Source organism: Dermacentor silvarum, chromosome 7 (genome assembly GCF_013339745.2).
Source record: "Dermacentor silvarum isolate Dsil-2018 chromosome 7, BIME_Dsil_1.4, whole genome shotgun sequence".
Lineage (NCBI taxonomy): Eukaryota > Metazoa > Arthropoda > Arachnida > Ixodida > Ixodidae > Dermacentor > Dermacentor silvarum.
The window spans coordinates 87019843-87091814 of NC_051160.1; the positions used below are offsets into that span (position 1 = coordinate 87019843).

General features: G+C 45.7%; 1 long non-coding RNA gene across 1 annotated transcript; it reads right to left on the reverse strand.

Moving 5' to 3' along the window:
• Positions 1-23236: 23236 nt before the first annotated feature.
• Positions 23237-58618, reverse strand: LOC125946850 (uncharacterized). The gene is made up of 3 exons (XR_007467925.1): positions 58507-58618; positions 35993-36122; positions 23237-23317 (listed from the first exon to the last, which is right to left on the reverse strand). It is a non-coding gene; the product is annotated as an uncharacterized LOC125946850 (long non-coding RNA).
• Between the last annotated feature and the right edge of the window lie 13354 nt (positions 58619-71972).

Here is a 71972-nt window from a genome sequence, read left to right on the forward strand (position 1 = left end):
TTCACGTCACGTCGGCTTGTCGAAAAAACTACTTTCCCGTAATTCTACTCTATACCAGATCTTACGACAACTGTTCGACGTGACATACGAGATCGCGGCGGTCGATCAGCATTCAATGCCTCCCAACGTCACCAGCGATGTTGTTCACGTCGCCAGGCTCAAGCATCTCTTCCCCCCATTATGCGACGCTCTATAACCTGCACCGGTAAGGAGCTAACCCCACCGGGAGGGTGATGTTACGGTGAAGCGAAAGAAGAAGGGGACACTAACGAGAGGAGGACGAAGACTGTGGTCGTTGCCTGAACGTCATATACTTCGCATGTAAATATGCATTCTTCTACAATCGCGGGTCTGCTTTCCTCATGCAACAATATTATTACAAAGCGACATCTTGTACCTCCCTACGTTGCATAAAAACGTAGAAGACTCCATCATTCTGAAACACTTACAAACAGCTTGATGTAAGAGGGCAAACGCATCAAATTTGAGCGACCTGGTTATCACATAAAGTTTTATAAGTTGAGCAGAATAAATGCACTCACCCTTTATATCACCCATGTTGACAGGCTTGAGGCTCTCGTTGTTCAGAAATCCCTGTCACCGGGAACAAACGCATGACGAGAAAAACCTATTCAGCACGCGCTAGATCCTGTGCGCAGCAGCTTGTCTCAAGAGCATTTACATATGATCAGTATCACCTAGAGCATAACACGTATGTCCAAATGTATGTTTGTAATACCAAAAGTTAGTAATTTCTTGCCATCCAAACACGTATATTACGCTGGTCCAAAATACTAATGATGAGCATCTCGGCTAGCTGGTGTAATAATTTTCGCGCTTGCAGTGTGCAAAACAAATAGCTTGAGAGATCACGGAATGCCAGACATTTACCGGGTGTTTCAGCGAACACTTTCAAAAATTCTTAAAGGTTGCCTGTGGCAAATAGCACAATTCTAGTTTATGAGCTATCTACTAGAAGAGGCGCACATTACTTGCAAAAGAAATTAAAATGCATGATCGACTAATTCAAAATATCGACTCAGGTTTTTAACTAATTACCTGACGGCCCATATTGCAATTTAAAGATCGTAGCCGTAGAGTCCTCAGGGCGGATCCACTTGGAACGAATTCTCGTGATGACAGCTGTTTCGAGATATTACGCAGTTTTAGTACTACGTAGGTTGCGTACGCAACGCCGTTGCGTACGTAAGATCGCTACGTTCTGAAAAGTGCGCATGTGCAGAACGCAACACGAACTGTACGTGATGCGTACGTGGCAGCCGTGCATGCACGCATCCAATGGTTGCGCACGTACGTGGGGAGCCTGAAGTGCTGCTCTCGTGGTTTAGTTTGTTCAGGAGAGCGCGAGACAAAAGAGTAAAAAAAGAGCGCGTGACAAAGGGCTCAATAGGTTTACCTACGTAGGCGTTTCCTTCTAGTAAAAACGCTGTGGTGGCGCGCGCTGCCACGTTCCGCAAAGCACTTGATGGTTGCGTACGTATCATATGATGCCGCAGTACTAAAACTCTATTAATTCCCGAACCTTGCGGCGAAATGCATTGCCGTTCCAGTTACTTTTATGCTTCAATGCATAAAGCATCGTTTCGTTAAGAAAGTAACTAGAACGCCGATTCATTTCTCAGAAAAGTTCGTGAATTAGTATCTCGAATCTGGTCTCATCCCGAGAATTCGTTCCAAGTAGATCCGCCTTGCGAACTCCATGGCTATAATATATAAATTGCAATATGGGCCATCAGGCGATTAGATAAAAACTTAATTAGTGCACTTTTGTTAAATATTCGATAATGTATTCCAATTTCCTGTGCAAGTAATGTTCGCCTCTTCGAGTACACCGGCGCATTATCCAGAATTGTGCTATCTGCCATAGGCAACCTTTAAAAAAATTAAAAGTGTTCGCTGAAACTGTGTCCATTTATGCAGGCAATTTACTCATAATGAATTACTAAACATGCACATTATTCAAGACATTCAACACAATGTCGCATAAATGGGCACAGAAGAAAAGAAGTTATGCCGCCTTGTCAAAATCCATTCTGCTTCGTTGTGCTGGTGCTGGTCATATCGTCCGCACATATAGTTATGTCATCCGATAAATTGTATTACCGCGATAGCATTAAGGGGCCCGTGTCGCAGAAAATCCGGTTTCATTGTCGGCATCGACGAATTTGTCCGCGAGCGAAAATTTTTGTATATATTTAGGTATATGTATATGCCACCCCTTGCAATATGGAATGCTCTATATGTGGGTCATACTGCCACACCATTATATCACTAAAGTTGATCCTACCTTGTCTCACATTCTTGACAAAGTGATTCCTCGGAATCTTAGGAATGGGAGCCCACAAACAAATGTCATGAAACAAAACACCGACAGCGCATGCCTTTTATGTTAAATCTTCACAGACTAGAATATTAAAAGTGCGAAACAACAACAGAAACCGAGAAATGATGTAATTTTTTTGGCACGGCTGTGCACAGCCTCCGGCACCAGCGCACGCAAGAGGCCGCGCTTCTACCGGAAAGCGCACCTTCGTGCATAGCGTTCGCCACCAGCGTTTACCGTTAACCATTACGGTTATATAAGCTGCAGCTGCCGGGAAGCGCGAGAAGCAGTCAGGTATTTTTTAATGGTATCGCTTCCCACTTTTAAAGGCGAAGTTTAAGCGTCCTGCAAAGTTTTTGTCGCACCGTCTTATTTCGCCTGGATTTCGACGCTGCCTGCTGTGAACTGTTCCTCGCTACTCGAAAAAGAATTCGGAATTTTAACCTCACTGCACACAGGTTGCCACAAGCGTCGCCGCCGCCAACCTATAGCGGGCGCAGAAGAGTAGCAGCTATGCTGCCAGCGCGAAGTCCATTCTGCTGTGTTGTGCAGGTGCTGCCTTATTATCTGTAAATATAGCCCTGCCATCCGTTGAACTAGCGTTTATCCCAGCCTGGTCTTTCACCTGAGTTTTGCCACTATGTGCTGTGAAAAGTTCCCCACTACTCGAAAAGTTTGTAACATATCCCCATGCATACGGGCAGACGCATCGACTACCGCATCCGTTTGTACCACCTCCTTAAAGTGCGTGTCGCCAAGACCTTTTTATAGTGATCATTCCAAATCCATTCTGCTTCGCTGTGCAGATAAATTAATACGCTTATTTATATTTGCAGCTTCCTATAGCAATCTGTACCTGACCCGCAGTGGTTGATCAGTGGCTATGGTGTTGGGCTGCTGAGCACCAGGTCGCGGTATCGAATCACGGCCACGGCGGCCGCATTTCGGACGGGGCGAAATGAAAATACACCCGTGTACTTAGATTTAGGTGCACGTTAAAGAACCCAAGGTGGTCCAAACTTACTGATTCCTCCACTACTGCGTGCCTCATAAGCAGATCGTGGTTTTGGCACGTAAAACCCATATTTTTTTTTGCAATCTGTACCTGCCGCTCTTCCCAAGCCAAGTCGTGTATCTGACGTTGGTTGTATTTGTGCTCACGTTACAACGCTGCTGTTATTTGCCGGTGATGTCGAGACTAATTCCGGACCTGTCCACAGTGATGTCTTTGCAAAATTTTCCAACGTTCTCACGGCAATTGCCACACTGTCCTCTAAGCTAGATATGGTTGATGCAGAAATTGTGTTTGCTGTCATATTGTCACGAAGATGCAATCGAGACCTTTGCAAAACGGTGTTCTTTCAATGTAGGCTGACACTCGGAGAGCACGCGTTTCAGTACGCACTTCGTCGTTCTCGTTGCAGCGGTCGGTGGCCGCAGGTGCCAGCCTATCTCGCGTCATTTCTTCCCTTTCAAAAGCGACCGTCCCGGTCGGCTGGCTAAAATAAAGTTCATAAGGGGGAAAGACAGCTCTAATGGCAAATGTGGTCGCAGAGAGCGAAGGGTAACCACAACATTGCGTAGGACGGCGAAGGGTTTGAAAGGTGCACTTCACTCGCGGGTGCAGTACGGCTTCATCCGTACTACGTGTACAACTTCGGGGCGGGGACGTCGTCGGCTCAAGCGAGGATCAACGCTTTGGGCCAGGATCTCGTAATTCACATCGCTAAGCCGGCGCACAACCTCGTATGGTCCGAAGTATCATCGCAACAATTTCTCCGAGAGTCCACAGTGACGGACAGGTGTCCACACCCACACGTGGTCGCCGGGGTTTTACTGGACATTCCGTCGGCTCTGGTTGTAACGATGGGCGTCGGTACTCTACTGGCAGCGGATGCGGTTCCGAGCAAGCTGGCGAGCTTCCTCTGCTTTCTGGATAAAGTCATCAGCGCCCTCGCTTGTGGTGGTGCCGTCGTCTACTGGAAGCATGGCGTCTAAAGGTGTCGTGACGCGACGTCCATAGACAAATTCAAATGAAGTGAGCTAGGTGGTCTCCTGCACAGCTGTATTAGAGGCAAATGTCACGTATGGCAAAATTTCTTCCCATGTCTTGTGCTCTACATCAACATACACCGAGAGCATATCGGCCAGTGTTCTGTTAAGGCGCTCTATCAATCCGTTAGTTTGGGGGTGATAAGCCGTGGTTTCCCATGGTTGCTGTGTGTCAACGTGACCACCTCTTGTATTAAATCAGCTGTAAATGCTGCACAGCGATCAGTTATGAGGACAGCGGGTGCACCATGGCGCAGTACAATGTTCACGACGAAAAACTTGGCGACTTCAGCAGCAGTTGACCGGGGCACAGCTTTGGTCTCGGCGTAACGGATTAGGTAGTTGGTTGCGACAATTATCCATTTGTTTTCCGAGGATGACGTAGGGAACGGACCTAGGAGATCCATGCCCACTTGTTGGAACGGCGCTGGAGGTGCGTCCAGAAGTTGGAGCAGACCGGCGGGCTTGACGGGTGGTACTTTACGCCACCGGCAGTCACGACAGGTTTTCACATAGTGCTGAACAGACGAAAATAGCCGTGGCCAGTAGTATCGCTGGCGTTTGCGTGCTAGTGTTCTGGTGAAGCCTAAGTGTCCGGCACAGAGGTCGTCGTGACATGCCTGCAAAAATTCTTGGCGCAATGCCGTAGGGACGACGAGGAGGAACGTTTCCTGACTGTTTTCAAAGTTTTTCTTGTAAAGTACATTGTTCCGCAGGCAGTACGATATCAGTCCTCGTGACAGCGGTCGTGGGATAACAACGTCAGCTCCTTGAAGGAACTGGATAAGAGCAAGCAGGTCTGTGTCCGCACGTTGTAGGTCAGCCATCCGCACCGTGTCAACGACACCAAGAAACGGCAAATCTTGCTCCAAATCTGATGATGTCAGTGGAATCGGAGCAGGTGACAGGCCGTCAGCGTCACTGTGCTTTCGTCCAGATCGGTAGACGATTGTTATGTCCTGTAGGCGGAGACTCCAACGAGCGAGGCGGCCTGATGGATCCCTGAGATTGGCAAGCCAACAAAGTGAATGGTGGTCTCTGTCCGCTCGAAATGGCCACTGAACAAGAACGGCACCGAGACCAATGTTGCTGGCGTCCGTGTGGATTTCAGTTTCAGCATCATCGTCAAAATGCGCGAGCACCCGAGCTTTTTGCAGTCACTTGCGTAATTCTGTGAAAGCCTGTTCTTGTTCTTCCGTCCACAGAAAGGGTACATCGTGGCGTGTTAATCTCGTCAAAGGCTCAGCGATTATGGAGAAACCTTCAACGAAACGGCGGTAGTAGGTGCAGAGTCCTAAAAACCTCTGAACTGCCTTCTTATCTGTAGGACGAGGGAACTCAGCAACGGCAGCCAACTTCTCACGGTCTGGCCGAACGCGCTGGGGGCTGACCACGTGTCTCAGAAACTTGAGTTCCTGAAAACCAAAGTGGCATTTTTCGGGCTTGATGGTGAGGTTCGCCTTGCGGATGGCATCAATAACGCTCTTCAGCCGTGCCAGGTGTTCATCGAACGTGCTTGAAAACACAACGATGTCGTCCAGGTAGACGAGGCACGTCTGCCACTTCATTTCAGCGAGTACAGTGTCCATTATTCGCTGGAATGTGGCGGGAGCGGAACACAGGCCGAATGGGAGGACTTTAAATTCGTATAGCCCGTCAGGTGTCAGGAATGAAGTTTTCTCGCGGTCACGCTCGTCGACTTCGATCTGCCAGTACCCTGACTTAAGATCTAACGAGGTAAAGAACTGGGCATGACGCAGACGGTCCGAGGCGTCGTCAATACTTGGCAGAGGGTAAACATCGCGCTTGGTGACTTTGTTAAGCCGTCTGTAGTTGACACAGAAGCTTAGTGTATTGTCCTTCTATTTTACCAGAACGACGGGGGACGCCCACGGGCTTGTCGAAGGCTGAATCACGTCATAGTCCAGCATTTCTTTAACCTGGCGTTTAATTGCCTCTCTTTGCATTGGCGACACGCGATATGGATGCTGACGAACTGGGCGCGCCGATTCCGCTGTGAAAATACGGTGTTTCGAAACTGGGGTGCGCTGAACTTTAGATTCTGTAGAGAAACAGCTAGAGAATTTGCTCACGAGGCCTAATAGTCGTTGTTTGAGTGCGTTTGAATGTCGGTCTGTTGTCGTCGCTTGTCGTGGCTTGCGTCAGAATGGAGGATATTCGGTACACTCGGCTGCAGCGGCATCACCTTCTGACGTCGCTGAACTCAGTTTTCCCGGTTTGCGGGGCTAGGCGAATGGCGCATAGGGGCGTCTCGACGGAAGGCAGGACTTGGCGACCGGTATCGTGACGGAGCCGGTGACGACGAGCGAGGCTCGTGCCTTGGCTGTTCGAAGAAATTGGGACGACTCGCCAGGAATCTCTCGATTTCCACAGGACGCTCACCAGGTCGTGGACGCGGCGCATTCGGAGAGACCCCACGGAGACCCACGCGTCGGTACGGGCACGTCCTGTAGATATGGCCTGCTTCACCGCAATTAAAACAGAGCGGACTGTGGTCAGGAACGCGCCAGACATCACTCTTTTTTGGCCTGGACTCGTTGATAAACGGCGTATTACGACGGCTGAACCCGACTGCTGTCTGTTCCGTGGTGCGCACGACGTTTCAGGTATTATACAGCGACGGACGTCGTACGGCTTCCGCATAAGTCATCCTAACTTGCTCCTGCGGCTGTGGTGCCCCGAAGCGTTCAGGAACTTGGATGGCTTGCCTGATGTCGTCTGGCACCATCTCCGCCACAGAAAGTCGCGCGACCGGGGGCTCGACCGCCTGCATTTTTTTGGAGTGCTTCTGCTATGACCGCTCTTAATAATTCTCTCAGGTCGCTGACGTCGCTTCCCAGTGTCACGTTAGGGACGCCACTCGAAATTGCTGTCACGTTTGGATTGTACTGCCTGGCGCGCTGTTGCAGTGCCCTTTCCATTGCAGTGGCTTCAGCGAGAAAGGCCGCAAGCGTAGTCGGTGGGTTGCGGATAAGGCCGGCAAAGATTTCATGCTTTACGCCTCGCATTAGGTGTCGAACTTTTTTGTCTTCGGGCATTGAAGCGTCTGCACGTCTGAAGAGCCGAGCCCTATCTTCCATATACGTCGTGTCGCTCTCATTAGGGGCTTGAATTCTTGCCTGCATCACCAACTCCGCTCTCTGCTTTCTGTCGGCGCTGGTGTAGGCGGCAACTAACTGCCGACAAAATTCGTCCCACGATGTCAGTGTCGTATCGTGGTTTTCGAACAACGTCTTCGCGGAATCGCTGAGAGCGAAGTACACATTACGCAGCTTGCGCTCTTGGGACCAATCGTTGAATTCGGCTACCCTTTCGAAGTGGTCAAGCCGGTCTTCGATGTCTTCAAGAGCACCTCCGTGGAACACAATGGGTGTTTGCTGCTGATGCAAAAGGACATGCGTCGGCGCGACAAGCGCAGCAGTAGACGGTTGGTGCATCGTCCTGGTAGGATCAGGTAGCAGACGGTGCTGTGGCTCGAGCCCCTGAAGACGACGGCTGGTACGGACGTGTACCGGGGTGAGCTCTGTGGGACTACACAATGGCGACGAGTCAGGAGTACGCTGCGTCTCGGGCGATCATATCATTTACCCAGCACCTCCAACAGAACATGTCACGAAGATAGCACTCGAGACCTTTGCAAAACGGTGTTCTTTCAATATAGGCTGACAATCGGAGAGCACGCGTTTCAGTACACACTTCGTCGTTCTCGTTGCAGCGGCCGGCGGCCGCAGGTGCCAGCCTATCTCGCGTCAATATGTTAGACGCAACCGGCAAGTACTTCGGAAGAATACATTGTGTTTTCAGTCCCTTGATTTTTCTTTAAACATTCTTTCAAACATTGCTTTTGGGCATTCCCTGAAAATTGTGCTTTTATTATGGATTAGTTACTTATTCCTGTTTTTTTTTTCGCTCGCTCTCTCTCATTCCAGTCCCCCAAGTGGAAACTCGCTTCTGATTACACTCCCTTCCTTTCCTCTCTCGCTCGCCCTCTCTCTGTCTACTTTGACCGATGTGCTGTGCCCCGGCCACACTTTGGAAAAAGTGCTATTTTTCCCAATGTTTAGATGTCAGTAACACACTAAGGTGCTACAGTAAGAGGTCGCGGGATCAAGCCCCGGCCACGGTGAGCGCATTTGATGGGGTTAAAACGCAAAAGCACCTGTGTATTTAGATTTAGGAGCACGTTAAGGAACCCCCAGATAGTCCATATCAATCCGGAGTCACCCACTACGGTGTGTGTCATAATCAGATGATGGTTTTGGCACGTAAAACCCCTAATTCAATTGAAATTCACTAAGATGTTCTATGAAAAAGTACGCAGAAAAGCGTATATAATTTTGAAAACCATGACTACATTCGCCACAAATATTTTAATCCAAGTAATTTGCGTTTCAGCCGATAAAAACATTTTTGAATTTGAGCCCCACCATTGCAATACTTTGGTTCGTGCTTCGACTTCGTGCCATATTGGCGGGAAATAGAAACCAGGCAGGCGCAGATGGTGGTGTTGGCGAAGAGAAGTGAAAGCGGTGATCAGCCGATGTATGTAAGATTTTAAATTCTGAAGGAGATCTACAATCCGCCCTCGCATGCTAGTGGAAGTATACATATGCAGCCGCCTACGTGTGAAGTGCTAAGAGCGGGCCACTAATCGCTTTCATGAAGGTGAACTGGAAGCAGCACTTATACGCCACACGTTCAGTCACCGTGAAAGCAGCGAACACGACGAATACATTTCGTGAATATTGCTCATGCGCAGCTGTACTGAGCCTAATGCGCTGGTTACGTGATATGTCTCTACTATTCTTCCAGCTGCTTGGGGCCGTAGTGGACAGCAGTGGACAAAGTTTTTGTTGGGACACTCAGCACACGGCCTGTGTGAGGTCAAGCGTTCCAATAAGTCCAGCTGTTTATTATTTGGTACATTGTGGTACTTAACTCAATGATTAGGCTTTATTTCTGACCGTGGTTGTTATCGTGTTTATATACCGGATGATCATTTATAAGATTTACGGAATTTTGAAAAAATAGGGTGTTGCAGGTAAAATTAATCTTGTCCTTAGGCAGGGTTAGTCTTACAGGTGGACATTACTTACACAATATATCAAAACACATCTCAATCTAATTAACAAAATATCCTTAATTAGGTTATAAAAGGGTTCATTTACAGCACATAGTACAATTTACTAATCGAAGCCGATGCGTTTAGAAGGCGTACCAACATGAAATGAATTTTCAGAATGAAGCTAGTTACGAAATATGTGCCTTCAAACGCACCGTAATAATGCGCTATGGTTCTAATTATTTTATTAAAAACGCAGTTTCATGCTTTCACGCACAAAAGTTTATTTGCCCACATTTGGGCAAATAATATCTCGAAACTGGTGTCGTCCTTGAAATTCATTTCAAATGGAGACGTCTAGTAGGCTCACCGGCTACGATTTGTGCACTGCAATATGTGCTGTAAAGTTAAAAAAAAGTTATTTAAATTAGTGATTTGTTGTTATTAACCCGCATGTTTCAATTTTTGCTGATATTACTGTCCACCATCTCAAGACCAAGAATTATGCTCTCTGCCACAGGTGATTTATAAAATATTACTTAAAACTTAAAACTGATCCCGTCGTATAACATAAAAAGAATAAAGCTCAAAATTCAGCTGGTCTGTGTGTCCCTTTAACATACTACGAGGTGAAGTCGAAGTGCCAACCAAAATATTGGAATGAAGGGACTGAAATTCAAAAATTGTTTCCTCGCTAAAAACGCAAAATACTTCAAATAAATTTCTCTGGAGAACGCAATTACGCCTCTCATTTTATATCCGCTTTCTGCGAATTTTTCCACGGACCACCTTAGTGTGTTAACCAATGTCTAAGCATAGGCAAAAATCGAATTTTTCTAATGTCAAGGTTGTATTTAGAGCCCGTATGGAGCACATCGACGAAAATCAAGTTTTAGAACATAGTACGTATTAGGGGGACAGTTCAATAAAAATAATTACAGGTTTGCTTCCGTAATCATTTTTTTTGTGAAAAAGTTTCCAAAAACGCTGTGATTTGCGCTTTTTAGGTTAGATTCATGGCTCAAAAACATATATTTGTTTGGCGAAATTGTTCTATAATGAAAGCACAATGGTCAGACAACGCAAATATTGGAAGTTTAAAAGTATGTGTGCAACAGTAAATTTTTTGTAAATTTTTGTTTTCCACCTGGTTTTCTGTTTCATGAAATTTAAACGGCCCTCATGGGCCCCAAACATTTTTTCCTCTGAAAATTTTTGCGGAAAATACTGCGCAATTAATGCTTACATACGTGTAATTTATTCGTAATTTTTTTTCAGAGAGATGCGTACTGGTCGAGCGCCACGGTGGGAAAGTTCGCGTGAAATGACAGATGTTTTTTTTGCATCATTTTCCTACGTAAGGTCATTAGTTTTCGTGTTTCACAGTTATGCGAAGCTTAAGTTCTCTGTAAGCATTTTTATATCCTGTTTTCACGGTAAATGCGGCTTACTTCAGTTTTTCTCATGACACTTCATAGTTTGATGTATTTCATGTCTCTACAGGTTACCGTATTATTGACTTGGAAACCAGTGGCGTCTCTGGCTGCAAGTGAAGGTATCGAGGGAGGCGTGTGTGCATCGCTTGTGCTGCTGGCCATCCTCTGAGGAAGTGAAGGCTGGCTGTCAGTGCTAGGATGACTTTCTTTTGTTATCCTACCGCCGTTGCTGTGTTAACTGCTTAAGACTTGGAGCCAGATCTGCAAGCTTAGGCAAAAAAGCCGACCAGACTCTTGGGAGGACATAGTATCCTGCTTAAATGTTACGGAGCTATGTTTTTGTGCATTGCAAAGTGAAGAGGGACACCAGTTTTAATGTTATTAGGAAGTATAAATTGTACTGTGCCATTGAAATGGGAAAACTTGACAGTTCTTGACATAAGAGAACTTGACAGAGTCTCACCTAAATGGGAAGGCAACATATGTTGTGTTGTGGTTGTAGCTGTTAGTAGACTATTCTTATGCGAGAAAAAAACCTTGATGTATAATGGAAAATATATTTGTTTAGGTGTGTCATCAGTGCTGTTCAGCTTGTTTTTTAATAAAATTTACTATTATCTAAGGGTCATTATTTGTTTGTCAGGATAAGGTAAGCAGACGGTAAGTAAATGCATGGTTAGACATTATAACCCATTTGTATGGGACATATTCATTGTTACCTAAGGTGGGTCAATGCATAATCATGGATTGCATATTCAATCACTACATGTACCTCATGCACAAAATATTCCTATAAAATATTCCGCGTGCCGCTATAACTGACGCGCGTTTAAACGGCTCGCTGATAGCGCCATTATGTGACACCATGCTATGCACCTGACAGGTTAATCTGTTGGCGCACGTGCCCCCGTGTCACGTGAGAGAATAAAAGTTTTGTCTTTGTTTGTAATTCATCCCTCACGGTCTCATTGCTATTCGCCCACGCTAGCAAGCAACACTAGCGTTTGGTATTAGCAGCTGACGTTGGCTGTTATGCGATTTCGTAGCAGCAAATGCAGTTACAGACAGATCATTTTTCAAAGCAGTAAGTCGGAACGATAGAAACAGATTTTTCTGCAGATTAAAATTAAAAGACAACTTAAAGAAAAACTAACATTTGTGTAATATTTTAAGGCTTAACCTACGGGGAGAACATTACAATTATTGTAACCTGCATACCAGAACCTCTGTGCACTGGACGTGCATGCTGCTATCCTGCTGTTATAGCTACAATGAAAAGATATTGTCAACCACTCTCCAGCTTTTGCATTATGCACTTGTACATGCAGTCAGCATATATATGCTGTGCTATGGACAACAGCAAGACAACAATCCGGCAAACCAACACGTGAAACACTTTAAATATTGTGGATTAGGGCCAGTTGGTATTATTTAGCGCAAGGCACATCAGCTGCCCGTACAGATGGTAAGGTACACAATAAATATACGTAAAAGAATGCTGTTGTTCACTAATCTTTGTTTCACAATTTCATGCACATGTAACATCAAACGTCAACGCGAAAACTACTAGAATGCATAAACTGCCAAGCTTTTGTAAATTTAAGGGCTAGCAGTGCTGTCAGCTGTCATGCTGACAGAACTGCTGGTATGTCTGGCAATATATATATATATATATATATATATATATATATATATATATATATGTGTGTGTGTGTGTGTGTGTGTGTGTGTGTGTGTGTACTTGCAATATTATGGGAGCGTGGGTAGAATGTCATCCACATCCGTTGCCTCAAAAGCTCAAGGGATATTAGGTAAACTCCAATGCATGTACATTTTCAGGACGTTGCATTTACGTTATATCAATGTCGTGAACATCCTGCTCCACGCTGCTGTAACGTTGCGGCCCAAAGTTGTCTGTTGACCAAAAAAGGGGACCTTATCAGCATGTTGGCAGTGTTATACGCCGACATTTGGGCACATTCGGGGAACGTTACGGCAAAATTTTGCGTTGCTTGGGCAGACGGAAGGAAAAGATTACGATAAAAGCACGTGCCGTTCAGAAATGAAATTTCACAAGAACATTCATATAGACGGTGAACTTACACAAGAGTCACTGTACTTTCTTATAAAAAAGCTTGAGTTTCCTCCCCCGTTCGCGAATCCTGATTGCGATACGGTAATGAGGTAAGCGAAAATTTCGGAACGCACCCAATTATTGCGCAATGAACAGACAAATGCGAATGCGGTGCAGCCTTTAACCACATTGATTGCATGAAAATACAGTGCTGGATAAAGAAACTGTAACACATTATCGTGCGTAACTTCATACGTAAAACTCAGCCTTCACCATTTTGCTGGAACAGATAAATTAACTTATACTTTTTCTGCTCAGAAAATTCCTAGTCAACTGGCAAAGTTAATGATCAACCTATGAGCTACTCAAGGCCCAATACAAATGCCAGACTGTTTAGTCTGTCCGACTTTTGCCAAATGGCAGACTTTTGCCAGACTTGGTTGCCATGCGGGAAGAATTACACTTAGAAGTATGACACTTGAATTGGGTCTCAAGTCGCACCGATTCTCCGCGATTTTTTTTCTTGGTTAAATAGGTTTATGTAAATGAGAATCAAAGACTTTCTAATTGAAGTGTTGAGGTACACAGGCGATCATGTTTTGCTAGTTGACTGTGAATTCTCTGACCACAAAAACAATAAGGTAATTGATATGTTTGAGCAACAAGGTCGGCGATTGCATTTCATAGTTGAAGTTCCGCAAGATAAGGTGTTATTGTTTTTTTTTTGATCTCCAGTGTCTTTTCATGCAAGTCATTTATGCTGGTCTTTTCCTCCGAGAACAACAAGCCCTTATTTGATTTTTCGTCTTCCCACTCTAGGGTGGTGAAATCTGGCATCGCTGTGAACCTTCTACGTTCTGGAGTCACGAAGTCGTCTCGCCAATCAACGGCACATGTTTTTCAAGGAAAGCCTATATTAACTCACTAGTGTAGGTGCCGTTATAGGTTCACCGCAAGAAAAAAACCGGCTCGCGCTGGTTAAACACGTAAGGTGCGCGCGCCCGTAAGACGTGCCCGGAGCACCCAATTAAGAGCGGGCGCGCGCCTTGAGAAGGGCGAAGAGAGGAAAGAACATTGCGCCCATTGGGACGGGTCCCCTTTTCAGTTCACGCTCGGCAGTCGGCTGGCAAAGCCGCGCGTTGTTCTGTCGGCGGCGGAACAGGCCGCTTTTGACGAGAAAAGCCGTCAATGTCGCCAGGTGCAGGCTCGGGCTAGCCGTGCGGTTCGTACGTTCAAGGCAGCTTAAGCCCAGGCTCGGTTTCAGCGGCTGGCAGCGGATCCCACGTTAAAAGCTCGTCTTACCGAAATCCAGCGTCAACAAAGGGCAGCGAGCTCCGAGGTGAGGGAACGCGACACCCAATTTTGAGGGTGCAACGAGCTTCGCGTGTCCCCCTGTTCCCGGTAGCGTATGTCTATTTGCGCCCACGTACAGCGCTCGACCGCTGGAGCCACGCTGCGCCGCTCGCGCGTACCGCGTTTCTAGGTGGTTGCTTTCGCCGAGGGCGCTCGAATGCTATCATATGGTTCGCATGAATGCAAGCCCTGGAAGCGTGGCTGTATGGCTTCCCGGTAGGGGAAAGGTCTTGTACTTTTTTCAAGACAGACCGCTAGATTACAGACAGCTGGCTATCCTAGTAGCGTTGTGATGTATGCTGCCCAAAACCTTCAAAGATAAAAGAAAAATGCGACGCTCATGACTTCACAGAAAGTCGGTGAATATTCGCAGTTGTGTGTGACTTACAGGCGTTCTCTTATAGAATAAATAAAATATGCAAAAAATGTTATGTTAATGCGTTTTTTTTCTCTGGCAAATAATTGCAATGACTTTCCTCTGTAATTGATAAGAAACAAACTAAGGGAGGTCCTTTCAAAAAAGGTGGTGGTGTTAATTGTGATAATTGCTATGTCAATTATCGACGCAATATTGTCTACACTAGACCTTTCTCCTGCAATACGGCATACATAGGGCAGACTGGCTGCTGCTTGTATGTGCACCTGCGCAAACACCGCAATGCTCAAAAAACTGCACCTGTTTGCATTTGTCTGGCCACTACGCAAAATGGGATTGCGCTCCTGATGTTTCGCGCATTTCAGTGCTCTATCGCAACCAGCACTCACAAAACTAGAAGAATAGCGCAAGGTTTTTTTTTTGTTACAAAGAGACTGACAATTTTGCTAGTTACCCTTTCATTCCAATGTCAGATTGTGAAATTTTAATTCTGGACGACACGCGTTTTTAGTTTGTTTTTCCCTTCGCTTTTCTCTCCAACTTCCCTCAAGTTTCTTTTTTTGTGACCTTGAAGGCAGTCCAAAGCCAGGCTGTGCTCCAGTCTGTGCTCGCTGTCTCGTTCTTCGTTGTATGTGTGTTTGCGCTTCGACACAATCATGAACATTGTACATGGTATAGTTTGCAAAAATCTGGTCTAAATATTTTTTTAGTGGAGTACAACATGCGTAGGAAATAACACACTCTTGCTTACCTTTAAAGTATTAAGTTGGCTATAGAACTGAATGCCGAGAGAAAAATAGTCGCCTTGATTGATTTTTGCAGGATTGTCATCCGAGATGGTGGCCAGGCCCTTTGTATATCCGTTGACGTTTACATGAGTCCCCTTTCCTACATGTAATTCATAATACACATTCGGTTCTGTGTTGGGCACTCCAAGTCTCACGTATGTGTCCGTTCTTTTGCTAAAAAACAAAAAAACACAGGTACTTATTACCCAGTTCATCTAAATTCCCTTTCGCTGAAATGCACCTTGAAGTATATGCACAATAATAAATAAGCCAAAAGATCTCCAGCTGCATGTAGCAGTTCAAAGCCGCACTTTTCAGTAAATGCAGTACAATATAAATGAACCTCATGAGTATTTAGAAAAAAATTTGCTCTTAAATTAACGGAAGGCAATGTTCTTACCCAGTACGAAAAAAATGTGCGTAATTAAAATATAAAAATTTGACGATAGTATTACGTGAAAGCCATGTATGAAGGAACAGAGGCAACAAATAAAATATAATGCACCCACCACACCAGTTTAGCACTATTTAATGCGAATTGTCTGGTAGTGCAAGTGCAATGATGAAATGTGGTAATCTCTCTATGGGAAGCGTACGCCGCAGGTAGTGAATATGCAATGTTGATATTAAATTTCTTTGATGGTGATGATGATGGTGTACAATTTTAGCATTTACGTGGTTGGACTATATGCACTTATACCTATCTCTATTGCAATAACCACCGTTTTCCTGTGCCGTCAGGGCCACAAGCGTTTTTAGGCCTATACCGATATTTTCTGAATTCGAAGCGGTATTGGAACGCCTCCGAGCAATTCGCGGTCGCGCTGAACGACGCTACCGGCGCACCAAGTCCATGTACGACTTAAGGGAATCGAGACGGATACACAAGAAGATCCAGCATCGGATCAACTTACTGCAGAGTCTAAGGTGGAAGATTTTCTGTGATTCCCTTGACCCACATAAACCCCTGTCATGTATATGGGGGACGTTGCGCGGTCTTCTAACATTGTCGCAACATCACCACCCCTTCAAATGCCTGGTTCTCTACCAAGGTCGCCGAGAGGTCAACGTAGCGGAGGACTTCTTTTTGAAGGTTGCCGGGCAACCGTCCTCGTTCACCGCGCATGATGCCTATGACGTTCCCATCTCGAGGGATACTCGTATGGACAATCTGTTTTCCATCGAGGAGTTGCAAGCGGCATTGGCCGCCTGCAGACGTTGGTCATCACCTGGGCCTGACAGGGTGACGTACGCAGCTCTTGCCAACCTCGGTAAAACAGCCTGGCATGCTCTTCTGGACGTGTACAATAATTTGTGGCGTGAAGGAGTGGTTCCTGCTGCATGGAAGTCCATCCGCCTTGTGCCTTTGCTCAAACCACGCAAATCACCTCTAGACGTGGCGTCTTATCTTCCCATTGCTCTGGCCAGTTGTCTAGGAAAGGTGATGGAGAGCATGGTGCTGACACGTCTGGAGTGGTACCTAGAACGGTACGAGATATACCCTGACGCTATGGCAGGCTTCCGACGCGGATGTTCTAATGTGGACAACTTCAAAGATCTTGTCTCGTGGGTTAAGTACAAAAAACCCTTTAGAGATACTCAGTTATTTCAAGGATAGGTCATTTGTGCAAACGGATGATGGTGTGACATCGTAGCACAACACATAAAAAGGCGTACCGCAATGTGTAGTATTGAGCCCCACTCTATTTAATATAGTGCTCATCGACCTGGTTCATTCTCTTTCGCAATCCGTCCATGTGTCGATCTATGCGGACGTTATATGCATGAAGTCATCAGGCGTTACGCGTCCCCAGGTGCGTGCCAGACTCCAAAAAGCGGCCACAGTACCATAAGGTTATCTTCGATCACGAGGTGGGGAGGTATCATCAGAGAAGTGCTATATGGTCGCTTTCACGCGCAAAACAATGAGACCGTGTGTTGTCAAAATTAATTTACACCCAATCATCAACGAGAAGATGCACCGTTTTATAGCAGTGATAATCGATCGAGACCTCTCCTGGAGTCCTCATATCTCCTACCCAAAAAGAAGCTGGCCATGGTAACCTATGTTCTAAGATTTCTGCGCGGGATAGTCATGGGGTGCATCTGTGAGAGCGATGGTCCAACTCTATAACGCACTCTTCCTGGGTCGCCTAGGCTATAGATTACCTGTACTGAGTGGGACCGGTAAGACCAACCTCCGTGCCCTCCAGTCTGTGCAAGCTCAAGCTCTGCGAATATGGCTTGGCCTTCCCAGGTGTGCATCCATGGCAGCAACAATAGCCATCGCGCATGACCATCCCATCAATATGTACATTCAAGTCGATGCTTTAAGGATGCACATCAGGCACTTCGCCCGACTTCCATCCCATCATCTCGCCTCCCTTCCTGACGCTATACCTCGTTCAGCGTTTAGAAGGATTATTGCCTCCAGCCATGGAACTTTACCGTCGAACTTCACGCCTGCAGCACGGCCATCTCTACCACTGTGGTGCCTGCATCCAATCCAAGCCCTTCTTGTAATTCCTGGTATAAAAAAGAAAATGGAGATGTCGTCATTCACCCTAAAGCAAACCATGCTGCATGAAATGCATGAAAAGCACACAGAACGCACCCACGTTTACACGGACGGTTCTGTCTCCTCAAAAAGTTCAGCTGGAGCAGTGGTAATTCCCGTGAAATCTGTCACCATCCAATTAGACGTCTCACATTACATCATCGACGGCTGCAGAACGCGCAGCTATCTGTGCTGCTCTGGAATTTATTGGTCCCATATCATCAGAGTCATGGTCCAACTTTTGTGACTCGAAGGCAGCTCTCCAGTGACTGCTGTCCCCTTTCAACCACGGACCTAACGCGCAATTAGTCGCAGACATCCGACTACTTCACCATAAAGCAACGGACAAAGGGCACAACATCATCTACCGGTGGATACCGGGTCATTGGGGAATTTTGGGAAATCACAGGGCGGATGAACCTGCCCGATCGGCCCACGCTGGTGCCACTATTGTATCAATACCACTGTCGAGAACAGACGCAGCCACAAAACTTCGTTCGCTCGCACACGAGCCTACGCCGACTCCGTGTAACACCAGTGATTTCAGCAACGCACGCCTCCAGATTGGATCCACGTCTGCAACTCCGTCCTCCACGAGGGTTACCACGAGCGGTAGCAACACTTTTATGCCGCCTGTGGCTCGGCGTGGCATTCACGAATGCCTATTCCTTCCGCATTGGAATGGCTGACAGCCCTGCTTGCGACAACTGTGCCTGCGAGGAGACAATCAAGAACCTCCTCTGTGACTGTCCCCGCTACAATGTGGCAAGAAAAGTGTTCGCGAATGCGCTTGAAAAACTGGACAATCGCGCCCTCACAGAGACAAAAGATTTAGGACACTGGTCGAGATAGGCTTCGGCACTCAAGGCCTTACGGGCTCTGCTGAAGTTCTTAAGGGCTTGTGAATTGTGCGACCGGCTTTGAACGTTGTAGCGCGTAGGGTTGCGTTATTGAGCGAATTTTCTTGCGTCAATTTTTTTGTTTGTTTCTTCTATTACCTTTTAACTCCCTTTACGCCTTCCCCAGTAAAGGGTAGCAAGCCGGTATTTACACTGGCCAACTTCCTTGTCTGTCTTTCCCTTTCTTTCTCTCTCTCCTCTGTTGTCGAATGTGAAACCAACGCATTTTGCAAGGGAGAGCCAGCGGTTCTCGTTGGTGCTAGAAAATCTATGGTTCTAGCTTTGAGTTCACTTGGCCGTATCGGAACCTGTACCGGCTGCATTTCCGCCATAATGTTTGTAGGAAGTAAGGAGCAGGCGCTGTTTTAATGCGTAAGCATCCTTTTGTAAGTACCCCAGCATAATCTGACCGACATGTGAAAAGTCTAATGCTGTATCTACTCCATATGCGTAATTTACGAAGTTAAGACATTTCATCGTTTGAATAGTGTAAATGTGGATGAATGGAAGCTTTCTAAGAAATAAGGAACAATTGAAACAAAAAAATAAATAAATTTGATCAGAGAGAATTCCCATATGATTAGAGCTATGCATACCCAATGGGATACATAGGGCTCCACGGTAAGTGCATAGAAAAGCCAACTGTACGGTTTGGCCAACCTTGTTTGGGGGTTGCACAACTTAGATTTGGGGGTAGGCTATCTGAAATTGGGGGGTACCCCTACTTGAAATTTGGGAGTGGGCCTACATGAAATTTGGTGGTGGGAAAACTGAAATTTGGTGGTCGGCCAACTGAAATTTGGGGGTGAGCCAACTGGAAATTTCGGGGTGGGCAAACTGAAACACGCATGCTTAGACAGCGCCAGTAGTGCTGCTGCATATTTTATTATATGGAACTTGATGCAATTTTGTAGATGCACAGTTCTATCCTGTCCTAAATACCGCTATATTTTGCGGCGACTTCTGTATCTTGGCAAAACTTGGCATAGGACAAGGCAAAATGTATGCACTGACAGATAAGGACGATAATATCATCAGCAATTTTGGTGACATTCTACAGCTACCTTGGTTCTCCACAAGAAAAGTAGAGAGTAACCTATCAAGGAAGGGGTGAGGCAAGGAGACACAATCTCTCCAATGCTATTCACTGCGTGCTTAGAAGAAGTACTCAAGCTCTTTGATTGGGAAGGCTTAACAGTGAGGATCAATGGCGAATATCTCCGCAACCTTCGGTTTGGAGATAACGTTGTCATAGTCAGCAACAATGGGGACGAAAACAGCAAATGATTGAGGACCTTAACCCAGAGAGTGCAATAGTAGGGTTGAAGATTAACATGCGGAAGGCAAAGATAAGGTTCAATAGCCTGGCAAGGAAATAAGAATTCAGGATCGCCAGTCAGCCTCTAGAGTCTGTAAAGGAGTATGTTTATCTAGGCCAATTACTGACAGGGGACCCTGATCATGAGAAAGAAATTTACAGAAAAATAAAATTGGATTGGAGTGCCTGCTGCAGGCATTGCCAAATCCTGACTGGGGGCTTACCCCTGTCGTTGAAAATAAACGTGTAGAATCATTGCATTCTACCGGTGCTAACATATGGGGCAGAAATTTGGAGGTTAACAAAGATGCTTGAAAACAAGTTAAGGACCGCATAAAGACCAATGGAACGAAAAATGTTAGGCCTAACGTTAAGAGACAGGAAGAGAGCGGTGTGGATCAGAGAACAAACGGTTATAGGCGATATTATAGTTGACATTAAGCGGAAGAAATGGAGCATGGCCATTGATCAGAAATAGCCATTTCTGATCTGCGCGAGATCTCCACTGAACGACGGCGTGATGACTGCTTAAGTAGTCTTATCGATCGTCTCAAGTATGGACACTCGGGGCACCCGCTGCGCATGTTCGTGCTCCGCGACGACGTTCTCTGCCATCCCAGAGTACGTCCTGAAGGACCAGAATTTTTACTAGTTGTAGCACGCCATCTCCGGGTCTTTGTTCTTGAGCAGTTGCATGACGCCCCCACTGCAAGCCACCTCGGCGTTTCTGCCAGGCCTGTACCACTCTGTGCAGCGCCATGTTGCAGCCTGTGCACTCTGTTAGCGCTGCAAAAAAAAAAAAAAAAACTGCTGTGCTGCGCGCTAGGCGCCTTCACCCCATCGATGTGCCCTCCGAACAATTTTTTCGCATCGGTCTCGATCTTCTCGACCCTTCTCCGACGTGAAAATTTGCCAATAAGTGGTTCGTTGTCTCGACTGATTACGCCACCCGGTACGCGACCGCGGGAACTTTGCGAACAAGCTGTGAAACTGAGGTTGCGAATTTCCTTTTACATGACGTCATTTTCCATAATTGGACACTCCGGCAGCTGCTCATTGATGGCGGCCGCACCTTCTTGTGGCGCGTTCTTGACGACATACTTCCATATTGTTTAGCCGAGCACAAGCTTTCCACCGCCTACAACACGCAGACTAACGGATTCAGGGAGCGGCTCAATCGCACTTTCACGGAAATGCATTGTATGTGCGTTTCTGACAACCATAGTGATTGGGACAGCACGTTACCCTTCGACACGTTCGCCTATAATTCGTTCCGTCACGAGACCACTGGCTTTTCACCCTTTTACATTCTGTTTGTCCGCCACCCTACTTTGCCATTTAACACCACCGCTTGCTTCCTCGACGAACACTCCCACTGAATATGCTCAAGGCGGATTCGCCCGGCTCACACGGCACTCCAGATTACCGGCTCCCGGCTCACTGGGTCTCAGGACGCACTAAAGTTCCGGTATTACAGCCGACATCAGGACGTTCGACTTGGCTTCATTGTGCTCCTATAGACACCTTGTCGCCTAGTCAGCTTGTCTGAAAAGCTGTTGACGCGCTACACACGGCCCTACAAGGTATTGCGTCAGCTTGGCGATGTGACCTATGGGATCACTCCACTAAACTCACGTGTCACCTGTGACGTTGCGCATCTGTCCCGGCTGAAATCTACTTTGCCGCTAATTCTCCCCCCTTTTAGTTAGCGCCGAGACAGAGCCTTTCCAGGCGGAGGTTATGTTTCCGCGCAACCACAAAGAGTAGCGCCAGTCCGAAGAAGACGATTTGGTCTGTAGAGGTAGAATGGGTCTCAGCAGCCATCTTGTTTATGTATCGTTGCCTCTCTAGTATATATTGTAAGTACGCCTGCATATGTGACTTTCGCAGCGTAACAACAATCTTCCTAACATTGTTTCTTTTACCATTCGTTTGTTCGCCCATGACTGCGTAATTTAGGCGAGGTAACTTACCCTGCAGATTATATAAAACTTCAGAGAGATTTTATCATATGTCGTCTTGGCACAATTATTGGTGAATGAAATAACATTACGAAAAGTAATATGATAAAGTTTCGCGTTGCAACACCGCTAGATCATTTCCATAAAATATTATCAATTTAATACTCTCTCCAGTCACTTCTTATACATATATATTTATGCATTCACATAAGAACAATTTCTCAAGGCAGGCACACGCTGAGTACGTTTCTCATATTGCTAACGGCGCACTTGGGTTGCTCCGTCGCAATATTACTCATGCTCCTGTTTCACCTAAACTAACAATATACAAATCGCTTGTAAGATACTAACTAAAGTATGCCTCATCAATCTGGGATTCACAAACACCTAACATATTTACTCGGAAGCAGTTATAACCGCTCTGCCAGTATATACGTATTATTTCCGCACTGCAAATCTTTCTGCGATAGAAGCTGTACTCGATCTACCAACATTGTATGTAAAATGCATATTAACCGCCTATGTGTTTCCCTAAAGATATACTTCACAAATCAACAGTCTAAACATGACATGTTGGCTGCCGCTTCTCACATCTCCTCACGCATGGACCATCAGTTTAAATCTCTCCTGCCGACGACAGCCACCGAATGGAATAACCTTCCCGCCTCAATCGTCAATAATCCTGACCACCAAAGTTTCCGAGCTGCAATTTCTGCAGTACTGTATAACGGAAGTCATCCACATCGGTCTGTAATGCCAATATTCAATGAGTGTACATTAAACAAACATGAAAAAAATAAATCATGTCCTGGCTGATTAGCTTTCATCTGTGCCGGAGCAGGCCTATTAGGGGACAATATGATGTTTTCCCTAAATATAAACGTATGTGAAGAACTTTTTCGTACTGCTCGATTAAACTTAGCGTTCTTCGAGTGCAATATACAAAACAATAAAGCTTCAAAATATACTCACATGCCAGCAAAGTAAAAGAAGGCCCGAAATGTCCATCCGATAAAGAAGGGGGCTCTCAGGTCGTCGCGTATAACATCGTAGGGGAGTGGCAATTTCCACCCATACTACGGAAACAATAAAATTGTGCAGAATTAAGATGATGAAATCTGTCACGAGCTGCAGATTGCGCAGGTCGGCTATGAGAGCAGAATGATAGTATTAGTTATTGTCACAGTTACCGGCGCACGAGATGTGAATCCGGACAAAGACACACAAAACACATTTATAATGTGCCCCACCTGTAAGTCCACGTCAAACCTATATACAACCGCAAAAATCGTTACACTGAGTTTGATCTCTTCTTCTTAAAACGTCCCAGTAGGTCACGTGCGGCGTGGCGCTTACATGTCTGAGTTGGTGTATTTCTTTCGCATGGCCTGGTGGTATGCTGGCATCTCTGCTGAGGGTTGTCTCCGTAGAATCGGCCTGGCTTGTCATGCGTTGTCGTCGGTATGGGCGAGGTGGTCCCCGTAGCATAGGACGGGCGGTTCTCCTCGGACCAAAGCTTTGCTGGCGACCACGGTGCACAGCCGCGGGCGTGGAGGATCAAGCCCGACTGGTGCAGGGTCACTGGTGTGCTCCTCCTGCTCAACTCTACAATCTCGACGTCACTGATTCACCGCTTTCTTCGCCCAGTCTTCTAGCGGACTTCTTTCTTCTCTTCTAGCGGTGTTCTGCCATTTGCCACCTCACTCTTTCCAGGCCACGTCAGCCTCCTTCCTCTTCCTTCTTTTCTCTCCTTCTTTTTCTTCTCCTTTGGCTCATGACAACGCGCTCTCATTAAAAGAGTTTTCCAAAAAAACTGCTTCACCATCATTGTTTGGGGTAATGTCTACGTAATCACCATTGTAATAATCACCATGAGCACCACACCACACAGACCAGATATATATAGGGCGGAGATAACGTTGGAGTGGATTGCTTAGTTCGCCTGATGTGAAGACAGTAATATGAAATGCTTTTATTGAACATGTTTGTGACCTGTGCCGACAGTGAATTGTAGATGAGTTGAAAGTGAACTCAGCACCTTTTAGATTGAATTCACATTGCTCTTGTACTTCACATGTCCAATATTACAATCACCTATTTCGCACATCTTTCTTTCTCATTCAAATGTATCTACACATGAGTTAAAAATTTGTCTGCGTAACCAAATCCCACCTATTTTATGTACATGTGCATAATCAACACGCCTCATAGTATAGTTCAGTTCACTTTTAATTCATCTACCTTTCACTGTCGGCACACATGACAAACATGTTCAATCAAAGCATTTCATATTACTGTCTTCACACCAGGCGAATTAAGCAATCTACTCCCACCTTATCTCCACCTTTTATATATACTACATGGAAGCTACACTCCTGTAGGCTTCAACTCCAGAGCACCAGGCTGCTGTTTGAGAACTTGGCTTTCATTAGATATTCTAAGGGTTGGTGGTCTTTCTGCTGACGAACATGTGCCCCGTATAGACATATGTGGAATTTTTCAATGCCCACACTACCGCCAGACATTCCTTTTCGATGGTCGAGTAATTTCTTTCCGCTTCACCTAATCTTTTATTAGTACGCCATACCGGGTGCATTATTCCGCCTTCCTCTTGCATCAAAACTGCTCCGAGTGCCTTACGGGATGCGTCTGTCCGGAGTACAAACTCCTTTTTCATGTTTTGTGCCAACAGCACAGGAGGTTCTGACATGCGTTGTTTCAGAACTGCGAATACGGTTTCATGCACTGCTGCCCAGCGCACAGTGTTAGCTGCTCCTTTTTGTCAATTCTACTAACAGGTCGACCAGAGCTGCATAATTAGGAATGAATTTCCTGTAGTATCAAGTTCATCCCTGAGATTACTGGACCTCTTTCTTTGTAGTTGGCCGCTGTGCGGCTTGTATTTTATTCATAACGTCCTCGTTTGTTGCAATATGCCCCATCCTTAACTTAAGTCTTGAGAAAGAAACTGTTTCGAAACACATTTTACACTTAGTGCGTTTGACTGTCAGTCCTGCATTCCTTATTTTCTGAAACAACGCTTCCAGAGCAGCCAAATGCTCCGGCGAATATTAGTGGCTATTCTCTGAAACGGCGTGTCAATAGTTATCATCATCCCTAATTGTACTCGTCGTACTCTACCTTTCGGAATGGTTCTTTGACATTGGTCGAATGACCTTACATATCTCTTCGTGCCACTGTGTACTCCAGGCCAAAAAAAAAAAAACCAACTCTTGTGTTATTTTTGCTGTCGTTCTTTTCACTTCTTGGTACAAAGCCATTATACCAACGTGTTCAAGGTTCAATACAGCGGTCCGCAGCGTTTTAAGCACTACCAGTTGCAAGCATTCCCTTATCGACGTGAATAGACAACATTGAAATAATATCCCGCATCTCAAACTCAAATGAAGTGCGGCATCTCTTACTTTTGAATGGGGTCAACACTTTTTCAAAGCACTTGCTGATGGATTCATCTTCTTTCTGTTCCTTGGCAAGGTCGGCAGGAGTGACATCTAGGATTTTAATACTAGGTACCTTCAACGGGCGTAGAGGTAGGCTTGCCCTTGCCGCTCTCGTCTGAACCGCTAATGCAACTATATCATACTTCTTGTCTTTGGTGCATGGACGTCCTTGGGGCGTATAATTGTTCCCGGCGTCATGGTCACCTTCAGTGGCGATCTCATCTGTCTCTTTGCTCATCATTGAACATGCATGCCTCCTTGACCTTATGGGCGGCCACCGGGGGTCGGGCTTATCAACGCGCCTTACTCCAGGCACTTTCCCTAATATACGGTCATATAATGGTTCTGCAGGGCATTTTGCTGTCACCAAACCCGTATAGTACGGTGTTGACACGAAAACCCTGGCCTCTGGGAGCCACGTAGTCATTCCGTCCGCAATCACTACCAATGTTTGCTCGCGAGTGAATTCGGCATAATCCACTAAGCTTCTTCTTACCAGCACTGTATTTGTGCCACTATCTCGCAGTACCGACACCCGTGTTCCTTTTATCTCGCCATAAACTACTGGCAAATGCGGCCCTGCTTCATCTGTCCTTTGTTCTTGCTTGACCTCAATACTAGTTCTCTTCCAGTCATAGAAACCAGCTATTATGCCATCCTGTTGGTCCTTTGAATATACGGCACAAGCTGTCTTGTCTTGATATGCTCTGCACACGACAGCCGTGTGTTCTTTCCTGTGGCATATCTGACATACTTGCACTTGTCCGCGATCAGCTCCGACTCTGCAGTCTGCAGCTCGATGGACCAGGTGGTTGCAGAGGAAACACCTTTGAGGGGGCCTTTTCTCTACACCGGCAGCCCTTTCTTTGCGACGAAACCCTTGCATATCCTAACACTCATCCATCATTCTCCCCACGTTTTTCAAGCCTTGTGCTTCTATGAATCGGTAGGCAAATGTCGTGTATTCTCTTATACTCTTTAAGTTACGTTCCTTCAGAATAATTGACAGCTTCGGACTACAGCACGTTAAGAACTGCTTCGTTACTACACGATCTCTTACTCCAACGTATGTTTTTTTTCTGTGTTGGACATGTCTATCTACCTGTCGAAGTAGCTAGCGATACGCGATGCGAACTGCTTCGCCGTTTCCGCATCATACGGTTTTGCACTTCTGAAGTTCTCCCTCAATCCCTCCACCGTCAATCTAAACCTCTGTAGTAGGGTGCTTTTCACCTTGCCATAGTCCAATGATTCTGATGTTGGCATTCTGCCATACACACTCAGTGCTTGTCCTGACAAACAAGGACTTAAAGCCGTAGCCCATTCACTCTTTTTCCAACCCTGACCGAGGGCTATTAATTCGAGTCGTTACATCTGCTAAGTTCGGTGCATTTGATTCAGCTAGTCGTAACTTCAGTTCTAATATCTCCTTTTCTATCTGTGCTTTTTCCTTACTTAGTTGTGCTCGTCGTTCGCCCCTCTCATGTTCTTCGCGTGCCATCTTACGTGACGCCGCCCTCTCATGACGCAAGAAGTTAGTGAGTTCTTCACCCTTGAGACCTGTCTTTTCCGCCACATTAGATAACTTGTCTACATCCATGGCTCGTGCTGCTGGATAACCGTAACGATCAAGATCCTGGCAGGCTCGCCACTATTTTGTCACGGCTACCGGCGCACGAGACATGAATCCGAACAAGGACAGACAAAACTCATTTATATTGTACCACACCGATAAGTCCACGTCAAACCTATATACAACCACAAAAATCGTTACACTGAGTTTGATCTCTCCTTCTTAAAACGTGCTAATAAGTCACGTGCGGTGTGGCGCTTACATGTCTGAGTTGGTGTATTTCTTTCGCATGGCCCGGTGGATTGCTGGCATTTCTGCTGATTGTTGTCTCCATAGAATCGGCCTGGCTTGTCGAGCGTTGTCGTCGGTGAGGGCGATGTTGTCCACGTAGCATAGGACGGGGCTGTTGTCGTCGGACCAAACCTTTGCTGGCGACCACAGTGCAAAGCCGCGGGTGTGGAAAATCAAGCCCAAATGGTGCAGGGCCACTGGTGTCCTCCTCCTGCTTAACTCTTCAATCACGACGTCAATTAATCACCGCCTTCTTCGCCCAGTCTTCTAGCGGACTTCTTCTTTCTCTTCTAGCGGTGTTCTCCCATTTGCCACCTCGCTCCATCCAGGCCACGTCAGCTTTCTTCCTATTCCTTCTTCTCTCTCCTGTTTTCCTTATCCTTCAGCTCGTGACAGTTTCATTGTTGTATCTTGTATGCATACAGGAAGACAGACAGTTGGAACAGAAGCGTGGCTAACTTGCTATATATATATATATATATGCGTGTTCGAATTGCTGCATTCAAATAATAAGAGCGCACAACACACGGTATGCCTCTCGGAGGCTACTGCTAATAACGGCCACTACTAACTACTACATACATGCAAAGCAGTATAGTGGGCGTACTTCTTTTTGCAAGCTTCTTTAAATAGCGTATGAGAACGGTGCTTGCGGTGGGATGGAGAAAGCCCGAGGACGAAGACGACGAAGACAACCGTATGATGGCACAATAACGACAATGTTCGCTTGCTGACAGCTACACTATATAGGATGGTGATGAAGAAGGCAACTTACTAATGATAGTAGGACAATCAGGATGGAGGATCGACTACCCTTAGTAAATCCCCTTTATTTACCGGTTTAACAGAACATAAGACCCACGTTATGGCAACGGTGCTCGTAAAACCGCAATGAAACACCGCAGAGGTAGCGTGGTCCTAGAGGTGTGGAGCTTGGTCAGAAGAAACGGGCTCAGGAAAACGTGTGAGACGATCGATGTGACGAGTAACAAGGAACATTTAATTACATCACTACGAAGCAGTCAGCTATAAGCTTCGTGAAGGAGAGTGACACAAACGATTCAAGCTTGTGGTGAAAGCTAAATTCCATTGATGGGGCGTCTTTTATAGCCTCTTCGAAACGTCCTCGCCTTGGAGGAAGAAGGAGCCGACAATCCCCATGCTTGCGGCCGTCACTCGGTACATTGTAAGCAATTCAACGGATTTTCCAGCCGGTACTGGCGCAGTGGAGACAAAGGCACTGACCTGTACACACACATACACACATCACTGACGTCTCCCACGCCGTCGACACGAACGTGTGGAGGCGCAAACAAATTCATGAACTGCATGCACTCCTTGGGGAGGCAGCCTGGGCTGCTTACGTCCCTATCGTGCACAGGAAGGGAGCTTTGTGCACGTGGCCTACACTTCTTTGAGAGAGAGATTGTGGTTGTGAAGAGGATGAGGCGCTATTTTATGCAGCCCCTTAGGGAGCACGACTCAGCGCACTTCTGTGGTAACAACGTCAGGCGCGTTCGTGGAAAGAGCGGGAAACAGTGTGGCCACAGTGCTGCAACAATAGAGACGGGCAGGGTGAGAGGGGGACAGAGTGTGGCCATGGCGTCGGCGCTTCCGTGGTTATAACCATTATAACGTCACGCGCTTCCGAGGTGCCGGTACTGCTTGAATGGAGACGGGTAGGGGAGAAGGAGAAAGATTTTAGCGACGGCCATGGAGGAAGGAAAAAACAAACACTAAGAGGGAGCGTCACGTGACAATCTTGAAGCCTATTCAGAAAAAAAATTTCATTAATGTGATGATGGGAACTAGGCCCTCACGTGATAAGCAAGCGGTAGATGTACTCAGCTCACTTTGGTTGCGTCTGCTGCAGGGGTTTCCGAATAAGCGTACATAGTAGGCGTGGCAAACGCATGCCAAGGTTAGTGAAGGAATTAAAGTGTGTGAAGCAGTCTAGTCTGTGTTATGTTAGTCAGGTAACGTACTGAACCACCACATGGCTCGCCTCTTAAGCAGCAGACAGGTACCAGGCTCTAGCGAACGAAGAGGTCGGGTAATTAACTGGAATTGTGCCCAACAACCAGCGAGGACCACCTCAAGGACGACTGGTCTCCTTTCGGGGCGGATTCAGGAATACGAGAAATTGAGAAGGCAATCTAGCGGCCTGCCGACGGCAGTTCGTCGCGTTTGGGGAATACTTGGGAAATTATGATATATCCCCCTCCCCCGAAAACATGTGGATGCGATTAAGAGACAGTCCAGGATCCGGAGCGACTAATTTTCCGTGTGAAAAAATTCGTCCCATCTTGTGCACAACGATGGACTGGCGAGCCGGAGATCCCGACAACATTTTAGGCCATGCCGGCCCATTGTTAAGACAGACGAGCCCAATCGACGCTGTCATTCTGCTCAATGCCTTCTCCCGTCGTACCACACAATCTTTCAAAATAATGCATGTTAATCTCAAGGAAAGGCGATGAAATCGGTGTTTAGAGTGCATGCTAATGATGTTAAAAATAGAGTTGTTTAAGCTCTTCGTTGCGCCGCGTAGTGCAAACAAAACTGCTCCTGGCGATGCGTCGCCGCGCGTTGCCTAGCAACCACTTCCGTGTGGTTCGCCTCCTCACCGTGCCGTGTACATGTTTCCTTGACATGGGACGTTAAGGAGAGGTGAAGGAGGGCGTGCGCACGGCGCGCGCTATGCTCGGGAGAGAGGGTCAACGTCGTCATCGTGTTGACTAGGATAGAGTTAATTCAGGCACTTGAAGCCACGACCTTGTGTGTGAGTCGAACACTCAAGCTTATGTCGGAGTCAAACCCAGCACCTTGGGCGTTAAAGTGAAGCTAGTTAAGGCCCAGTTAGTGAATATACAGCTACTTAGGTCATTCGAACCCACGATGTTTGGTGGGCATTATATATCAGCGTTTCGACGAGCGAGCGAAGACAGCATCAAAGTAGGCAACCAAGGACTCTGAGCTCGTGACCACGCAGCCTAAATTGGCAGCGTTCTAAAATACAATAAAATGAACTTTACAATACTGGCGATGAGGCACAGAGGCCCCGCGAAGCAAGTTTTAACAGTCAAGCTGTTTAAGCCAGCCGTAAAAAGTGCCCTTCTCAAGAAATTATCATCATCAGTATTGCCTCGAGCGTCGTCCTCTTCTTGCGTCGTACTCGTCCTCCGTACGCACTCGTGAAACTTCCGCGTGCGTTTCACGAAACTATCCTCATCGGCATTGTCTCGACCGTCGTCGTCTTCTTCTGCAGCTGGCTCGTTGGTACCCCTCAGTGAGCGCTCCTATACTCGTGCTCGCTAAGCGCTCGTGCATCTTCCGCGCGCGTTTCACGAAACTATCCTCATCGGCATTGGCTCGACCGTCGTCGTATTTTTCTGCAGCTGGCTCGTTGGCGCCCTACGGTTAGCGCTTGTACTCGTGCTCAGCACGCGCTCGTGCCACTGCTCCCACGCGCGTTTCATGAAACTATCATCATCAGCGTTGGCTCGAGCGTCGTTGTCTTCTTCCGCATCTGGCTCGTTAGCTTGGTAGCAGCTAGCTTCGGCCTTGGCTATGCCTGAGTTGAGCTTCATTATGCCAGGTATTTCTTAGGTTATGACGCAATCGATCGGCCAGCTTCGCCCTGTCTCGAGCTTTGCACGGCCTATTGCAAGCTTTGCCGTTTTTTTCTTGAAGACGATGCCTAAAGGCAAGATACCACAATTTGTGTCCGGCACTAACTGGTCATCATGGCTAGAGCGCCTGGAATTCTACTATGAAGCCAATGATATCGTCGAATCTTCCAAGAATCGAGCGGTTCTCCTCACGCTCTGCGGCGAGCAGACATACGAGACGCTGAGGACCCTAGTTGCACCACGAAAACCCTGTGAGGTGGATTTGGCGGACATAATCAAGTAATTGAGCCAGCACTTTGACCCCTGGCCTTCCGAGTTACTTGGACGACATCGCTTCCACAATGGGGACCAGCTCCCTTATGAATCTGTCAAAGACTATGTGACAGCCCTCCAGACTTTGGCAAAGGACTGCAACTTTGGCAACATAGGCTCCACGACGGTGGGTCCTGATACGTTGGACGGAAGCGCGGAAATACAGTCTCAAGCAGAGAGTACAAGGCTTCCTTTGGAAGTTATCCTACGAGACAGATTGGTATGTGAGATCCACTATTCTCATCTTCAACAACGGTTGCTAGCTGAGGATAATGTAACGTTTAAGAAAGCGTACTAGCTCGTTTTGACTGCTGAATCAGCAAGAGATCAGCAGAGACAGATAAAAAGAACTCAGCAACAGGCCGACAATTTTGATGTATATCGTCAGAATATTCGCGAGTGCATTACAAGCAAGGCACCTCAGCGCTTCGATGCTTAGCAGATCATAAGACCGACAAATGTATCTTCAAGACTGCTACGTGTCATTTCTGCCGCACTAAGCGTCGCATCGCGAAAGCTTGCCTGTCGAAAAAGGATAAACCACAGAAGTACCAAGGAATCCATCGTTTAGAGGAGGGCGACGCTTTAGCGCAATAGCAAAATGGCATCTTTACTGTTTTTCTCACGGGTCAAGAGGTGGCGACTGCAGCTAAGTTCGTCATGACAGTACGATTGTCTGGTCGGCCAGCCAAGATGGAACTAGGCTTGGGAGCAGCGTTTTCAATATTAAGTGGCGCGACGTTCCCTCGACTTTGGTCTGACGATGCCCCGGTGTTAAGAGAACGCGGGCAACCGCTACCGACTCGGGAGAATGTTTGGGAATCCTAGGCTCCCTTCTTATCAATGTTTCTTTCCACAACTGAAAAGCACAGCTACCCTTGCTCGTGGCTGGAGGAGTTGCAGCAAGCTTGTTAGGAAGTAATTGGTTCGAAAAACTGGGAATCACGTTGCATGGACTGAACAATCTCATGGCAAAAACATTCGACGCTACATAAGCCAGATTCTCTGCGGTGTTCGATGAAGCTGTCACTGGACATTCAGGGCCACCTGTACGCATTGACCTTGCTGAAGACGCGACACGCAAATGTTTGAAGTGCTAGCAAGTGCCATTTGCATTCCGAGATGTCGTCTGTCGAGAACTCGATAAACTCCAGGCTCAAGGCATAATCGAGTCAATCTCTGCCTCTGACTGGGCGACGCCAATGGTCGTTGTGAGGAAGAAGAATGGATCCTTATGATTGTGCGGGGACTATAGGAGCACAGTAAACACAAGCATCAAGCCAACTGTTTAACCTCTGCCAACGTCAGCTTAGTTGCTTGCAACTCTCCGAAGAGGACATACCTTTTCAAAGATTGACTTGACACAGGCTTCTGAACAGCTGCACGTCGATAAGAACAGTTGAGAGATGCTGACTATCAACCCAATTACACGCTTGTACGCAGTGAATCGTCTACCATTCGGCGCTTCGGCCTCACCATCTATAATGCAACGCTTCCTGGATAATCTGCTCGCGGACTGCCCGGTGTTTTCGCCTATTTAGACGATATCCTCATCCTGGGAGCGTCGAATGAGAGAGAGAGAGAGAGGATAATATTTATTGTACGAAGAGTAGAAGAACATCGAGATTGACTGGAGGCAGTGTTGCAGCCTCTGCAACAGGCAGATCTCAAAGCAAACAAGGAAAAATGCATATTTGAGCTACGCGAATTGCAATTCCTGGACTACAAAGTGAGCGCTAAGGGAGTTGAGCCGACGGCGGTGGTACGCGCAATTGATGCTTTGAAATTTATGTCGTCATGAGTCTGGCTTATAGTCTTTCTCCACGTTTCAAGGCAACGCATTTGAAGCGAAGAACGATGCGCGCGGTAGCAGAAATCCACGGGTTATAATTCCTACGTGCGTCGATGACTTTGACGGCAGGCGCTACAAATCGCCACCACGAACGAAACGATCACTAATGGTCCGGCAACCCTGTGGGCCTATTCCTACTCAAAAGCCACCGCGCACAAGGCCCCGGAGAGCGGGAGGGGTGGCTTAAGAGCAGGTTGGCTTGCCGAGGCTAGTGCAATCACGTGAAGCTGCCTCCTGGTTTTGTTTCATTCCTCCATGGCGACGGCACTGCAACAATGGAGACAGGTAGGCGGAGAAGGGAAAAGATTGCGGCGACGGCGCCTGAGCACGTGACCTGCGCTTCCGTGGGTACATCGTCACGCGCGTCGAAGGTGCCCGCGCGGCTGCAGCAGTGGTAGCGGAAGGTGGATGTGGTGAGTGGTTACCTTGGCGGCGCTTTTGTCGGCGCAACGTGGTGACGTATGAAAAAAATGCATGAGTTGCTAATGTCTGCAGCCCATGTGTGCAGCATAAACAGGTTCGCTGATAATCCGTCCCAATAAGGATGTTGCAGCGCCACGAATTTTTTCAACGATTGCGCTTTGGTCGGCGTTCTTGAAAAGTCTGGAATTTGGCCATGACTTTGGCGACGTGACACGAATTGCTCCACCACTGAGTTTAGTCGTAACAGCGCCAAATAAAGGATGTTCCTAAAATTAACTTACGCCATAGCGCTGCGATCTGACTTATTTACTTCTGGCAAAACGCCGGTTATTTTGCTTATTATATTTGCTTGGGAAATATACCAATGAAACAGCACTTTTAAGATAGAACGTCGCTTGATTTCTCGATCCAGATGGCCGCCATGCCCCCCTCCCTCCGTATGTCTCTGAAATGAAATGACGTTATCAAGGGGTGCTCCCAAGAGCAGGTTGCGCAGAATTAGGATGACCAAATCAGTCGTCAGTTTCAGATTGCACAAGTCAGCGATAAGTGCCATGCTAAATTATTAGTTGTGCTGCTATACCTTGTATACACACACGCACACAGCCACTTGGAACAGAAGCGTGGCTAACATACTATTTTTATGCTTGTTCTTCTGGTGGGGATAAAATCATAACAGCGTACAACACACGGTTTGCGTATGCGCGTGTACCAAGAAGTGTATTGGCCTTTACTGCGATCATACAATCGCTTGCAGAATAGATAGCAGATTTTCGATGAAGACTTTGAACTTGCGGCCACTAATTTGGCCGAGCGACAGGACAGGATCTCTTTGTCCTCCAGAATGTTGAAGGAAAGAAATCGACAGGGGACTGGGATTAACGTCGGCCTTTTTGTTTGTGCCTGCAGGTCCCCAAAGCAAACATCATCATCACCCTCATCAGCCAATATTTATGTCCACTGCAGGACGAAGGCCTTTCTCTGTTAATCTCCAATTGCCCCTATCTTGCGCTAGCTACGTACGGTGCAGTCGGCGTACGGCGCAGTCAGCTTGACGGGCGGCGTTCGGTGTGCTTGAGCGCGGGAATGCAAGATTTTTTAGCTCACGCCAAAGCTGCTTGCTCAGAGTGCATAGTGGGGTAGGTGTGCTGGCCACGAGCATGCTGGCCTGTATATTCGAACGCACTGAAACGATCGTGCGGAGTTTGCGCTTTCGCCAAGCACAAGGCGCTCGCTCGCCGCGCACTTGTGCACATGCGCTGCGACAATAGCTGATCATTGCGCTGCTGCGTGCCACGTTCAACGAGCCGAACTATACAGGCGCAAACTCTAGGCGAACTTGGTGTCAGCGGCGTAACATATACAACTTCGCCGGTTGCTCCTTGACCCACTGGAAATGCCCGACTATACATGCGCCTTTAGATACCGGTAAAATACCTGCTTTCTGCGGTTTCCTGACGCCATTCCAGGCCCAGGTCTTTCACCGAAGAAGCATTTTCGCATTCATTCACGCGAAAAGCGGGCTGTCAATAAAGTGTGCTATCGCGCTGAGTTTTGGGGGTGCTGTGATCGATCCTCGCCTCATCAGAAACCCCCGAACAATGTCGACTGCCACCGAGAGCGCTCTACAAACACGGGTGCTTGCTCCATTGAGAGTGCTCGCAATATATTGCAGGAATTAACGTTTTTAACGCAATAGGGTTCAACATTAACGTTGGGCATTATTATTGCCTAATAATGCCGAGCTGTGCAGCGTAATGAAAGCGGAATTTAATGCGACAGAAAATGTTATTGACCTTAAGTGTTGCGCTAGCACGCTGAATTTCTTCAGATTAAACGGAGCCATGATTAAGTTGCTAATCAAGTCCTACAGTGCGACCCGAGGTTGTTTAGAAGCCGCTACATCACATTTGAGGGAAACCTTTTTTTTTGGCAGCTAGAGAAAGGATGACGAAGTGGGATTGCATAAGACTCCTTATACCTTACATAGTCTTCTGGTCACGCACATGATTTCAGCTTCACATGTCGCAGGCATGTCTCTACAAGTAATCAGCTTCTGATCTCGGAGGTCGCAATAACTGGGAACCACGAGCGCGTATGTGCAGGCGAAGCCGGGCTACATTGGTTTCTGCAAGCGTTGTAAAGGTGCTATCAGCTTATACGTACAGAGCCAGATGTTTTGAAGAATGTATTATAAAAAATCTTACCGGAAAAACACAATGATATCCGTTTTTACGAGTAACGCTAAGGAAATGCTCAAGCATGGCCGTTGACATTCCCTGATGTGGATCGTAGGCCATCGTGGGGATCTTTTGGGCTTGAACCTTGATGATAGGGCTGCATAAGGAAGAAGCATTACTAAGAGGTGCAATATTTGCTGAAATACATGTAAAGTGAAGCCACGTCCGAAATTCTTGTAAACGGACAGTACGTAGTTTTGTGATGCGCGTGTGTGTGAAAACTTTTATTTACAAAAGTCCTGAGGCTCAACTCTTTCAAGCCGAGGCGGGCGCCCCCACGATCGCACCGTTAGGCCCAGCCCTTCAGCGACATCGTGGGCCCTCTGGACAGCCCGTAGCTGGTTTCAAAAACTTTTGAAAAACATTTTGAAAAACTACTGTAATGAGTAGAACATTATTCTGCCTACTGTAGCCTATATCATTTGTACGCCGATTATCATAATTTATTTCTGCTGACTGTCGCATTTACAATTTAAGACCACTATGAACTGTTTCTTGTGCACTGCAACACACCTCGTAACGGCCTCGTCGGCGAGAAGCGGCAAGAAGAAACGACATAGAAAGGACAGGTGTTGTTGGGCAACCCGCACAATCTACTATGACGTTTAGATAGTTGGCTTGCGCGAATGTTGGTCGTGTTGCTTTCAAGGTGGATCACGAAGCAAGAACGTACTGGGCGCTAAACAAAAGTGTAGAAAGTGTAATGTTCATTCAGCAATGCTCGTCAAACCAAAGGCTTGCCGTTTTCTCATCTAACCGCATGCGCTGTAACTATGTTGCCGGCATTGCGAAGCGAATATTCTTTCGCCAAAAGAGGTGGTGCATGTGGTGCTCGATGCCAAAAGTCTGCACCCTCTGCACCCGTCGCCCGGCTGCCCGTGGTGCGAGCACGAACGGGCTGATATGGCCCATATACTTTGGGAATGTCAACGCCCTGAAGAAGGAGGACCAAGAGGAAGGGGGAAGATAACAGCAGGACCCTCTGAAGCGGGGCGCCTCGCTGAGAGGTGGCAAGCCGCCCTCCTCAGCGAGGAAACCGAGGACCAGGAGTGGGCCGTCCAGCGGGCCAGGGCCGTTGCTGAGGATCTCGAAAGATTTTTCTCCGGCGATGGACCCCTGGCAGCCTAGCCCCGGGCACCAACAGCCTTAACCGCTGGACAAATAAAGTTTATTCCTATCCTATCCAAAAGTCGAGCTGGAAGAAAGCGGTGAATCTGCGCTATTGCTCTTCAAGAGGCTTGCGCACTCGAAAACCACACACACACACACACACACAACTCCGGCAAAATCCATCTGACGACTGATGAATTTAGTATTGAAGCAGTTAATCAGCAGTTAATGCGATACTCACTGAGGCACCGCAAGGAGGACCTATTGCTACGGCAGTGACGCGTCAGGTATGAGTTGTGCCAGCTGCGGGAGATGCTCTCTCATGCTTTCTTCTGAACACATTACCCGAACTAGCGGCGCCAACATGAATTCTGCGCGCAGTTGGTGTGTGATTTTGTATTCAGTCAGATTGTTGTTATGTCACGCGGACATTGTGGCGGCCCCGCAGGATGGCCTGTTCAGCGGAACCTGGCTGAATGCAACCCTTATTTGACGCGTCCCGGCGGCAACATTACGGTGTGGAGCTCTATGACTTCAACGCCAATAATATTACCGTTGACTTTCATCGTGAGATTGGTCTGTCAAAGCGTCTTTTTTTCACTCTTGTGACTTTTGACTAGGAGTCTGCGAATATTCATAATTGACGTCTTGGAAGTCGTATATTGGCCTATTCTATTTATTCTTAGAACCATGTATATTCCATCCAGGCGACCATAGTACCCACACATCACGAGAAGACATACGCGCTATATGTCGCTCCGGGCGCCAGCGTTTTTGACTAAACCGCTATAATTCGCACTCATCAATGAGTCTGGAATACTGAGTATGCGAAAAACTGCTTGTTTGCTTGCAATGCTTCGTTTCTGCGTTTAACAAAGAAAACGCTTCCTACCGTGCAGCGAAATGACCGCAACCTAATAACGTTATTGATGTACTAGCATGAAAGTATCGATGGTAGGAATAGCTTGTTATAATTCAAAAAGTATTTGAAAAGTATCCAATATTCGCATAGTTCGAATTCGCTTCTGGCATCGTTTTATTCGTATATTATTTGGTTTAGAAATTGCTTTTGGCACAATATTACTCAGAACTACAATTTTTGTTATCTTTTAATCTATAACCAGCAGGGCTCATACGACCATTATTTGATGTCTCTCTTAGATAATCTATCCCTATGGCATCAATAAAATAATATTATATCTTCTGTGTACCTAATGCCCCCTCCACCGTGTTTCGAGAATTATTATCTCGAAACTGGTGGCGTCCTTAGAATTAATTTCAAGTGGATCCGCCTTGCGAGCTCCACGGCTACAATTTGTAAATTGCAATATGCGCCATCAGGTCATTAGTTCAAAACTTAATTAGTGAATTTCTGTTAATTATTCGATTATGCATTTCAATTTCTTGTGCAAGTAATGTCCGCCTCAGCGAGTAGACCAGCTCAATAACTAGAACTAGACTATCTGCCACAGGCAACCTTAAATAAATTTTGAAAGTGTTCGCTGAAACACCCTGTATATCAAGCTATTGTTTTTACCAGTGCCGATTCTATTGTTTTACAACATCTGCGGGCTTTAACGCCGACACAGAAGCGTACAGGCCGCCGCGCATTGCTTTTTCCAAAAGAAAGGAACAATAAAAGGAAAACCACAGCTCTCATCTGTACTGCTATGAAGCTTCATTTTTCTTCTGCTTAGTATTACAAATGTTTTGTATGTCAGTGTGGAAAAAAACTAATGTCGGCTCTAATAACTGCACACCAAAACTTTTATTGCCATGATTTGGATTTAAAGTTTGTGGAGCTTTCGTGACAGGGGCTTCTGTGAAAAAAACTTTTGCGACGTCGTTCTTGTCTGTTATCTTCAGCGCAAAATTAGTGAATAGAGGGTGGAAGAACTTTGTCACCATGATCTCAAACAGCTTCTCGTGATGCTCAGGCACTGAACAATTCAATAGCTTACGCTCTCGCAGCACTTGAGCAGCATTCACGGCAGTCTCCCTCAGCGGCTGCTTAAAATTTCTTAGCTTAGCGAGCACTGCAACCTACTTGTGCGAAGAGTTCAGCACAACTACGAGTTCGTCTGACCGGTACAGCAGACGGCTTCTGTCTTGAAGCCTAATCAGAGAACCTGACGGCGCCGAGGGCTTGGGCATGTCAACAAACTGAGGCATTCTTTGCAACACACCCGCTCATTAACAGATTAACAGCACTCGATAGGTATCCGCGAACCATCGCTAGTGCTGCACATTCCGGCCAACGAAGCGTTTCTTTGCGCCGGGTAATGTGGTTGAACAGCGCTGCTATCGCCTCTTTGGGAAATTTTTGGATGGTTCTGGCGTAGTGTTTACGCTCAGTTGCCGGCGTAGCGACGAGCATGTGCTATGTTCTGTGTCCATCATGTTGCTGTTTGTCGATGTTGACGCAATGCCTGTCTTCAGAGACTTTTCTGTTCCGCACAAAACTGCCCGTGAGTCTGTCTGCTCGTTGCTTCGAGCTGACCTCCTCAACCACCCAAAAAAAGATTCAATGGTGTCAGACGAGAGCTTTCTAGTCAGAACTAATAGAAAGTGCATCTCTCTCAGCAAGTATCTGACGCATTCCACGTTTGACGCATTCAAACTTGGAGCCACTTCTCTGGAAGTTCTTTATCGCTCGAAATTTCATGAAATGAGATGCCCGGGGCCTTTCTCTTACTGTACGAGGTGCATCCAGGTACACAACAATACGCCATACCACTGGGTATCAACTCGCAAAGCGCCCTATCAAACCACTTAAAGTAGCACAACTCACTCGTGACTACAATGTCTTCTTTTCGGCGAGAAGGCGCTCATTTGCGTTGCTGCTAGACGTTCTCAATGCGGCACCGACAGTGTCACCACAGCCACAGCCCGTCAATACCCTGCCGCAGCTCACCGCGTCAATCGAAGGCAGAAGCCAAGTTTTTTTCCCCACAGCCGTGGAGTGCTGCAGAAATGTAATCTCGCAGCAAACCAGCGAACCATCGGCAGGCGAGGCAAATTAATATTGTCTCGATTTGACACTAATGGAGACGCGCACACGCAATTTTCCCCGCCTTTAACCATGCACGGCGGCTAGCGAACTATTCTTAAAATCCCTATATAAGAAAAGTACCGCCATCCTTTGATAAACACCGCTTCTCTCTCTCCCGTATCTCCGATTGGACGATGATAGCGCGCGCTTTTCACTTCTTTATATTTTCTTTTTTCTGGCCTCAGAGCCATGTTGGAAGTCCTCTGCGCAGCTGCAGTCACCGGCGGCGGCGGCGGCGCGCGCCCGGCCTGAAATCTTCAACGTGGACTTTCTAGGTGCGCCACCGTCGACTTGGCTTTCGCAAGCAAAAAGTAAAGAAAAGAGCAAGCGCTTTAGGAGACGAGGCGGCGGAGGAAAGAGTAGATCGCGGTACTTTTCTTATATAGGGACTTTAACTATTCTGGGGTAGCAGCGCCCCTAGTGGGCTACCTGCGAGGAGGTCAGACAAGGAGGTTGAACGGTGCTCCCGGAGGCAACACTCCAATTGCTAGTAGGTACAGCGTTTGACCGCTGGCGCCACGCTGCGCTGCTCGCGCGTATCGCGTTTCTAGGTGGTTTCTTTCGCCGAGGGCGCTCGAACGCAATCATATGGTTCGCTTGAATGCAACCCTTGGAACCCTTGGAAGCGTGGCTGTATGGCTGAGTGGTTACGGTGCTCGCTTTGGGATCATGCATAAGCTGGTTCGAATTCCACCCGGGCTAGAATTTTTTTTCTTAATATCACGCTTTTCCTTTTTTTTCCTCTCTGTTTGCCAGCGCGGTCGCTTGAACCCCGGTGCCATGGCGGCAGCCGTGGTGCCGGGCACCGACGTGAAGCAGCGGTCGGTGGGGTGTTGCGGAGCGCAGCGTAGCAACACCCCAAATAAAACAAATACTGCTCCAGTCAGGTAGACTGCTCCCTCCCTGATAGTGAGATTATACTTAGATCATCAAAACAGTGATGCGTTTATACTACCACCGATCACAACAGCAGGCTAGTCACCACCAGCCCAGCGTTTTCTCCGTCAACGCCTCCTCCGTTCCAACGGCGGCGGCTAGAAACATGGTACGCGCGAGCGGTGCAGCGTGGCGCCAGCGGTCGAGCGCTGTATCTACTAGCAATTGGAAATACGCCTCCCGGAGTGATTGCGCGGGCACAGAAAGTATTTAGGAGGCTATGCGCCAGCTCGTCGCTATCTCAGCGGCTGCTCCCGACACTCGCCTTGCAGAAGCAAGCGATAAACTTCTTGCCATGGATACCTCCCAAGCCTGCAGCTCTCCTATGTTCAGTGAAACAAACGAAGGCCAAAGAGAAATGAAAGAAATGACGCGCCCACGTTATACCTTACTTTTTGCCACGTCATCTGCAAAGATGCTGCAAACTACTTAGAAAGGTTATTGTTCGTAAAAATAAAGATATTAGTAATAACTTTTACTCATACGTGACGCAATGAACGCCAAACCAGTGTTTGAGCATGTGTGTTTAAGTGTGTGCGCGTGTGCGTGACTTTGTTGTGTGCAGTCTTTTGCAACAGTACCCAGTGGGCCTTTAGTTTCGTAGTCGCAATATTGTTCATCGTATTATTTATTGTTTAAGCTACAAATTAGGTTTTCCTTCAAAATTTATTATCTTTTGTATGAACAAAAATTATCAATAATTATTTATGGATTTTAGTGCTCATTTTAAGTAGGAACGGTTTTATTATTAATACGATACTGAGGCTGTGAACGGTTTTCGACTGAGTTGTTTAAACTTGTGCGGAGGTTCGTGCCGCGCGGGCTTTGGTGGAAGCATTTTTTTTGGACATCATTTAGTGAAATTGCTCTATGATGATAAGTGGGATGTTAATCCGTTGAAGACGTTCGCTGACGCAGCTACTGGTCTTCGGCTGATGTTCGAGCCTGGCAGTTTTGTTGAGTTGCGGGGCAGAATTCATGATTGAAGGAAGGCGAACAAAGCCGCAGCCTAACTTCTGCACACAGGTAAGTGATTTTGTTTTCTTGGGCACATAGCCGCGTTTTTTTTTTCACTTTGACGAGCGTGAGATGTTAACCACACCATTCACTTTCTGCAGGCAAACCGCCTGCCCTGGATCGACAGCGTGCGAAGCTAGCGCTTGCTGCCGCCGCTGCTTCGATTGAAATGTTCGTAATGTTGTCTACTAATTTACTATCGCAATTGATGTTTCGCCTTTGGAGCGAAACTGCGACATTAAAAAAAACTATTCTTAATCCGTAGTAACTCATCGTATACCTTAAGGCTAGTGTACACCTTTTCTCGCGTAGTCGTTAACTGCGCCTCGATTTGCGTTGTGGCTAATGTCGCGGTGCGCTGCAAAATATATTTCGCCTTTTCGGTATGTGCAGAGAACGGCCTACCGATAAGTCTTGCATCGGCGCGGTGATTACACGGATACACATCGTAAATGAGCACAGGCGTGGTGCGACGTCGGCAAAGCTCAGAGCCGCCGACGGGCTCGCCTTATCACCCATCGCCACCCCAACCGCAATAAGCATCTTAATCAAACGTGGCGTGTTGCCGTTTAAGGCGTACTGCACGCTTTTAATAGGCGATAACCCAAACACGCCGCCGTTCTCTGATACCTCTTTGAGCTGGGCCGATTCGAATGTGAGTTGCTTGCAGAAACGAAGTACCGCACTCGAGCAGCGTTTGCGCGGCGAGGAATGGCGTGTTCATGAAGACAGCTCACTGCACAGAGGCAAGCGTGCAATGCGCACAGGACGCGTACGCGACGCGCTGCACACAAATTGCGCGGAATGTTCTTGGCCACGCAGCAGCGGATACTAAGCTTCAAGGAAGCGGTGCCGGTTCTCACTTGCACGCTTGCGCGCGCATCGCTCTCAGCGAAATTTTAGGCCGGCCCTGCTGCTTCCAAAGATTCGGACTGCTGCTTGGTATCGGCTGTCCACTATAGCATGGTCTTTCGTTTTGTTAGAGAGCCGGGAATATATTTCACCGGTGTGAAACAAACATCGCTGTGCGTATCATGGGTAACATTTACTGTAACAACCCATTTCTTCATTTTCGCGACGGCCCTCTTAAAAGAGAAGCAAATTTTTAATTGCCAGTATATTATGTACTACTATTTAGTGCGTAGTTAAGTATAGTATGTGGCAGATTCTTAATTTGCATAATCTCATATTCTGTCTACATTCCCTTCTCCACAGGTTACACAAGCAGCGAACACCCGGGTGCTAACATGTAGTTCGTCAAGAACAGCTTGGCGTCTTTTCTCGCAAGAGACATCCATTGATCAGCGGCTGATTCAGCAGGAAGCTCGCATCTCTGTTGCCACTCTGCATCAAGTGGGATCTTTAACTGTTTTTTTATGCTGCCATGTGGTCTACGCTGTGACGCTCTGAAGGCTTACTTTCATCGATGCTGTGGAGGCTTACTTTCGATTTGCTCTGCCTTTTATTTGTAAGGAATTGGCTACCTTTTGTGCGGAGGTAGTTCCTTTTTCTTGTGAGAATGTTTATCATCCTAACCAAGTGGTACATGCGTACTTGAAACAGCAGCGCAAACAGACGAAAATGATGAATGAAGTAGGAATACATACAAGTGGCGACTCAACTAGAATTTTATTCTTGAAGACAGGCTTTAAACACATTGGAACTTGTCAAAGATGAGAAACCATGTGTGTGTGGCCTTTGTGATAAAACAAAATTGTGTTTTCTGCTGTAAGGGGTAGAACGAACAATTGTGTCATCACTAAGACCAGAACACAAGAGAAATTATGGAAGCCTTATTTATTGATTGCCAAGAAGACAAATGCATAAGCTATCTGTTGCTCTGAGTGGGAAAGAGCTGGTATTTTTAAAGAGCTTTGCTTGTTGGGTGGTATCACGTATAGGACATCCTTCACTTTTTTTTTTTGCCTGCATACTTATACTACAAAACACGTCTTTTGTTTCTTTTTTGTCGCGCCGAGCTGTGCTTAATATCTTTGTCGTCACGAACAGTATTCTAGTTTAGTCAGCGTTATTGTGTGTTCCTACCTTATTTTACCGTTCTCATATTTTTTCAGCTGTTTGTAAAGTATGTATTTACACCAAATTACCAAAGTATCCGTAAAAATTGAGATACTTGAAGTTATTTGCACTATTCATTTCTGCAAGAATGGTATAGCTTCTCATCTTGTTTGTTCTTGACGTTGTTGTGCAGTTTTTCTAATATAGAGCTTGGAAAGACGTTTCTTGTCAGTTTTTATATGCATGTATCTCGTTTTCGATAAATTTTTTTAACATGGGTACTGCAGCACCCCCCGTCTTTCAGTTTTTGCTTTATGGCTACTTTTATAGATTTTAAGCAGCAAAATTCTGGTGGAATCTTTTTTATTTATGCGCGCAAGTGTGGTAAATTGTGTTTTGTATGTGCATTTATTTGCGTTTTTCACTAGCTCTCCTGTCGATTGTCCAGTTATTGGAACCTTTTCTCATGCTTTATAATGAGTCGTGCGGGGCTCTGATGATGCAGGTGACCATTTATTTCACTGTTGGGTATTGCGTTAGCTGTGTGTCACTCCAGTTGTCTGTGCTAAATAAGTATTTTGTCATTTTATTATATCATTGAAAGTATTAGGCTTGCATTGGCTTTTTATTGACCGAGGTACCACTTAGTTGCTGTGTAGGGTGAAAAAGGCCCAAAGAAATGCTTTCATTAGCTTTGTTTAAGTCCAGAAAAAAATTCGCTGATGAGCTCACTAAATTAGAAAATGCCACCAGTAAACTCTTCCGTACCCAAAAGCAACACAAGAAATTAAATATTGTGCAGTTCTTGACTTACGCCGGGAGGTAAGCTGCTTTTAGAGCACAAATGTTTTAGAAGTTTACCTCCAAAAAACACGATTCACGTGTTTTGTATATATATATATATATATATATATATATATATATATATCAGTGAAGTGAAGAGTAAACGGAGCCGGCACAGAAGTAGTTCAAAAATTAGAAGCACGGAGGAAAAACATAAGACTTTACTGACGTTTCGGCCGGGGTCCGGCTTTCATCAAGAGCTTTTCAGAGCTTCATCAACAGCTTCATCAACTCTTGATGAAGGCCGGACCCCGGCCGAAACGTCAGTAAAGTCTTGTTATGTTTTCCTACGTGCTTCTATTTTGTGAACTACTTATATATATATATATATATATATATATATATATATATATAATGCGACGAGGTTTATTGTCGTCGATAACGTTGTAAGAACGCTAGTACAGGTAGGCACTGCAAGGGCTGTTTCTAGCACGGGGTTCTCGCGCGATCACGGCACGGTCCTTCGTCTTCCTCTTCAGTCGGCACATACCCAGGGGCGCCTCTGCTTCATTACAATGCCGCGGGAGCGAAGCATAGCCGCCCTGGCGACTCAGGGCGCAGAGAACATGAGTGGGTCGTAATACGGTTTCAGATGGTTGATATGTACTGTCTCTCGCCCACGACGACGCAGGTCTGGTGACACTGTGAGCGGCGCAACGATGTAATTGACCGGCGAAGTGGCATCGATGATACGGTACGGCCCGTGATAACGCGCCAGGAGTTTGGAAGAGAGGCCAGGAATATGGGCTGGTATCCAAAGCCAAACAAGCGAACCGGGAGCAAAGCTGGGTGCTGGTTGATGACTATGGTCATGTCGTCTCTTTTGACGTTCTTGAGTCTCGCTAGTGAGGGAACGTGCCAGCTGACGGCAATCTTCAGCATACTTCGGAAAGTGGAGTGTACTCTGCGGCATCAGGTTGGTACGGCAGTATGGTGTCCAAAGAGCAGGAAGGATCTCGGCCATACACAAGGAAAAACGGGGAAAAGCCGGTAGTCGCTTGCGTCGCGGTGTTGTATGCGAACGTGACAAAGGAGAGTACGGCGTCCTAGTTGGAGTGGTCGGATGAAATATACATCCGCAACATGTCGCCAAGTGTGCGATTGAACCGTTCGGTCAGGCCGTTCGTTTGGGGATGGTATGCGGTCGATTTTCGATGAATGATCCTGCACTCCGTGAGGAGGGCTTCGACACCCTCCGACAAGAAGACACAGCCCCTATCACTCAGTAGTTCTCGGGGAGCACCGTGGCGAAGAACAAAATTGCGAAGGATGAAAAACCCAACTTCACGGGCGGTCGCTGCCGGCAGAGCTGCAGTCTCAGCGTAGCGAGTAAGATGATCTACGCCGACAATATTCCACCAATTTCCACACCCACTGCATGGAAGCGGGCCGTAGAGGTCGATGCCGACGCGGTCGAACGGACGAGCCGGGCATGGTAGCGGCTGCAACTGTCCTGTGAAACGGTGTGTAGGTGTCTTGCCCTGTTGGCAAGTAGTACAGGCCTGAATGTACTGTTGCACAAAGTTGTACATGCCTCGCCAATAATAGCGCTGACGCAACCTTGTGTAAGTTTTGAGGACGCCGGCATGAGCGCTTAGGGGATCAGCGTGAAAGGTGCGCAGATGTCAGAGCGCATATGACGAGGTATAGCAACGAGCCATTTCCGACCGTCCGGCATATAGTTGCGGCGATATAGAATGTTGTCTCGCACGGAAAAGTGGGTTGCTTGGCGACGCAGTGCTCGTGTCGAAGGGACATCAGACGGAGCGGCAAGGTAGTCAAGTAACGTTGCAAGTGTTGGGTCCTTGCGCTGCTCTTTGAGCATGTCAGTGATGATCAATGGTGACAGGGTGGACGCGGAGACTGACAAAGACGCCAAGTCAGGCGTCAGTGGGGAGCTGGAGAGCGCATCAGCGTGGGAGTGCTTGCGGCCGGAGCGGTACATGACGCGGATGTCGTACTCTTGCAAGCGAAGCACCCAAGGTCCTAAGCGTCCCGACGGGTCTTTCAAGGAAGAAAGCCAACAAAGGGCATGGTGGTGTGTAACTACGGCGAAAGAACGGCCATAAAGGTATGGACCAAACTTGCTTAGTGCCCAGATGATCGCCAGGCACTCCTTTTCTGTCACTGAGTAATTTAATTCTGCTTTCTTTAGAGTACGGCTAGCATAAGCGACGACGTATTCATCATAGCCAGCTTTCCGTTGCGCTAAGAACACACCAAGGCCAACTCCGCTGGCGTCAGTGTGAACTTCCGTAGGGGCAGCAGGGTCGTAGTGGCGAAGAATCGGTGGTGAGGTCAACAAGTGGCGTAACTGCTGAAATGCCGCATCACATTCAGGTGACCACGCTGCTATGCCGTTACTGTCGGAAAGTAAACTTGTCAAGGGCCATGATGGATGCGAAGATGCGTACGAAGCGACGAAAATACGAACATAAGCCAATAAAACTTCTGAGGGGTTTGATAGACGTGGGCGTAGGGAAGTCTGCAACGGCGCGGAGCTTGTCTGGGTCCGGGAGGACGCCGTCCTTTGAGACTACGTGACCCAAGATGGTTAACTTGCTTGCAGCAAAACGGCACTTTTTGAGGTTGAGCTGTAGGCCGGCAGAGGCGAGACAAGTCAGAATGTCATGCAGGCGAGCGAGGTGTGTCGGAAAATCGGTTGAGAAGACGACGATGTCGTCGAGGTAACATAGACATGTCTTCCATTTGTTGCCGCGAAGGATGGTATCGATCATACGCTCAAAAGTAGCAGGCGCATTGCACAACCCGAAGGGCATGACGTTAAACTCGTAGAGGCCATCGGGTGTAACGAATGCGGTTTTCCGACGGTCAGGTTCGGCCATTGGAACTTGCCAGTACCCGGAGCGCAGATCCAAGGAAGTGAAATATTCTGCGCCTTGCAAGCAGTCGAGAGCGTCATCGATTCGAGGCAGTGGATAAACGTCTTTTCTTTTTATCTTGTTTAGGCGTCTGTAGTCGACACAAAAACGAATGAAGCCATCTTTTTTTCTTACCAACACGACAGGTGAAGACCAAGGACCTTGAGAAGGACGGATGACTTCCCGTTTGAGCAAATCGTCCACTTGCTCTGTGATGACTCGTCGCTCTTTAGCCGATACACGATACGGGCGCTGTCGCAAGGGGGAGTGGGAACCGGTGTTGATGGTGTGAGGAACACCGGTGGCACGGCCCAATGACGTCTGATGGCAGTCGAAAGAAGAAAGAAACTTGTGAAGGAGAGCGAGAAGTTGACGGCGATGAGATGGGGAAAGAGCAAGGTCGATGGCGTCAACGTAACAACGGTGGGAGTCGGTAGGAACATCGAGATCGTCAACGTAGTCGACCTCCTGCAAGTATCCTAGGGTCTCTCCACGCATTAGGCTGATCGGGTACTGGTAGTTGTTGGTGACCAGCATAACAGTTGACCCAGATGTTATAGTGAGCACGGCAAACGGAAGAACGATGCCCTTGCGTTGAGCAAACACATCGGACGGCGTGAACACTACAGTGGCGTCAGAGTCGGCAGCAGACGACAGGACAACAGCCATCGATGACTCAGAGGGTATGGTTGTGTTGGCATCAACAATGAGTTTATCGGCAAGGTGAGGAGAGCCGGTCAGCAGTGATTCACATAGTGGTAAAAGCGAAACTTCTGCACGCGAACAGTCTATGACAGCATGATGACGTGACAGAAAATCCCAACCAAGGATTGGGTCGTGAGAGCACGATGGTAGCACGAAACACTCGATTATGTACAAAACTTCGTTGATGACAAAACGGACCGTGCATACAGCTGAAGGGTGAATTCGCTGCGCGCTGGCAGTGGCGAGCACCAGGCCAGATGGAGCTGTAGTCACTTTTCGGAGTTTGCGACGAAGGTTCTCGTGAATGACGGAAACGGCGGCTCCGGTATTGACTAGCGCAACTGCGGGTACTCCCTCTACAAAAACGGTAATAACATTTTGCGGCGAAGATGCAGGTCTTGAGAACGCCGACGTATTAGCAGTTCTTGCCTCAGGAACTGCATCAGTCAGTTTCCCGCTTCAGTGGGAGCTCGACGACGCAGGGGCGAAATCGAACGCCGACGAGGGGAAGGGGGACGACGAGTTTTTGATCGGCGATCAGTTTCAAGACGTCTCGCTGAAAATGAACACAGTGGCAGCCGGTGGTGCAGGCAACGAAGTGGCTGGCTCAGGCATAGTGCAGGGTGATCGTGTTGGTGTTGGCAGGGTTCGAGTGCGGAGCTCCAGGACGAGGCGAAGGATCTCAGCAACCTCCACCAAATGCGACGAAGTTTATTGTCGTCGATAACGTTGTAAGAATGCTAGGTACAGGTAGGCACTGCAAGGGCTGTTTGTAGCACGGGGTTCTCTCGCGATCACGGCACGGTCCTTCGTCTTCCTCTTCAGTCGGCACATACCCAGGGCCGCCTCTGCTTCATTACAATATATATATATATATATATGAAGTCATCTGTTTCCAGTTTACTTGTTATTTTGCCCACTCACAGGCAGCCGTAAATCCTTCTGTGAGTGTTTACTGGGTATGTAGCATTTTATTGTAAGGTATCCAGTGGTCTTAATTTTTGTATTTATGCATGCAAGCCAAGAGTTCATGTGTTCAAAGTTAGTTACAAGGGTATGCTTAAGGTCTACCTTTGAGTCAATTGACTTGTTTTTACAAAATATAATTCTTGCTGCTGTAATTGGCAGAAAAGTATTGTTTTGTCAAGAACAGAACTATGTATTTATGAATAAACTTCAAGTTGATTGAGCATTCGTGTGTATTCTTATCTTAATTGAGCGTTCGCATCTCTGTTTGAGCTGCTGTTTGTCAAGTCTGTACATACACCAAATTGCCAAAGTGCTCGTAAAATTGTGACACATAAGGTTATTTGCATTGTTTATTCCTGCAAGAAGGCTATAGGTTTCCATCTTCTGTTTGTTTTTAACATTGCTGTACATTTTTGTAGTTCAAGTTCAAGGAGTCCCTTAGGTAGCCAATAAGAGTGATAACTTTGTAAAATTTATCAATTTCATCCATTATCTTCATAGGTTTAAACCCACTAAGTTCTACTTTTCAGTTCTCATGATGGTGCTGTAAGTGCAGGTGGTGTTGTATATCTTCCCGAAAAAAAATGTTGCCAGTTTAACTAGGCATGTGTGCGCATTGTTTAGATTTTTTCAACATGTTTGCTATAGTTCTGCTCCCTTACACTTAATAGCACTGTAGGCACTAGCCTATGTCCTCAGGTTCCATACAGTTGTGCCTTATATACTGTAATGTGTCATATGCATGCTATAATATATATTGGGGTACGTGAAATATGTCAGTCACTCCTTTGCTTCCGTTCGGATTAGGGAAAGTTAATGTGAAGAGGCACCAGGGCATGCAAGTGCAAATGGAAAAGCAATTTCAAAATTAAGTGCACTAAAATGCCATAAGCCCAACAAAATATCAATGATACTTCAGTGGCAATTTTCGAAATGTCAATGCCATCTCAACAGGTGCACAATGTACTTTGCAATGCGGTGTCAATAATCACTCAACAACTGGTCAACAGAACTATCACAACAGCATTTCAAGACTGCATCAATGGTAACCCAACAGCAATTCAACAAAAATTACACAACTATATGTCTAAGCACAATGTGCTTTTAATACTAACTCAACAACCATTCAACATTGGCTTGCCCAATTATGTTTCAATAAAATTTCAGTGGCCAATATTCAAGAGCCCTCAACACTTTCCTCAATGATATCCCAACCAACTCCCAATGAATTCTGAATAAGATATTCAACATTGACCAATGGTATTTCAATGCATTCTCAACAAAAAATTTTTAGGTATACAGAAATTGGAAATCCTATGTGACAAATTTATCCTTGGCATGCAGAAAAATTTTTGGAGACTTCTAGGCTTTCGTGGTACACAACAGCTCGAACCATCATCATCATCATCAGGCTATATTTGTGTCCACTGCAGGACAAATGCCGCTCCCGCCTATCTCCAATTACCCCTATCTTGCGCTAGCTGATTCGAACTTGCGCCTGCAAAGCATTGGGTTAATTGTAGGAGTCACAGCTCGAATATCAATTCTCAATTCTCCTGAGACTTTACAATTCTCTTATATGATAAATTATCCTGATGCCTATCAACAATGCCTCAAACGCACATCGTTTATAAACTCTCGCAACCTTCTGTGGCTTTCTGCATTCTGAAAGTATGACGACCGCAAGCACCCTAAAAAACTAAACGCTGTCGATTTAGAATTCCTCCCAATATCAGTACCTGATTTTTCGCTTGAGGGAAGGTGCCTGTGGAGGCGAAAAATTTGAGAATCATTTGTAATGTTGATATATGTTCCGAGCTTCTGTCAAGCTTTTATACCTCATAGTGCCACGAAATTGTTCAAAAAAATTAACTCTGAGCTTGCAATTAGTCTAGCCTTTGTTTACGTCAATAACCAACTTGTAGTAATGAAATTGCCTATCGCTTACGAAAATTAAGAGGCCTTGGAAGTCTCCCTCGAAAAGCCCAGGGCCGTTAAGTTAGCTTACATGTAGCGTAACTAAATTACCACATTTAGTGTACTCCATTCTATTTATAAATAACGATAAGTCTGCTTCTATGAAATTAAAATGGCGGAGCTTGCCGTTCCCACTAACTTCGCAGTGATTTTAGAAGCCGCTTAGATGGCCCAAAGTTACGGCATAAATACCTGTATGAACATCTCAATTTGTCACAAAAATTTCAGTTCTAATTTCTCAAGGTCTTACCCTGGCAACAACCGTTGATGCCTCTATGTTGCTTCTTGTATATTAGACTGTTCCCGAAAGCCTCGAATGATGTGGCTGGCTGATCATCTGTGTGCACTAAACGCCTAGAGCTAACAGAAAGTGCGAACAAAGGCAACGGCCAGATTTATTAAGTCTGGCAATAGCGGCAGTCATCTATCAAGCATTACTGAAAGAGCCCTCTATAGGCGCCACATAGAGTATTCTTGACATTTCAATGTTCTGGGTGCCTTGGATATGCTTTCACTAAACAAATCACTCAGAACCAAAGCGCATTAAAAGACTTGAGTTACAAGTTACGACGATGAGTTGATGATCCAATTAGCGTAGATTTATGAAGTGATGTGCGATCTAATACAATCGGCAAATATATGCTTGCAGGGCCAGTAATTACGAAATTGAGGCACTGAGGACAAATAGTCCCCGAAATGCAATCAGAGCCACAATTAAAAAAACAGCTAGGAGAGATGTTTCGACAGACTTTGGAAAGCGGCTTCGGTACAAACATTTTTGTCCGCACCTTCTTTACTCTGATCGACATCCCACTTGTCGCACCTTGACAGCATATCTGATTCTTCGTTATGTTAAAAAACTCTAAAGGTTGAATAAATTGGTCATATGCGAGATTCTAGAAACCGTTGTTTTTGGTCTCGTAACAACTATTGTGATGCTAGACCGGGACACCGCTGCCTTTACATTTTGAAGAGAAACATAGGAGTCAGAGGTTACGCAGTGCGTGTGCTTAATGTGGGGTGGCAGTTGAGATCAGCTGTATCAGGCTTTCTTGTGCTTTTGAGGCATGTCCGCCCTTGTTTACTGTCAGCACACGCCAAAGAGCACTAATAATTCCTCCTAACGCCGCAATTGACAGTGCGGATATTTCATAATGAGTTGTAATTTAATCATTAATTTCAGCCGGCAATAGCGGCAGTCATCTGTCAAGCATTATTGAAAGAGCCATCTATGGGTGCCTCATATAGTACTCTTGACATATCAATGTTCTGGATGCGATGGATATGCTTTCAATAAACAAATCACTGAGAACCAAAGAGGTATTGAAAGACTTGAGTTACAAGTTACGACGATGAGTTGACCCTCCAAACTAGCATGTAAGGTAGAAGAAGAAAAGAAAACGGGAAGAGAGAAGAAGAGAAAGAAGTTACAATAAACAAGGATCGCTACCTTGTCATACTGATTATCTCAGTTTTATTACAAATTTGCCGGAGCCGACAGGATAGGAACCTGTGTTGTGCACCTCATCCGCTTCGTTTTACCTAGGACCATGTGCATGGACGTCACCGAAATCTGCGCGGACGACGACAGGCGTGCGAGCGTGGCAAGCTTTTTCCACGGAAGATGGTTCGCTGTTACGAGTGAGCACTGATCCCTTCTTCAGAACGCTCACAAACACGACGTTTTGCTATTGGGGGCAGTACGTAGCTGTGTACGACCAGCATGAGTGAACAAGACCGGAAATATTAGAGTGCGAAAGACAATTTTCATCATATAATGGAATTCGAGCAGACAAACAGTGAACACCAGCAACAAATACTAGAGCTCGTGACGAAAAACCTCCTCTAGCAATTCTCGGAGGCCGTCGTTGGTAACGGTAATACCGGATGTTGATGACGGTTCATCATCTGCAAATGCTGAAGCCTGGCTGAGTTTCTATGACTACGGGTGTGGCCAAAATTGTTGGCAACGAGAGCTCGAGAAGGTTATGAATATGCGCTTGTACCTACGAGGCATAGCGAAAATCTGGTATGACTTCAGAATCACGGAAAGAGGAAACCAGCCGTGGGCTGAGTGGAGAGACAGTTCTTTGATGTCTTCCTCCGAGAGTAAGCTCCAGAGTTGGGATAGCACTATAGCCTTCAAATATAGTTATGGCCTTCTGTTAGAATATTTTTTTGAGAAGAGAAGGCTGCTACATGTTGCTGACTCCACGTTATTGGACTCGTCGCTCATATCTCTGATTATATTAGGGCTTCCTAAGAACATGCAGCTTGATGTCCAACTACGAACTCCGCATCCTGTGGATGACTTGCTTAAAACTATGAAAGATTTATGTACTCTGCAGCATCAAGAGAGTGCTTATAAAGGCTACAGTACTTCATCTAATAAAGCTCACAGATTGCAGTGTAAAACTATCACCATGATCACATCGGAAGCTCGCCATTTCTCATTTCAAGAGGCCATCTTCCTTATCGATCGTGCCAAGCTTGTGTACATTTCTGTGCAAGCAAATGGGAAGAAGGTCAATATTTAGTAGATATTGGAGCTTCGATAACAGTTGTAAACAAGAGCGAAATTCCGGACCTAAGCATCGTGGAAAACTTTCCTGTGACGGTGTATGGTTACGACGGCTGTAAACAGTCGTATAATCAGTGGGCGGAACTGTTATACACGTGCAAAGGAAAAAAAAAACACCTTAACTAAGGCTCTCATACTCGATGGAGTAAAATATCAGTTGCTGTTGGCTCGCCCAGTCATGCAACAGCTGCGAATAAACCTCTACTGGGATGGGGAAGCTACTACTCGAGATGACCGCCAAATGTCTTCGGTGAAACTTGCCGAACTTCAACGGAAGCCTACTACAGCAGTGGACGTTATCAAGCACTATCCAGAGCTAATATGCGGCGGGGGCTATCCAACCGCCACATCAATGTTTGAAGTACCGTATGAACTTCTCGACAAGACAGTAGTGAAACGCAATGCCTACAATACGTCACGAGAGAAGAGACGTTGGCTGAAGGAAGAACTGCAGGAGATGCTCTACGCTGGTGTCGTCCGCCCATCAACCTCTTTCTTCGCTTCGCCGGTCACCATTGCTCCTAAAGGAGATGGAGCATTTCTTATCTGTACTGATTACAGGCAGGTCAACAAACAGACTGACTTACTTCCATTTCCAATGCCACTTATAGACTAAATCATCAACGAAACCGGGGGCTGCAACATTTTTTCTTGCTTAGATCTGTGCAAAAGCTTCTCGCAAGTGCCACTGTCAGAGGAGAGAAAAATATTTTCCGTCTTTGTGACACCATTCGACATCTACGAATATATTGGACTACCTTTTGGCTGGAAAAACTCACCTGCATGATTTGAAAAGATGATGAACTGTGTTCTTAAGTCATATCTCGGAATTTTTTGCAATGTTTACATGGATGACATCATCGTGTATTCGAGATCTGAGCCGGAGCACACCGAACACCTGGCGAAGGTCTTACAAGCACTCGGCAATGCCGATCTGAAGATAAATGAAAAGAAGAGTGGTGTCTTTCAGCCGAAGATCGTTTTTTCGGTAGAGTGTTCCACGGTGCCACGAAAAGTACCAAGCAAGAGTCTGTACATCGAATTTCCACACTTACGAAGCCGCATGACCTTCATTCGCTGCGAGGTTTTCTTGGACTAGCAGGCGACTTCAGGGCTTGCATTAAGGATTTTGCAAAGATGACAAAGTGCCTGACAGAGCCGACAAAAAAGGATGTTCATTTTATTTGGTCTGATGAGTGCGAGGATGTCTATCAGGAACTAGTGCGCCGCATCTCGTCTGACCCAGTACTAACTTTACCTGACTTCAGCCTGCCGTTTGAGATGAACACTGGTGCATCACACTATGGTGCAGGGGCAGTGCTGTATTAGAGGGACTGAAATTCTCCCCTAAATCGACAGTTGTTGCGTACTATTCCTACACGTTTAACGCTATTCAGCTGAACTACTCTACTACGGAGAAAGAGGCCATTGCCGTCCTCACGGCCGTACGATACTTTAGGTCATACATAGACGGGAGAAAATTCAAACTGTTTACAGACCATCAGGCTCTGAGCTATCTCCTCGGTGAGTGGGAGCCAAGAGAAAAGCTGGCGCGCTGGATAAAGGAACTACAGGAGTCCGATTTTGAGGTTATCCACCCTTCAAGCAGCGGGTTGACGGATGCAGATGCATTATCAAGACTGGCGGTCGAAGTTACACATAAAGTGTTAAACGTGACGAAACTATGGGAAGGATGAGAAGCTCTACAGTTTGCCAATGGAAGGTTTGTCGTGCCGGAGCCCTAGTTCCAAAAGTGCTCCACATGTACCATGACACTCCTGACTCTGGTGGTCATGATAGGTTCTGGAGAATATATAATAAGCTTCCACAAAGGTTCACGTGGAAGAATATGAGGAGACAAGGAGATAACTATCTTCGGTCATGCCACTTGTGCCAGGTCCACAAGGCAAAGTACCGCCCAGGACCAGACGCAGTCGTATTACCGCTTCACTCAGACACACCTTTCAAAGTAGTGCATGTGGACTTTGCCGAGTTGAAAAACAAGAGCGAAGGTGTGCGCCAAACACATTCATTTGTAGTGGCAACCGACCAATGCACAAGAATTGTAGCTGCACGCCTTGGAAAAGGAGATACAAATAGTTTCATTGCCCTTCTTGACCAAGCGATATTTTGGGAGTTGAAGGTCGTAGTCTCTGACAATGGACGTGCATTCATGAGCAACAAGTTTCAGCAGTGGACAGACAGTCGCAGGGTCGTGCTTCGGCACTGTTCTCCTTATCACCCCCAAGCCATTGGATTGGCGTTGAGAGTTATCCGTGACATAAAACAGTTTGTATCAATGTACCCAAACTTTCTAGGAGTTTGGAAGTGTTGCTTAGAAGCAGCCTTTCTCAAAAGGTCCTTTCTTAGAAGGTCCTCTCTCAAAAACATCGCATGTTAGCTCAATAAGTTCAATCAATAAAGCGATTCAGCCATTCCTTGCACGTTTCAGCTGATGCTGAACACGAAAGTACATCTAAGCCTAGCAGTACATATAAATCCAAGGCAGTCCATTTGCCGACTACATGGCTGCAATGAATTGGGTGATAGTTTAGGCATAACCACAGACCATGTTCAATGTCTTCTCTCTTGGAACGAAGTACAATGCGGTGAATCTGCAACCCCTGCCTTGAGAAACTATGCAGGGATACATGTAAATCCTTCCCTCCTTGGATGATGCGGTTGTGGGGCCCTCTTCTTGGGAATTTACATAAATGTTTTCCTAGTGCGCACCTGCATCAGCTTGCGTTTCCAGAAGAATCTGCTATAGACCTTAAAAAGACTGCCTGCCTTTGTGCATTTGATACGGAATTCATCTGTGTAATTGGTGATAAATACTCCATTCACACAGTCAGAGACGTTCAGACATCCATGGTGCGCACATCCATACAGTAAACCGAATGATAAGAAAATAACCACGGATTTGAAAAGTTGGCGCTGCCACCGTTTATGCAGTTAAAGAAAATAAATTCTCTTGCTGAGTTCATCCGAATCACTTTAAAAACGGGATTATTGGTGTAGACAAGCTGAGCTCCTCTAACGGAAGATTAAACAGGATCACATTTAAGAGCTTAGCTTGTGCAAACAATTATTGCGTTATTACTTTTCACGCACACCTATATTTACTCTCAATTTTTTGGGGTTATAGCCTGACATATTTATGGATATATTAGTTAATGTAATGCATTTATGACTCTCTGTGCGGTGTATGTGAAAATATGTCTTGCACTTTCTTCATTTACTCCGACCTGCAATGTTTCCCTAACCGGGAGGGGTTGTTCCCTCTAGGAATATAAACAAACTATAAATACAGTATTTGATGCCATAGCGAATCATATATGGCAACTTTATGACCTAGTTTTAGTAACGGTATGAGAGATTCTTTGGCTTTTGGGATGGAAAACAGCACGAACATCCCTACTATATTGTCCTGACACGGTACAAGTCTGTTATCGGATAAGTTATCATTATGGCTCTTCAAAGCGGCTCAAACGCAAATCGTTTTAAATCTCATCAACCTTGAGTAGCTTTCTGTACTGAGAAGGCATGAGAACCCAAGGTGTCGTATATAATCGTAGCGTTTTGATTTAGCATTACTGTGAATATGAAGACCTGCCTGTGCTTAGAGTAGCGCGTCCATAGTCACAAATAACGAGCACCGTTCGCTCTGTGATGTAAGTTCCTATAGCTCAATCAGCCGGGAAATATATTGAAAAAGCTGACCTCAGATCCTTCGTTTCACCTTAGCAAAATACCCAACGAAACATATTTAACCCTAATATAAATACATCCCGGGTTCCAGGGTCAATAAAAACGAAAATTTTATTTTTTCTCGTGTTGCACACCTTTATAAGAAAGCAAGAGCAAATTAAGATTTTTTGTATGCTCCGAAGTTTGTTTCAAAAGCAGACTTTAACTCTCTCTTTTATTATTCCGCATTGCTGGCAGCTGATGTGCGCCACATCAGTGCACACCTCGATGTAGGTGGTCCAGCAGTTCACGTAGTGTTATTATCCGTTAAAACACGAGCCATAATTTTTGTTTCATGGTTTAGTCTTCACTTATACAAGGGCCAGGATTTAGTACAAAAATTGGCTATGGATTATGAGAAATAAGCAGCCTAGGAAGCCTACACTGTAAAGGCAAAGACAGTAAATTTCGGTGAGAAACAGTGTAAATTAATTCAGACATTTCACATAATACGTTAGCGAAATTATGATACGATAGGTATACCGCATTTAACAGAAACAGTGGCAATACATGCCATTCCCACAAATCACACTGATTTCAAAGCTGATTGCAAAGCTCTAATTAGGACAAAGACCTGAATGAATGTCTCAACTTTGTGAATAAGGTTTGAGTTCCTAATTGCTCAGACACTTGAACTTACTTTGGTAACAACTGTAGATGCCCCTACGTTTCTTCTGTATAAGTCGGCTTGCTGATTTCGTTAACGTCCAGAACTGTGGAAAACAACCTAGCCCGCTGCACGTATGTGCTTACTAAACTCCTCGAGGTATGAGAGGTTGCACAGAAAGGCGGCGCCAGATTTATGATGCCTGGCAATGGAGGCAGCCATTTATCAAGCATTGTTGATGGAGCCATCTATATGCGCCTTATAATTTGAAGTTGACTTATCAATGCTCTGGGTGCCAAGGGTATGGTTCCTCTTAATAAATCACTGGGAACCAAACCAACATTAACAGGCTTGAGTTACTAGTTACGATCATGAGTTGATCCTTCAAATTAGCATAAATATTTTAGGTGTTTTCGCATATATTACAATCGGTACATATATGCTTGGAGGGCCAGTATTTATTTATTTACAATAGAACATCGAGATACTAAGTCTTAGCTTTGTTGGGTCAAATAATTTTCAAACATGGAAAGAGCAACACGATAAAAAAAAACTGCAAGATCAGGTGTTTCGACTGACTTGAAAACCGCGTTCCGTAGAAATATATGTTTGTGTGCACCGTCCTTTATGTGCTTGACATATTAGCTGTTGTACTTGTACAGCATATGCGATTCTATCTTGTGTTTGAAAACATTAAAACCCTTATAACTTTGTATTCAGCGTCATTTCCTAATCCGCTGAGTGTTGTCAGATAACGGATGTTGTGATGCGAGACTTCATTATCGGTTCTTTTACATTTTAAATATAAAGGACATGAGTCAGAGGTTACGTGATGGTTTGCTTGCTGAGCGGTGGTTATTGAGATTAGCTTTATTGGTTTGTGCGTTTCAGGCATTTCCGGCCTTGTCGACTGTCAACAATCGCCGAGAAGCAAGAAATATTGCTCAAGAGTTAACGTTTCTTAATTTCATTATTGTTATAAATATGTTACCATAGCGATATGACACACATGCCGGCATGTCAGATATGTGCCGTTTGTCGTTACAAAAATATTTTTTTACAGGTGAGGGTAACGAATTCCCTGCTTTCTCTTTTTGGTTTGCTAATCGCATGGCGTTTCTGTTGTAATTCAGCATTGATCTGCGAAATAAAAAGACGTAGCAGATTCGCCAAAAACGCGAAGCATTCGCAGCAATAATCACGACGCAAGGCTCGTAGTTTATTCGGACCCATAACTTGTTGTAAACATTCGCTTTATAATTAAGTTAACTAATCGATAATAATTAATTATGGGGTTTAACGTGCCAAAACCACGATACGATTATGAGGCACGCCGTAGTGGGGGACTCCGGAAATTTGGACCACCTGGGGTTTTTTAACGTGCACCTAAATCTAAGTACACGGGTGTTTTCGCATTTCGCCCCCATCGAAATGCGTGCGCCGTGGCCGGGATTCGATCCCACGACCTCGTGCTCAGCAGCCCAACACCATAGCCACTGAGCAACCACGGCGGGATAATTAAGTTAACTAGCCTGGTATCACGCGTGCACTTGAAAACAAGAACACATCTAACTTGAAGACCACAAAAACTCGCCTGCAAGGGTGACAGCAGCGACCTGGTGGTGCTGAGCTCAACTAGACAAACACAGCGCTATTACTGCGGATACTAAGTGTATTCGACTTCAGCGATAGAGTAAATTGTTGGGAGCCGCGTAACCCCGAACGCGATTACGTCGCTGCCGAAAATTTCTGTCAGCGAAATAGAACACACTTGGTTACTTGAATACTAGCTTTGTGCTTGACCACTTAAAAAATGCGCCTCCAGATGGCTGCAAGGGCTAGCCAATCACGCTTGCGCCACCGCACATCCCACCAAACATGTAGTCCGTCTGCGGTTAGTGGAATAGAGGGCACGCTAAAACAGTCAATTACCAGCCAATGCCGGACTAGAGGAGACGCGCATTAACGTGCACCTTGTTCTCTCCCTCCTAGTGTGCGCTCACCTACACGCTTTCCACGTTGTGCGCACGATCGGGCTGTGCGCATCCGCCCCATACCCCGCCCTCTGAGCATGAAAAGACACCGCAGTATCAACCCGCCATTTCCATCAGCTGAAACATTTACGCATCCATCACACCTTCAACGCGATCTTACCACGCGATCACACCTTCATTCGCCATCTTATCGCACTTGAACTTCATAGAGTACATAACGGTGACGTGAACTTCGACATAGACGGCAGAAATTGGCCAAGATTATCCATAATTATAATTGCTATCCCAATGAAATTACGGATAAATAGTTCTGGTTACTATCATAGGATTTGTTTGGCCTGCTTGCGGACGCGATAATATGCAGTACTACTTTGCGCGATGTGGTATGGGCGCCATTATCTTGCCACTGAGGCTTAGCCGTACGCGGTAGCCAACTCATGCTTCCAGGGCCACTACAGCTAGGACTAATTTGGAACCCTGTGCAGCGTTACGTCTCCAACTACAGCCTCTGCGTTTTGCACCAGAAGTGCCGTGTATCAACGAATGGGAACACGTTCGCAATCGTAGCTGTTGTAAAAGAAGGTTGGCAGAACGGCTGAACTGTCGTCCCTGTCATCGCTCATCTAACCAGCATACCACTGTGTAGTACCGCAACTTTCTTTTACCGCTGTATTAGAGCCCACAATGTTGGATATCGTTCCACGAAAGTAGTGAGACACACACAAGCGATCGCTGTGAGTTTCCAAGAAATGCTAAATGCTTTGAATGGTAATGCTTATTTCCGCTGTTGTACGGTGTACGGTAGTTTTCTTCTGAACTATTATTGCGTGATGGAAAACAATATTTTGAGGCGGCACCACGGTGTAAGAATAGTTTAGGTGATGACACTACGGGCGGCGCAGCGTCCAGATTGTGTCTGCCACCGGCGATTTTTCCGTTTCCCGGCGATAGGTGGCGCTAATACGCGAAGGCTCACGCCTATTAGGCGTCAGCCTCAAGCAGGTAGAAATAACCAAAAGGAGGTTACCTGATTGGTGGATAAAATCAAGGCAGGGGTGAAATTGCACCCACCACAAAGTACTAAATATGTTAATAGTCATGGCTAGGTGGCGTATGCCACCGCCCGATTTAAAGGGTTCAGCCTCATCCATCCACCCATCCATCCATACATCACGGATTCACGCTGCGTAGGTTATCGATGCTGAGCGTAGCTCGTTTTTCGCGCTCGATATCGGGGTATAAAGAAAAGTATGCACATGTATCAATAAACCAGGATTCTGCAGTAACCAGACTGATTGTGTAAATGAATGTGCAACTTATTTCTTGGCGGCGTTTTTTAAATAGCTAGCTCCGATAGCTAGTATACGTTGAAGCCAATATAACGATAGTACTTTCTTGTTACGCCCGCCAATGTTAGCGCATTAAAAAAAATAAACGGCCTCAAAGCACCTTGAACCATTGCATCTCGAGTTTACACATGTACTTGGTTACAAACTTCGCTCGATACGCGACCCCTGCGCAGTCTTCCGCTTAGTGTTAAGGCGATGACCGCTATATTTGCGCCAGTACATCAAGCTTTGTGCACTACAGCTTGATGAAGGGCATTTCACACGGTTAAATCCATCGCAGCTCCTATAACAGTATATTTTGGGCTTGTTGCCCATGAATTGGCATATTTTTTCTATCCTACACTGTCATTTCGAGAGAACAACAGGCGCTCTTATTAGAAAAAGTTGGCCAACCTTAAGTAGGTCTGGTGGTGTGTCCAGTGCTCTTACACTTTCACAGAATGTTAAGAATGGTATGCTGAAAGGAGGGCTGAAAATATACTTTATTCTGGCACAAAACTACACATTACATGACGCAAACTGTTTAAAACATACATTCAGAAGAAATATAACAAAAAATAGTACATTCTGTAAACTTAGGAACAAAATTCGTGACCAACTAAATTTTGCTAGCTTTTCATTTCTCTTGAGCCTGCTTTTTAAAGGTCATGGTTACAGCCTTGCAGTGCTGCCTCTTTGTCATTGTTAAGAAATAGTGCAGAATTTGTGCAATAACTTCTTTGTGCAGAGCACATGGAAAAGTCAAGGTCTTTCTGTCAAGCACATGCTCCACCAGTATAGACTGACTGTCTGCATTTTTTGAGCTGCAGCAGAACTGATAGATGGGCGAGTTGGTACGATTTCATAGTAAAATATGCGATTGCAACACGACCACACATGCTGGATGTAGAGCCCTAGATCAAAAAAGCCCATATTACAGTACAAATAAGGACATTCGAAGATAGTAAAAAGCGGAATTGCGGTGTCTTGCCTTCGGGCTGCTTTAGAAAACCTTGTTGCCACCGAAAAAAAGAAAGCTTTGCCATTCAGGCAACAAGGCTAGCTTCAGTGGGATTCCCCGAACACATTTTAGTCAGAGCGGCCGAAAAGGTAATTAAAATAGTAAAGGGTGTACAACCCACAGATTCACGAACAGAAAGAGCCTTGCGGTTGTAGCTTACGTCCATTATTTTTCCCCTGGGCTAAAGAATGTAGCCAGCCGGTGTGGCGCTAAAGTGGTTTTAAGAGCACCCAACAAGGTGCAAAAACTGTGCCAAGCTATTTCCAAAAAGTTTGACAATAGAATAAAAAAATGCAGCTGCGTTCTTAAAGATCAAAAATTAACAAAATGCAGAATAGGTGTTGTGTACCAGCTTCCGTTAGCTTGTGGCAACAGGTACATAGGACAAACCGGTGGATGCATAAACACCCGTCTAAAGGAACATGAACGTTCTCTCGGTAAAGAAAATCATTCTCACTTGTCAAACCACTGTAATCTATGTCATGGTGTGCCGGTATTTTTAGACACTGACATTTTGTTTTCAGATAAAAACAAACTAGCACATGAAATAACAGAAGGGTTCCACATCAAAAAGTGTGCTGAAAATGCATAACTCAACCGTCGGTTGCAATTACGGACAAATAATTTGCATTTTTGAATACTGGTTGAACCTTTTGAATCTATTTTTAATCTACTTCTGGTTAAACTGACGGCTCTTGTTGGACATGCTCCGTGTAGATAGCTGGGTATTTATGTTCTGTATCTTTCCGAAAATAAAAAGTTGTGAGTAAGCGCTCGTGTGTCCCCCTTCACTGTGTCCTTGTCGATTGTGCGCGCTAAATATTTCACTATGAGCTCAACGAGATTCAAGTTGGGGTGCAGCAGTCCAACTCTGCTCTTTTTGTTGCTCAAGGATGCTTCAACAGAGCTGTTTTCCGGAATGGTAAAAGCAGATCGTCAACACGGATAGCAACTGGTGGCTTTCATCAACTTTCGGCTCAATAATCCAGCCACATAGTAGAGTATTCAGTCAACGACTTGTGCTGTATCGTTTCCGTTTACTGTGTTAACAATCTTACATTGCCCGTCCTCAACACGAATAAGTTTATCAAGCTTTTATTCTAGCTGATCAGTGACACCAGGGGAAGAGTGCTTGCACTGCCTAGTTCGATCAGGGCTCTGAAATCTGATGCGTCTAGTAACGGCTTCACATCGAGCACGCAGCAATTCCCAAACTTGGGAGGCCTCAGAAGGCTATATATGGACATTGTATTGTACAGTAGCAAAAATGTTGTCATTGAAGGATGATCATTCGGGCTTCCAGCAAGTCTTATTTTGCCAAAAAAGGTTTCGATTGGATCTTGGTTAATTTTATTTGTAACAACGTATCTGAACTCGTATTCATGCAAAAGAACCTCACGTAGCTGTTTAGTTGATTTCTAATTCGGAGCCCTTAAGAGGTGCTTTTTGACAGGAACACATCTTTCGTGATATTTCCACTCTGCAGCTCTTTTTTGCCAGTTATCCAACCATTATACCCCACGTGAGAATCTCCCTAGGTCAGAGCCGTGCTTTGTGACACCTTGACGAAGAAACTGGCAGTTAGAGGCATCAAAAAGATTATTAAGAAACAATGTGAATTTTGCGTGGCTGCAGTGTTTCCCCAGACTGCGCACGCCACGGTTTCTGTAAAATTAAATAGCTGATGCCACCGAACAAATGAACACTTGCGTAGCAAGCTTTACCCGCATGTCATCACAGTTGCTTGGATAAATGTTGGAATGTGTTATTTCGGGACCCACCTTCAAAGCTCCAACATTCACTTGGTCTTCTTTATAAACTGCTGCATAGTCCTCCCACCTTCTCCAACGTCCCTCCTTTTTTAGGTACCTTTGTTGCAAAAGGCGGTTTGTGATGCATTTAGAGAGGTGTCGAACATCAGAAAATGCAAGACTCTTTCATGTGGGGTCGTGTGGATGTGTGAAGGAGTTCCGGCCGGCTTCTAGTGACCCACTTGTACCCAGTGTTCGCCACATACTCCTGTTTGTTGAAGCTCCATCACAAACAAATCTATGAATTTTTGTTCCAGCTTCCTCCATAGGTAAAATTGCCTGAAGAAGCAACTGTGAAGGAATAGTACCCCTCGTGGCACCTTTTGCTGTAAAAACACCTATTGGTGGAGTATAACTTTCACCAAAAGGGCAAAACATAAAACGAACAGCACGTTCTTCAAGCTCGCCACTGTTTGCTATCTCTGGAGCCAGACCAATGTAGGTCATTGTCTTTGAGTTGATATGCTTACTTTTACGGAGTTTTACGGACGTGCGTCTGGTTAACTTCCCTGCCTTTCCTCTCCTATTTCTCTATGTCTCCCTCTCTACAGACGACAACAGCAACTAGGACGAAAAATTAAGGGAGCTCTGTTAAAAGGAGTAGAAACAAACTTACATGATAGAAGAGTATCAGAAAGTTGACGACAAAGTAGAATGACTCTAATTCGTTGACTTTAAACGTTATTACATCGGTAATATACAAGTTAGGATTGTAGGCGTGCAAATTAATACTGAAAGCATGGGCAGAGAATATTGTCAAATTGGGAGAACTTCAGAATCACTTTAGAATCAGTAGGCGTGTGGATGATAATACATTTGTTCTTAGTCAGTGTATTCAAATTTCCAGAGAAGAAATGAGACCGTTGTATGTGTCTTTTTGAGACATTGCCGGAGCGTATGACAACATAGACTGCAACATTTTGTGGGACATTCTGGAAGGGTTAGTCCTAGGCAACGATTGCATACAGCTTTTGAGGGAGTTTTACACATAAAATATTGTTTGCATTGAATGGAAACGAATGAGGAGCAAGGAGAAAGGTGATATCAACAAGGGACTGAGACAGGGGTGCCCTTTATTCCTGCTGCTGCTTATGATGACATGGTAAGGATGAAGGGGGCGCTAGAGGGAAGCAATATCAAGTCAAATTTCTCATACAAACAGGTTGGCCCAATAGTAGAGCAGCGGCTTCCAGGTTTGCTTTATGCAGGCAACATTGTGTTGTTGCATACAAACAGGCGGGCACAATAGTAGAGCAGCGGCTTCCAGGTTTGTTTTATGCGGAAAACATTGCGTTGATTGCTAACAAGCAAACTGATATGTAACGTCAAGTTATTATCTGCCGAGAGGAAGGTTTGAATTTTATATTGAAAATAATCGTTACCAATCACGTTTTATGATATTCAATGAAAACAAGGTACAGACAGTGTCAATAAAGGGCCAGAAAAAAACCTCGGGTGAAAGAATATAAATACTTTGGTGTACGGATAAACGAAGGTAATATTTATATGGAAACACATGAAAAAACAATAGCAAGTACGAATAGAAATGTGGTAGTGAAACACAGATAACTATGGGGATGCACTAGTAAGGAGGTGCTTCGGTGTATGTGGAAAGGTGTAACGGTTCCAAGGCTTACTTTTGAAAGTGCGGTTGTTTGCTTGAAATCAGGGGAACAATCAGGACTCAATGGCAACAAAAGGTCAGTGGAACGCCTCGCAGTGGGTGCTCACGGAAACACTATAGACAAAGCTGTGCAGAGGGCCATGGGCTGGACAACTTTTGATGTGAGGAAAGCTCGGAGCAAAATTGATTTTGAAGAACGACTGAGGTATATGGGAGCGAGTAAATCAGTTGCGAGAGTGTTCAGGAAAAACATTGACTCAGAGTGGAGGAAAATAACTAGCGAGCTTCCAGGCAAATATGCGACCGGTATCGTAACATGGCAAAGAAGAACGTCAAACGCAAAGTGAGAGAGGCTGAGACAATGTCATGGGTGGCGGCAATGACAAAAAAACAGCTGCCATGAGAGATTACCTAAGAATAAAAAAACGCAATCATTAAAGAAACATTTCATGATAATTCAAAGGGAAACTTTTCACTTTTCTTGGTGAGAACAGTATCCGTTAGACCGCGTACTTATAGGCGAGGTACCACAAGGAAAAAGCATGTGCTTGCCCGTGGTAAAGCTAGAGAAACGATGGAACGTGTTCTGTCAGTAACATATCAGCGCGTCCGGCAACTGCACTCACCAGCAGCAAGGTCTATTGTGCAGTTCAAATGAAACACCTGCTTGTATATGAGGAGCAGAAAGACACTTCATTCAACGCAACTACATTCACAAGAGATTGGTATCGCCCCGTAGGGGTATAATTGATTGCTCCTTGACAAGTGTACGCCTTTAGAACGCGCTGCTGCTCATCAATAAACTAGCAAACAAAAGTCAATTGTTTCATTCTTATTCATATGAATGATAACAAAATTTGCAAAACAATTTTGAATATTCATGGAAGAGGGGCCCTACAAGGTCGTTTTCACGCTCTATGTTTAATAACAAAGATAACATGCTGCTCTCACTACCTGTGCAAGAATTTCAGGGCAGGTAGTTATGGTCGCCATTTCTCGTTTGGGGGAGTATTTTACATGGTTTACTGTATGTCCTCGCGCTCTACACAATAGCTGTTACATAACATTTGCACTTTGACAGCTAAAGAAATACTTCTAGTGGTGAAGTGCATGTGAGGACTTTACTGTACAAAATCTGAAGGAAAGACTGACGAGTGATTCGGTAGAATACGTTTATTCCTGGAGTGTTACCAATTAAGGTTGACGGGCGGATTCCTGAAAGAGTAATAGAATATACATAATGAAATGAAATCAAGTGTCCAGTTAACATGGAATTAATACAAATGAAACGAACCATATTATTCATATTCAGTTGTCGGAATTGGTATTTTGTTTTGTAACTTCTCTACTTATGCAACCTGTAACTTTGTAACTTGTTTATTGACCCTTTTCGCAGAGCAGTTTGTTTTAGAGAAACGAGATGGCGCTCACGGCGGCGCGCTATACGTCTCCTCAGTGACCGCGCACGAATACAAAACCATTACCGCTTCTGCCTTGCTTCTGTGCGATTAGCTGTCGGAAATGCAACTCAGTTTTCGCTATGACACTGTGCTCCAATCAAGCTCGATCGAATCATGTGGATTGAAGACGTGAGTAGCTGGCTGAAAAAATAGTGACTGGCATGTTAAGGAATGGAATGAATCTGTGTGGCCAAATTCGCGGACCACTGCTGCAACTTTCCGAACGTGTTACCGGCACTTCGTGATGTACGGCTTTCCTGGAGGATACATAAATTTGCTCATCCACCAGCCTTGTATCGCTAACCTTCAAAGAAAGGGATTCATCCCCAGAACGTCGGCAAGAGTGAGTACCACTCGTTAAACAATGACAAAGGGAGTAGCGTGGCTTCCTGTCATTGTAAGTTTCGCGCACGTTATCTATACACATCTGTCCCAAATGGCAGGAAAACTTATGCCCACTCTATCGCCGACGTATCAAGAATAAGTGAATGGCAGCGCACTTGAATATATGCGCACTGTATATGCACAACAAATGACGGACTACACCGATGGCGCACGAATGGTCTTAGCTGAACGTTTCGTGACGGTGCACCAGAGTAAGCGAGTTACTAGCTATAATATATATTTGCTACAAGGTAATACAACTTACAAAACAGCTACGTTTCAAGCCTTGTACGCAGCAAGAACAAATCTATCGGAACTGAGCACACCCGTGAGCGATTAGGGAGAAAATGATCAGATAGTGACCGAACCGAGGAAATTCACTGAGTCAGAACTGACAAGCCACTGCTTCAAAATATTTGTCGAATAAAGAAAAAATAGCAAAACACACTAATCCTTACTGAATTCATGTGCAAAATGTCTGGATAGCTTGGAATACATATTTAGCCTCGAATTTAGAACAAGCACCGTACACGCTGCTTGCACCGTTTGGACATAGCTTAATCAGCTCCGAAAGTGCTTTTGCATGTTCTCTGAAGCTGGGATCAAAACGTCGTGTCGTCCACCTAGTCACCGTCTACGATATCTCCGAAAACAGAGGTTTTCTAAGTCGTGCTGGCGTCATACACTTTCATTGTAAACAAGGAGGCAACGGAGGCAGTTGAGGCAAGCAATGGACGCGTCACCACGTGATCAAACATGGTAGCGCCCGCGGGATTGCCGCGAAAAAAGTCAATAGAATAATGAAAGAAACAGTACATACTGCAGAGCAGGGTCAAGGTGAGAGAGCTGTTGCAAATTCACGCTTGGCTGCACTGCCAGAGAACACACTGTATCGTGACTGGTGTTATGCAGTGACTAAAGACATCTAGCCGCTGCGCGTAGAAGTTGCACACGTAAAATAGACTAATTTAGGTACTGATATTTGGCGAGGTATTACTCAAGACCGGCAAAATGTTTTACAAACGCAAATGACACTGTTCGGTTAACATCTGTTCGATTGATTAGTGGCTTTGGCTTAGCGCTGCTAAGCACGAGGCTGCGGGGCAAGATCCCTGCCGCGGCAGCCGCATTTCGACGACAGCGAATTGCAAAAACAGCCGTGTGCTGTACATTCGGTGCACGTTAAGGAACCCCAGCTGGTTGAAATTATATCCGGAGTCGCACAGTACAGTGTGCCCTAAAATAAGATAAGGTTTAGCGACGTGGAACACCAGAATTTATATTTCTATTTGATCCCTGACCTACCGTGACAAATATATAAAATTTCATAAAATGTATACTAATATCTTTACAGATGCTTTTAAAGCTCTTGTTGGTGAAAACAATATACAAGAATACCCTGTGAATGTATGTGCCGCAATCTCTACGTCCGGCGATGACTTCATTCATTATGGGAAGTTACGTGGTTAATACGCCTATGCCTGCTCGTCTTCCCGTTAATTATTAGAATAAAAGTTCTGCATCGCAATTACACAGCTTGGATTCACATTAATCAAAGCAGTTCGCACATATCACCAAATGGTAATCGTCAGATACTAGTTTTGGTGTCTTCAAACGTTATTAAAAATTTAGTTAACAGTGAAATGTGGACACATTAGCATGCACAATACTCTGCGTCTCTAGCAGGACCGATGATACGCGACACCTTTTTTTAAAGCCTGATACTGAATTATTCAACTAATCGTAGCTTGCGGCACCGTACAAACTGCGGGATGTGCTTGTTTGAAGTGGATACCAGCCGACAGTCACAACAATCTATTCGAGTTATGTGTTTGTTTTACTTATTACAATGTCTGAAGTCGTGCCGTGTATGTTTTCACTTGTTATGCGCCATGTACTCGTTGTAGCTGTCTTTAAACCATGAGTTGTCACTTTAATTTCTCATGTTTATTGCTATTGAGCCTGCCAATCTCTGCATGTACGTATATTCTTTTTTGCCATTTCCAGTTAATTTTTACTTTGTTTAGTTCTCGCGACAATGTTACACGCATCGCCCAGTTTTGTGCCACATATGATTTCATATATCAGTAGCTGTTCAACAGTTTGGACATTAGAGCATTATATAAAAATTTCGATTTTCAGGTATGCGTGAAATGAAACGGCCTTCGTGTTTGTCATGTCATGGACCCTTCAAGCACACAAAAAAGTACCGCGCACAGTGAAATACAAACAAATGAACAAAACTGCGCGCGCGGCATGGGTGGAACGGAGTTCGCGAAGCAGGCGCAGTGGGTCAGAATTGTAAAAGAAAAAAAAAGAGAGCGCTTGGGCGAGGAGGCGCCGCGCGGCAGCTTTTCATGTTGCCATGTCGGCGAAAACAACCGCGTGCGCAGCCGTTTTGATGACCTTAGCACGTTCTAAACTGTCGGCCCCCTGTTAGGGCCGTAACCGAAGGTGGCCTGGGCGCTAGCATCGATGGAGCATCAGCATTAAGAGAGCCAATGGAAGTCATGCGGAAGTCAACTACATGGGGTACTACTCATGCCTCTGTGTAGCACACGGTCATTCCAAATGATCAGTGTCCAGCGGAACCTTCGTGGAGAACGAGTTGAGGTGGACCTTCACTTTCACTATTGCTCTCGTGAATCGCAATTTGATGGAAAGTCGCCGATGTAGCTTTCGCGCACACAGTTGGTGCCTTGACGGACAGAAAATGCAAATAGCAGGGACAATGACGCCGAGTAGCTAGCCTCACTAAGCCAACCTCCTATAATGCCGCATCATGCCATTCTCACCAGAGCCAATCGCTGCAATGAGTCTTCAGAAGTAGGCACTGCACGCTCATTGGCTTTTTCAAGCCCTGTATCGTACGCTATAGGTTTTAGTGACACCGTGGTCGCGCGCTCTCCATTGCACGCACTGAGCTGATAAAAATTATTGCTTTCGCACACGGTGGTGAGAGGTTATTTCCGATGAAACGTTTTTAATATATTTATGACAATAATTTTAGATGATCAGTGACACTCCCTCTTAGATCTTTTCCATCCCCCGTGTTCGATGCTCGCATTCAGCGCGATTCATTCATTCATTCATTCATTCTTTATTTACAACATACTTTACATATGACATTACGTATGATTCATATGAAATGTGGTTGTCATCCGTGTGACTGCTGGAATTGCGAATCTGCACGTATGGTTCAAATACGTGTCATAGACGAAAATATAGTTGATTACTTGGACGAAGTAGGGTATAAAAAATTCTCTGCGCTTGCGTTGTGTGCGACACTGAAAGCATTTCAGCGAGTTGGACCTCCTGTGCTTGCACAGTAAGTCGTGGGCAAGTAGCATTACGTATAGTCAATCTTCTTTGTGCACAATTCCAGCAGGGAAAACATTTGTCTACGAGACAAGCCTTCATTTAGTGCAGTGGTGGAAAGAAAAGACGGTGATCTATTCTGAACTGCCAAAAATGTACATGTGTCAAAAAAACAAAAGCGTGCGCACACGGCATGCCCGCATGCATGCACAGATAAATAAGAATTGGCATTTGCTTTAGAGATCCCTCTTGCACATTTTGTCTTCTGGCGAAATAATTCCAGCACTGCCAAGGTCGAGCGTCATACTTATTCGGTTCTTGCAAGAGAGCGACATCAACAAAAATCAGGAAATTTCTTCTACATTAGCGACTCTCGTGCATAGTGTTGACAAAATTATTAACGTTTGTTCTCCCTCTGCGTTCCTTATATATAAGCCTGTTATGAAGGCATCTTTGCGATTTAAATGTTCAGCTGAAAAGGAAGTCTCAGTTCTTGAAATCTGTAGGCCAAGAGTGGCTTTCTAGGGCTGATTTAAAGAGTATGAGTGAACCCATTGAG